General features: G+C 41.6%; 2 protein-coding genes across 2 annotated transcripts in view; one reads left to right on the top strand and one right to left on the bottom strand.

The window, feature by feature from the left end:
* vat1 (vesicle amine transport 1) overlaps window positions 1-15,730 on the bottom strand; it is a 54,629-nt gene extending 38,899 nt beyond the window's left edge. Inside the window, exons 1-2 of the mRNA XM_077495463.1 lie at window positions 15,081-15,730; window positions 1,863-2,070 (exon numbers count right to left, since the gene is read on the bottom strand). Coding sequence (XP_077351589.1) covers window positions 1,863-2,070; window positions 15,081-15,518 — 646 coding nt within the window. The 5' untranslated portion in view covers window positions 15,519-15,730. The remainder of the gene's footprint in view (window positions 1-1,862; window positions 2,071-15,080) is intronic.
* Window positions 15,731-20,245: 4,515 nt separating this feature from the next.
* On the top strand, window positions 20,246-70,639 carry rnd2 (Rho family GTPase 2). Its single transcript, XM_077495475.1, has 5 exons — window positions 20,246-20,649; window positions 23,828-23,915; window positions 56,087-56,196; window positions 62,314-62,448; window positions 70,270-70,639. Exons 1-5 carry the CDS (start codon window positions 20,548-20,550, stop codon window positions 70,537-70,539), a joined length of 705 nt encoding a protein of 234 aa, XP_077351601.1. The 5' UTR covers window positions 20,246-20,547; the 3' UTR covers window positions 70,540-70,639.
* Window positions 70,640-72,089: the final 1,450 nt, after the last annotated feature.

The raw sequence follows: 72,089 nt of genomic DNA, 5'->3' as shown, positions 1-72,089 counted from the left end.
ATCTGTTAATACTGTCAGTGTAACCTGAAGAGTAGGACAAGAGTAAAATGCTCTGAAAAAAATCGGCACTCGAGTCGTATCATCTCATCTGCCTCTAAATTGATTTGCAAGGAACCAAAAACAACCAATCAGCGGTGTCAATCATTTCTCGTGCATTCTCATAGCTGGCACACTTTTGTAGCCTTGCGCTGACGTTGGTCTTCAGCGCTTTGCTGAAACTATGGTGGAATATCCAACACTTAAAAAAAAAAAAAAAAAAAAAAAAAAGCCCATCCCTCGTTTGCCAACATCTGGGCGTAAGAATAGCAAACAAGCAGGGTGAAGCAACAATAAAGAAAGGATTGGACTGATCCCAAGACAAAGCAGCAGAGGATTTAGAAGTGATGCAGAATTAGCAACATTTCGGCTTGACAGGTACGTTTATCACCGCGTTTCAAAATTTTTTATTGACTCTACAAAAAAAAAAAAAACGCTAATATTTAGCATTATGGTAACAGTTATGAATAAGTATGCTACTAACGTAGCAGCTGCACTAACATTGGCCCTCTTTTACATTGGCAATGTTAGCTTAGTTTGCTCGTGTTTCTATTTTGTTAAAGCTAGATATGTATCCTTTATGACTATTTAACACGACTACACACTTTCATAACCACATGCCATAAGCCAGGAAACCAAGTAACGGTGTTTAATCAAAGCCTACTTGACTTTGGTCGTAGATTTGATGGTGGTGGGGCCGACGGGTTTGGTGGGGTTAGTGAACTGAGGCTACATTCAAATCTGAAATTTAGATTCCACTGTACATCACAGATGTACTGTTTGTAATAACAGCTGGCGGCTTGCCCTGAGTAACTGCCTCTAAACTATCCAGTCTCCCAGCCTCCCTGCATGAGAAAACCATATTTCCACGATTTCCCAGGGATGTGAGACATCGGCTGCAAGCAGACAGTTGGGATGCAGGCCTGTCGCTCATCTCCCAGGAAACAACGTTGCATTGGTTTCTACGCTGAACTGGATACACCTGGGCAAAAACGCAGCTCTGATTTCATTCCCGGCCTCACTTCTCATTCCATGTACACCCACGTGCTGTCCCTAAAGCCTCCGGATCCTGTTCCTATTCTGACTCCCTCAGCACAGCAAGAGGACGAAAATTCTACATACTGCTAACTAATGCATTTTCCTGCTACCCAGCTGCCTGAAGCAGCAGCAAAATTGGATGTTCTCAGCGGCCTTACTGCTTTACACCCCAAAACAGGTGTAAATACTTCCGCTAGCCCCCCAGTTTCCCCCCCTCCAATCCCAACCCCACCCCCCAACTTTAACTTCCATGAGGAGGATCCTAATGGAATGCATGGAATTTAGTGGATTAAAACAATTGTATCAAAAAGGTCATGGTGTGTAAATCCCACATCTTGACTCAGTGGAGACTCGGTTGAATTCACTATTTGATGACCCAATTAGTTTGCTGCTTAAACTGGCATCCAAAGAAATCAAAGCAGGAAGATGAAAACCGTAATACACCATCATTGACCCACCCACCCTCAAAATAAGATGGTAAGCAATGCAGTATTCTTGAAAAGTGGAGTGAAGTTCTTGGGGATGGTGAAGTATTAATGATTAAGTATTAATACGTCAATGCGATATTGTCACAGGACTGCTATCACATGCTGGCATGGCTCATAATTGTCAACCTATTTAGTTGCAGTTGGATTGCAAAACTTGATTGCGCAACAGTTCAGCTCGGAGCCTCAGGCTTTGCTGTTATGCACTTTTGAGGAAAAACATTAGTTTGAATTTTCTGATGGCTAACATTCACTAAATGATTACAAAATGTCCAAAAATAATTAGCATTGTAATGTTCCTACCTGCAGCCGAGTGGATGAGGACGCTCTGGTTTGGCCGCAGGTGGCCGAAGTCAAACAGCATCATGTAGGCAGTAATGTAGTTGACCGGTATGGCGGCAGCCTCCTCGAAGCTCATGCTGTCCGGCATGATGAAAGTGTGGTTGGCCGGCACCACCACGACCTCCTGCCACAAGCCGAAGCGACTTAAAACCATCACCCTGTCGCCCACCTAGGAAACAACAAGTATATGAATGAAAAGGTGACAGCACTGATTCCCAATTTAGAAAAAAACAAAAATCATAAAAATACATTAGCGTACAACATCATGAGAGGTCATCAGTACAACTTAGGTATCATTAAGATGTTAACGATACTGCTTATCAATTTGGTACTTTAATTGTATTCTAGAAAAAACTAAACAAAAAAACACAAAAATATTAGAATTAACACTTAAAAAAAAAGAATAAATAAGTGTATTTATGTTGACACTACAATGGAATAAATGTAAAATAAATAATTTCATTTTGAGAAAATGAAATGGTTTGAACAAATCACTATTATACGGTTCAATATTATCTAAACAATTATTTTGTGTTTAGTTTGATTAGTTATTTATTAACGCATTCATTGCCAGTCCAGCAAAAAATGCATCATTTGACGTCTTTTTCCGTCAATGGCAGTGAATGAGTTAAACATGGTAAAAATCAATGAAGCAATTATAAATTGTTGATATAATGTACAGTTACTTATTGAAAACTGCTAACAGTCACAAGGCAAATAGTGACCCCTGTGTGCCACTATAATAGATATGCCTCTCCACTGAGCAGCAGCTGATCCCAACTTGACATTCTGAACCACAAGAACAATCGGTTGTCAACTGACCACACTTAACAACCATTAATGTGATGTTTTCACATTTTTTTCATTAATAATTAACCATTAATTAATGTGATGTTTTCACAAATTGGACGTTGACACTAAGAAACAAGTGGATGAAACTATTTTTATTTCTGGAACTGAATTATTAGCTGCAAATTTGTGTCTTTGCGTAGATAGAAATGTTTAATCCACCTTTTTGTTTTTTTGTTTTTAATAAACAGCATTGAAAAATTATTTTTAGTATTTGCCGCGGGCCGGCAAAATATGTATGGCGGGCCGCAAATGACCCCCGGGCCGTAGTTTGGACACCCCTGCATTAGGGTAACGGTTGGATTGAGTGTAAATCGATTATCACCCCTAAAAGAGTAGAACTTGCTACGTTTGTGGCAACAAAGCTATCCCCACGTAAAATACGGCATCTTGCGCTGTGTGAATGCATGTTTTGTAAAACCACTTCTCTGAACCTTCAAAGCGGCTGACTTGGCAGCATAGCTCCCAAGTTGGTGACGGCGCAGCCTTGAAGCCCAAGGAGGTGTGGCTCAGGCGAAGCAGCACTTGTCATCGTTCATTACACCAGTACCAAACCTACACCTCAAATAACTTAATTAAAACAATATATTTAACTATATAGTGAATGTATATACAGATGGACATGTTTATATAACACTATGTATCATATCGTAGTATCGCACAGCAGTACACTGGCACAGGAAGGAGTCGCTGGTGCCTCGTGCATGACAGATGGCTCACCTCCAATTGTGAAAATGCATCTTACACGAACATATTGATAATGACTTTATTGCTAGTTAGAAACAAGAACAGAGAGATAGAAGCTGCAAAATAACGTTCATGTAGCCCAGGGGTCTGCAACCTGTGACTCTGGAGCCACATGTGGTACTTTAATCCCTCTCCTGCGGCTCCCTGTAAAGCTCTAAAAATAAATCTGTATTAGTGCTGTCAAACGATTAAAATTTTTAATCTGATTAATCACACTTTTTAATTTTGATCAATCACGATTAATCAGCTAAATTCCTTGTGTATTCGCGTAATATAAAATAAGTACAAAATACCGTAATATTTTGACATTAACGCATTTTATGATCTGAATGTCATTTGTAAACATTGATTTAATGCATGTACACAATTGCATGCATGCGTGTATTGCTCAAAACGCAACAGCATCATATCAATTGGGCGCAATTCAGCAATTATTAATTCATTAAAGGCACTTTTGTTTTATCTAAAGTCCCATCGGGGTGTTATTTAAAGCGTAATTTACCACCGAGCACACCAACTGGAGTCACCCGCTCATCTTGGACCAACAGGCGTAGGAAATGCCGTGCATTGACCTAATCACTGACCTGCGCAGCCTTCAATGTAACCATCCGCGGTTACGTTCAAGGTTTAAGTGTGCTCGAAAAAAATAGTGCGATTAATATGCGTTAATACGTGATTAATGCGACATTTTTCTGTGATTAATTAATCTATTAACGCTTGAACTTTGACAGCTTTAATATATATATATATATATATATATATATATATATATATATATATATATATATTAAAAATCTAGATTTTTTGTCCATATTTATTTTCTAGGTCAAATATTCTTTAAATTAATTGCTTTAGATTTTTTGAAAAATGAATAATTAAATATTCAAAACATGTCAGAGTCTAATTTTGATTGCTGACCCCTGATGTAGCCTAAATAAATCGAAAGTTTTCTTGAATAATTTCTCCAAGACCGTTGACAGAGCTTGTCGATAATCCAAGGGCGGTTTATAACTGGGGCTCGGTATCCATCCCTGTTCAACATACTTCCTTGGCACCAATTATTACAAGCCAGGACTTTGTCTTCCACAGAAAATCTACTTATCCAAGGCGCGATTATTGCTAAAAGTTTACCCAATTTGCAAATAGCGAACCGCAAATAGATTCACTTTGGATATACTTTGTGTGACATTTTTTGTTTGGTTATGTGCCATGAGATTTTCCTGATGTAAATATGTGTCTTGGCTCAATAAAGGTTGGGAGATAGTGGTCTATATGTTTGAGGTTTAACTAGGGCCACGTTTCATCCACTGTGCTTTCTGTTCCTATTTATTTTTGGCAGGAAGAGGGCTCAAATTCTTGCCTGGGTTCAGTTGCAATCAGCACTGTAGGCAGGACGCCTGCCAAGCGTTACTACCGCTGACATTGCAGCATGTTTTGACTATTAAGACCACCGTAAAAAGTACTTTATCGGCACGGCAACGCGTCAGTGTAGAGGTGACACATTCACTATTAAGTTAGAAACAGTGTCAGCCTTAAGATGGAAACAGAGCCATGGATCATAATACCTGAAAAATCAAAAATGGGTAAATGTGTTTGTTTTTAAAAGCGTTTTTGATGGGGTCTGGATCATGTCCCTGTGGGTGGTTTTTGGTCACCACAAGGACAGACATGCAAAAATGTAGCCCATCAGCTGCCTCGCCTTGAACACTTTGCTCTGCGCAAAGAATGAAAAACAGACAGCTTTTTGAAACTCTCAATTGTTGTCTTGCGTCAAAAGGAAGAAAACTATGGTGCAGCAAAGAAGCAAAATGAAGTCTTAACTCTTCCATAGATTGCTTCAATCATGTAGAGTGGTTTGCCATTTTGAGAATCAAATATTTACAACCCCACTTTACTGGATTTGTGGCATGGAGTGGAGCATGGAGCCTTAATGGTTGCGTTTCCTCACCAAAACCGAGGCTAGTGCTATCCCAACTCGCCTTGTTGCATAAACGAATGAAGCCTGCTCGGATGAGAGGGGAAGGATCTTCTAAGACAACTAGAACAGTCCACTTGTGATCGATTCAATGCCCTGAGTATGGGATGGATCTTTTCCACTCATCCAGTTTTGAACCTTTTTGACCCGGTCACCACCCTAATTGAAACTCAGACACAACAAAATGGTCCAACAAGTCCAAGTACTCAAATGTTGCCCATCTTGATGTTGGCGCCTGCTGGACAGTGCCCCAATCTGCATTCTCGTCATATCCCAAAGGTTTCACAACAAGCTCATCCAAGCATGACTTTAAAGACCATGCCACAGCCACTCTTGGGCTTTGAGCACGTCACACAACCATCCTCACCAGTTGATAGCTGACTGTGCTACCAGGTAGGCTAAACTGTAAAAGACAGCTGTGAACTTGAATGGGGTTTTGAGGCTCCACATCCAATATATCGTACTGTATCACATTCACTATTATTAGGCCATATAAATATAGTGTGACGATCAAGGAAGAAGTGGGCTGCCACAAAGAGAGGAAGTACCGTAGGCAAGAATATAGGAGAGAGTTTGCATATCAGAGGCTGCCTCTCGCATTAAATGACGACCCTGACCAACCCACTATGTCAGAGACTGCTTGCTTCACTATTTCATCCACACGTACATATAAAATTACATAATTAAGTATTGTTGTAAAACACAGTAGGGTATATGTATACTGTATGAACTGTATTTGTATGGCTTGGTGGAGGCGTGATGATCTTGCTATCTTAAAATCCGGTAACATATTTTTGTGCGTGAAATTTCATTGGCATTTGCATCTGCGATGTTATGATGGCGTGCACCAGTAAACCTGTATTTGCATTCATCATTGGGTATGTACCCTTTTATATTAGATTTGTGGAACTGGAGGGTATCTAAGGCTGAAGAAGTAAGATTGCATTAATTAATTTAATGTCTATAGGGGCGGCGTGGCTCAGTGGTATGGTGGTGTCGAAGTATCCTTGAGCAAGATACTGAACCCCCAATTGCTCCTGATGCTGCGTCATCAGTAGGTGAATGGGTAGTCAAAATGTAAAGCGCTTTGAGGGCCTTGTAAGGTGGAAAAGCGCTATAGAAATGAAGCGCCATTTTCCATATAGTGCAGAAGAGTGTACATTTTCTGTACACTTCCTCTTTGAGAGCTGCACACTGTCTTGTCATTGAGTTCTTATCAAAGCAGGATCCTCAAAGTGTCGGCACAACAAGCCTTTGCTGTAAACTTTCCCGCAGCGCCGCCACCGAGCAGCCCAATCAGGAAGGCCCGCTCGAGGGACACAGGAAACAGAGACAACTGCGGCCTTCTAGCCCTCTTCCTGTTTTCTTCCTCCTTTTATAAAAGCCTCTGCCTCCTCCTCTCTGCAGTCCTCACTTCTTCTCTTCCCTTCTTTCTCTTTCACTTCCCGACACCAGAATAACTTTAGAACATTTTCCTTCCCCCTTCTTGAGTACGTCCCTCCTCCTGTCTTTCGATTTCTTAATCCCTGACTGTCTGGTTCTAAAAGACTTGGTCCTCCTTGTCAAGCAGACAGGACAATGGGGCCCATCTTCTCCCCCTGGCTCCCCTCTGCTCGTCATCCGCCCTGCCAGATTTCTTCCCCATGGCTGAACATAAGACAAGCGCTCCCCTCCTGGGAACCAACCCGCTCCATTCGGCCCCCTCTAATGGTCCGGAGGGAGCCATGCGCCTTGCTGTCTATCGGCTCCAATTAGAGACAGCTCCCCTCTTTCTTACTTCTCTTCACAAATGACACTTTGCGTTTTTCATTCCTTTGTTAGTCATGCTGACTCCGGGGGGTGCTTGAACACATGCTGGTTCACTTGGTAGAACAATGCAGGGCAGGGGTAGTTGCGGTGGCGGTGCTGACGGCATTTACGGGAGAGCGACATGACTCAGGCAGCCATTTCAGCGCTTCTTCTTCTGTGCCCACGTACAGCACGTGAGGAGCACTCAAGGCCAAGTGAGACAACCTTGTGACACTTGCAAAACACACACATGCACATTTATACATACATGCATAAGCACATTTCTGTGCATCCAGCACAGTCACTGTCGGGGTCAACAAAGACGATTCCAGTTAGCCGCATATGCATTCACTGACTTAATCAAATGGTGATTCAATTTGAAGTGGTATGCAGGTCAGCGGCTTTGTAGGTTGACAGGCTCAGCAGAAAACCAAGGATTTTTGGCCAAGGCCACATGAAGTCTGGTTTGGTATGGAATTTTTTTTTTTTTTTTTTTTTTTTTTTGCACTTCTGTTGTCACATTTGTATCTTCTTTATGAAACCAACTTTCAATGTATACAGGACTGTCTCAGAAAATTATAATATTGTGATAAAGTCCTTTATTTTCCGTTATTCCATTTAAAAAACAAAAATGTCATACATTCTGGATTCATTACAAATCAACTGAAATATTGCAAACCTTTTATTATTTGAATATTGCTGATTATGGCTTACAGCTTAAACAAAACTCAAATATCCTTTCTCAAAATCTTAGAATATCATGAAAAAGTATACTAGTAGGCTATACAACTAATCATTTGAATCGTGTAATTAACTCAAAACACTTGCAAGTGTTTCCAAGTGAATCCAGAATGTATGACATTTTTGGTTTTGAAATGCATTACAGAAAATAAATGACTTTATCACAATATTCTAATTTTCTGAGACAGTCCTGTATGTCACATTAACATGGTCGCTATTGAGTAGCTCTAAGACATTGGTCCATCGATCGGTTAGCAAAGTATGGTCACTTTTGTGTGACAACAGAAGATTTTAATTTCACCAACCACATATCTACAGTCCAAAACATACAGTATAATCAGTCATCAGTGAGAATTGCAATTGGCAGGAGATGACGAGCTGCATAATGATTTAACAAATGAAAAATGTGTTTTAACTGTATGAAAGCAAATGAACCCTTGCTCCACCAGTTTCAAAGTTAGACGCCAATCTCTTTCCAGTGGGATGGCGTCTGCAGAAAAGGTTATCAATATAGCGTCGTCCATGTCTAAGACATTTGGGTCAGATTAGATATTATTTGAGCAACCACTCATTTAAACCAAAATGGCCGACTTCCTGTTTAATTACAAGTATGGGTCTTTGAGACTTTTTCATATTCAACCAATTTTGATTGATCAAACTGGTGTTGGGGCTGATTTTCTTTCAATAACTTTCCAGGGGGCATACTGAGATATTACATGCATTTTTCACCAGGGCCCATGTACTTGAAATGATTAGGGAGTTTTTATCATGTAATCCCCCCCCCCCCCCCCCCCCAAAAAAAAAACGGCAGTTCATTGGTTGGAAGACCTATAATAATGTCAATGACGGTGATGTTTTTCTTTGTGGTAGCCGAAGTGTTGCAGTCCTGTATCACTGGATGTAACAATAAGGGGCCACGCCCTGTTTGCATGCAGCAGCAACAGCTGCTACAAGGAACCCCTATGTGCTGCTCTTTTGCACTTGACTGAATTTGATTATGCAAATACATAACTGTCACAGTTATGTTCAGATTATGCAAAGGAAATATGACCAGGACAGTAAAGCTGAGCAGAGACATTGTAACTGACAAGGGGAGAAAGATGGAGAGGTCTTTATGCAAAAGAATGGAGATTTAGATAAAAGGGAGGGCTGGAGGAAATACCAGAATGACAATGCGAGCCAGGGGTAATTGAGAACATATGGGTCAGATCCGACCAATACTCGCAAAGGGCTTGGCGTATGGATGGGGAAAAAAAGGAGAATAAAAAGTGCTGATGCGCTGCGTCACAAGAGTTTCAATGTGATTTATGATTTCCCCCCTCCCCCCGCACCCTTCCTCCTATTTCCTTGCTTACTCACTGTCACACTATTCCAAAAAAAAAAAAAAAAGGCTCCCTCTTAGGTCATTCTAGATGACTCGCCTGCAATTTCTAATCGAAAGGACACTTTTTAGTGTTGCTGCAGTTAGTGAAATACAATACAAGAAGCCAAGAGAGAGTGCTGCATTCATCACCTTCTGTAAAGTAAAGAATAATTTTAATTCAACATATCCTCATACATAAGTGCGAGTGGTGCTTTGGGTCATTTTTGCATATGTCAAACGCTTTTTCTATGACTTTAGCAGGCAATCAGATCTGGGGCCAAACTGGACTCATACACATAACCTCAGCATGAGGCCACATGCCAGTCACTAATTATTAAGCCGCAATTCCATCGTTGAACGAGTCAATTCAGTTTGGTTTGGAAGAGTAAATCCCAAAGGGGGGAAGCAATATCGGCGTCATAGCGTGACAATGCAGTGAAGGCGCTTTGCATCGGGAAAACAGTCAAACGTCAAAAAGAGAAAATACATTCCACCGCCTGAAGTGAAAAATTGTCAATTGTGGTTTTTTTTTTCCATCCATTCATCCATTTTTTTGACCGCTTATTCCTCACAAGGATCGTGGGGGGTGCTGGAGCCTATCTCAGCTGGCTTTGGGCAGTAGGCAGGGGTACACCCTGGACTGGTTGCCAGCCAATCGCAGGGCACAGGTTTTTTTTTTTCTTTTCTTTTTTTCTTTTTGTTTTGTATTAGTTAGCAGGCCACTTTCTGGATCGGGGATGATGACCATACCACATTTGCTATTGGACAGTGAGACAGGATGGTTCCATCAAAAACCAAAAAAAGAAAATAAGCTCTTTTTGTCTTCCTGTAAAGCGCTTTGTGACAGCTCAGGCTGTTTGAAAGCGCTATATAAATAAATAAACTTGAGTTGAGTTGAGTCATTTGAAAAAAAAAAAAAAGTTAAAAAAAAAATTGTGGAGTGTTTTATTTGTTAGTTTATATGCCATTTCTTTATCACCAAGGATACCGCAAGATGACAGAAGCTTACCATTACTCATATAGGGCAGGGTGTTAACGGTTCTGTCGAACAAAATAATAATAATAATTTGTCCCTCTGTTTGTTCGGATGTTCCGATGTTTGGAAAAGGCGCACAAGACCCTATCATTGTGTTTTGAGGCGAGGAATTAAAAAAACAAACACTGTTTTTGTCCGTTTGCTTGTTAGCAAGCTACTTTCTGGTTCACAAAGAATTATGCACGTAATATGTCAGCTGCGACATTTTTTTAATTCAATCTTTTGTCCAGATTTTTACCTTATTTTATTGGGATGCAGTGTACATTTCACCTAGTCATAATGGTTTCCTGAAGTTGACTATTTTTTTAATCTTGTGAGCTAACTAACGAAATAACTTAGTGTAGGTACCTAGATTAGCATAACTAATAGCTACCTATCTTGACATTCACAACAATGCAGAACATCTCAGCATTTAGTGTTCTGTCTTCCGACATTTACTTTGAAGTTGGCCTGCATCGTGGCATGATGGCTACCTTGACTTCCTTTTTCAATGTTTCGGATTTCTTTATCGTAGTTTTTATTGACATTACCTAGTTGCGACCAACATCAACACTATCCCAAGCTCATAGTCACTCGCTAATTTAGGATGCTAAGAAACCGCCAGTTAATTACGCCAACATTGTATGGTACGGCACAGCAGAAATCTCTGAGGTTAGTGGCTCGTAGTGAAGCCTTGCACAGACTGAGCACCGAGTGAAGCAGGATTACTTCTGTCAATCCCGTTGAGTACACATGGTCCTTCTCCATCCGTGTATTTTTGTGAGGCTTCACATTATCAAGCATTCGCAAAAAGTGCTGAAGCACATGCCAAAAGGTGGGCACTTCCATCAATCATCAATTCCAGTCAATGACAATCCCCACCTCTGATGACCATTCAGGTCCAAAAAGTATACTGAAAGACAAACGAAGAAATGACCCATCAATACAACAAAACAAAGAGGTGCAACTATGTGGTGTGGTGCTGTACTACATACTTTTACAATACGTATACAATAATCATATTTAAATAAAACACCCAATTTGATGCTGTTTACAACGTGTGTGGCCTTAAAACAGCTTTTGCTTTCTGGCAAGCTTTCACAACAGCATTCTTTCAATTGCATCCTGCCTCAAAGGCCGGTTAGCTGTCAGAAAGCCTTTCTAACATGTGGTTAGAGTTGTGAAAGTTTCTATGGGGACCTAAAATCAAAGCCAGTGATCTCCACAAACCCAGAGAAGAAACAACAAAATACCAAAAGAGCTGAGCTACTCAGACCCAACCAAGCTCCTCTTGCCTTCAGGGGGTCACAGCAAGATTTGCTCCGCCAAAGTGCCAAAAGATCTCATAAATCTCCTTCCATTAGCTTGATTACCTCTTAATTCTATAAGGCGAGGGCGTAGGCGATGACAAGCCGTGTTGTTTGCGTGTTGACCTTTAAATCCAATCTACATGACTGACAATGTGGAAAGAACCTATTGGGTATTTCACACACTCAAAAGGTTGCCGGCCCGACCGCGGTGTCCGGCTGACCCGTCCCCAATTGTAATTCAATTAGTCGCCAGGGACGCCGACATACATCATGTAGGATTAACCCACCACGCCCATTTGGACTATTCGCTTAAAACATCAACGAGGGGATCAACGTAAATGTTAGCTGAGGTTAAAAAAAAAAAAAGACCCTGATGACAAAACGAGTGAGTCATAGGCGGCTTAATGGTAGCCCATTTACTTTGTGGTTTAATTGACTAAAACTGATGATGATGATGATGATGATGATGCCATTGAATGTATGACTTACCATGAGCTTCGTGTCCCCTTACACTATAACACCTGCTCCCATTGCAGATGTAGGCCGATGCCATCTTCCAAACATAAGTCAAACAAATGTATCTAAAATGTGCAACAGTGTTGTAATGAACGACACAGTAGCACATTGAAAAAAGGTATGTTAATGTCGGCGTACTGTTCGGGTTAAAGGCATGATGCTAATACATGTCTAAAATGTTTAATGCCAAAGTTTTAGTTCATAATAACATCAGTCTACAAGGTGGCTAACAAATGCTCTACAGCCTGCAGACGGCCCGTCCAGGGGTGTCAAATCCAGGTCCACAAAGTAAAATATCTGCCACAGTTTGGCTTTAGCCACACGTGCTTTGCCTTCTACTCAGAAGGCAGGTAAAAAAAAGCTACCTGGTGCTGGCACCTGTGGCTAAAGCATAAAGCTAAACAATGGCAGGATTTTTACACCTCTGCTAACATGTAGCTAAGTGGCTACAAGAGCTAACAAATGCTACATTTAAGTTCAAACTAATTGATACCATATGGCTAACACAAGGTAATATAGATTCAAACAAGGGTGATAGCCAAGGTAATGTAGTAATAGTTGGATTTAACAACAACCAAATAAATAAATACAGTAAATGGTTGAATCAGGACTTACACTTAAGCACAAATAATGCGAACAGAGGTTAATGTTAATGGCTAATACATGTGATATTTGTCTAGTCTAATAGGGTTTAAGAACAGTACAACTGACACTACACTTTTCTTGAAGCTTCTATTGGACTTATTTGATGGTGAGGGTACACAGTTTGCCTAATAACTTTTTGTTATTAAGACAAACTGAAAGGTTGTATACGTACCGAGGCTCAACGTAAGTGGTTCAAATTGCAATTTGAGAGGCAAAATTTGCATTTTTGTGCCTCATCAAAATTGTGCAATTGTGCAAAATTGTGAGAATCAACTTTCGAGACAACCGCCAAAATAAAGTACAAGAAGAAGAACCTCAGCGACGGTCCAAATGGGCTCACGTCACCTATTGCAGCTAGTCGGAGGTCAAGGTCAAGCTCTGTGCTACTTACTGCAGCAGCTAGCAATGAACTTAATCATAACCTGCGTGGCAGCAAATAAGCTACATTTCTGACAAGTAGCATTCTCATTAATGTAGCATCAAATATTTAGTGTCATGTTTTTTTTTTCCACATTTCAGATTTTTTAAATTACTTTCGTTTTTTACTTTTGAGGACTGCATATTAAATGTTATCATAATTTACATAACTGTGGCTCATATTTAAAAAATAATAATTCAGCTTTGCTTCAAGACAAGAGCATACAGCTGTGATACATGATGTGTATTTAAGAAATAAAGACAGTTAATTGTATTTTTATAAAAACACTAGTTGTTCATTAGTTTCATTGTCATATGATTGAATAAAACCCTTGCTTCAGGTCCCAGGGATTAACTGGCAAATAATAATAATTATAATAATAATAATAATAATAATAATACATCTCCACAAAATTAGAGAATTACTCCTCAAATTAAGTAATTAATTCGCAAAAATGCTCTGCAAAGAAAAAATATATATAATTCGAGCCTTGCACAGTAAAGCTATTATATCCAGTACAGTACAGTACAGTGTTTTATTAGCATGGTGCGGCCACATGGGTTAACCACGCCCCAGTTGTTCTTCATCAACCAGCTCTCAGCCTCTCAAAATAATTAGGCCAATGTTCGGTGATGGCTCAACACCACAAATGAGGCTTTTTTCACCATTCAAAGGCAGAAACAAGGCTTTTGCACAAACATGATGCACTGATGCAGGGATTGGCCAGGGGCCTGTCTGTCTAATGCCAACTTCTTTCTTCTAATATGTCTATAGTATCGTTGAAATGAACTTGTGTTTTGCCATTTTAGTTGACTAACAGCGTGTTAATGAATAAAGCAAGGGCAAGGTGGGGCTCTGTTTTGCTGCATCTTGCCAAGCTCAGTGCGCCACCGCTTCTGTTAACAAAAGGCGTCAATAACTATAGCTCCTCCACGGATGTCAAGGTAGACTAAATCACGGAACCTGGTCTCCAGCCTTTACAAAATAAAATGGCACTTTAAAATTTTTGAGCCCATTCGACGTCAGACGCCTACGAAATTGTCGTTTATATCGATCACATGTTGAAACATCTGAACGTACGCGTATCAACGCTATTTCTTTTTCACATTTGACCATAAATTCCTCGCTTGCCGCCCAATTAGCTTGAGGCGTAGACTATTTTGAAAGGAAAAAGATCTAACTTCCGGTTATATCTCGGAAACCCCATGTTAGCTTGACGTCTGTTCACGCCTTGGCACACCTCATCGTAACGCAACACAAAATAAAATACAGTGCAAACAATTCAAATTAGACTTCTAAAACAAAGATGCGTTAATTTACCCTTTGTATTCGCCGAACTAGAAAACTTTATTGCTTTTCTGCCGCATTCGCTCAAAGTTGCGCGAAGGCCAGTGACAGGAGGACAGTGTGCATGCGTGGGTGGGATGCGCGTTTTGCCCCGTGTGTTGTGGGTAAATTGGAGCATTAATTTCGGAAGGCATTCGAAGTCCATGCTAATTTATAGAACATACTCAAGAAAGCTTCCGTCTTTGCACCTGGTAGAACAACAAGTGTCCTCTCCCTGTGCACAATATTAAGACACCAAAATTGTATTTTGAGGACATAAATGTCCTTTAATTATGTTTCTTTTAAGTATTGTGATGACAAAGTTGCACGGAGTCTATATGCATTATTCACAAAAATCAGAATGTCTTATAGCGAGCAGCTGGACACGCCCATACAAGCACTGTCGAGCATACAGCATTTCTTGAACGATCAAGTGAAGTACTGTATTTGCAAAGGTGAAAAAAAGAAAGATGCGTTTGCGCTTACTTTTCTGTCCGTCACTTCCTCCCCGACAGCCTCCACCACCCCGGAGCACTCCATGCCCGGGCTCACCGGCGGGGACGGCAGCCGGTCGTAAAGCCCTTGGCGCGCCATCAGGTCAGCGAAGTTGAGCCCGCACGCCTTGACTCGCACCTGGACCTCGGCCGCCTTGAGGATCGGTTTGCCCTTCTTGACTTGCAGCTTGACTTTGTCGTAACCGCCGTAGCCGGTGAGCACCAGGGCGCGGTACGTGAACGCGTCTTCCTCGGGGACCTTCTCGGTGGTCGCCGCAGCCGGGGGAGCCGCGTCCGCTACAGCCGCCGACGCATCGGCAGCCCCGGCGGCCGCTGGCTCTGACTCGGTCTTGGGCTGCTCGGTGGGCTTGGAGTCCTGCTTCTGGTCCACGGCGTTCTGCTGCTGGACAGGTGCGTCTTCTCCAGACATGTTTGCAAAGGAGCTTTGGAAAGGTAAGACAGTGACTTTTTTTTTTTTTTTTTTTTTTTTTAAAGATGCGCGCAGACTTGGAGTGGTCTTGCAAAATGAAAAGGGGTTGCACGGAGTCTTTTCCTGCAGCAATCACTTTAACAAAATAAACGACAGTGTGCTGACCGGTGGAGAGGAGTGGTGACTGTCAACGCCGGGCTCAGGCAGTGAGAGTGAGTGGGACGAAATAGGGCAGACTGGAAAACACGGAGCGCTGATGAAACTCGCGGATTCCTGCGTGCGTGATTGGATGGATTTGGGTTTGCAATGGGTAGGGCTTGAACGTCAATCTGTAAACCATTGTAACAGACTCATGACTGGCAAAAAAAAAAATGCCAGTTAAGGACACATTCTGTTGAGATGTCTCATTTTTGCCTTAATGCTCAGATTAGATGGACAGTCCGTCTTGGCAACTCGGGAAGAACAACTTTCAATTATCATCCATGTTCAAGTCACAGATACCTAAAGACAAAAGAGCATTCACACCAATGGACAATTTATATTCGTCAATGAATCAAATATCATAACATAGCATTGAAATGTGGAAGAAAAGCCCATGAGCACAGGAAAAATAATTCTGACTTGACAGCAATTGCGGGGGTCTTCCGCTTCGGCTGGCGTGGCTAATTTAGAGTGCCTTGTTGTCATACTGCGACGATCTAGAGAGCTAGGCCTGCTTGTATTCCTGCCATTGGAGGCTCTAAACAAATATATTTTCGTTGTGGTGTGTCAAATTCAAAGACATTTATTTTCACTTTATTGGGACTTCAAAATAATACACACAAGAGTTTAAGACTACATGAGGTATCAACACCTAATAATCTATTAATTGTTAACAGGAGGGCAATTGTGGAACTCAAACAGAATGGTGTTGATAGAAACAGGCACAGAAGGAAATACACAAGTCCCCACACAATAATATATGGTACAATAGATTAGAGGGCTGCTTGCTCATTGTTGTAATTCCCCTTTACAGGCAGCATTATTGGGCAATGACAGATGGATGGGCTTTTCTTTCTGTGTATGTGAAACACTCTTAATTGGCTTGTGACAGACAGATGCAAAACATTTTGTAATGAAATCCACAAGTCCTGTTTTTTCTTTTCTTTCTTGGCGAGGCGGAGACACCTTGTGGCTGCAAAGTGCCACTCAGCACTTCTTGTTGAGGCCGCCGTCAGCAGAGTCCCAATCAATATCCTGCAAAGGCTGACCGGAGTAGGACTCATGATGATTGATTACGGTAGATTGATTGATGGTTGCTGTCAAGCACGTTACACTGCTCGTGTCTCCTCATTTAAAGAAAATATGACTCATTATGAGAGCATCATGGTGACAACAGTAAGGAACATTCCTGGAATCTTAGCAGAAATGATTAGAAGAGGAACATGCCATAGTTTCATTTAGTGAGTCGGAAAAAATCCAGAAAATATGCTCTTCAATGTCTCCAAAACAAGTCCGCAGCCAAAGAAAGACACAAGTACAAGTTTGAAACCCCAGACACCTGATTTCATCATGGTTAATGTTACTCTGTGGACATCAAATCTTGTTTTTCCAATGTTTACCTAAGTTTACTTTTGGTACTCCCGTTTCAAAGGGGCAGTCATTTTTCAAGTCAGTATAATAAAAATAATGGACATTAATTTCCCTCGCCCAGATGACGGTCACGGGAGGCCCCCCCCTCTAGAGCCAGGCTTCAACCCATGGATTGTCCATAATGAACAACATGTATGTGAGAAGATCCTTGACCGACTTGACAGATCCAAACGTGTTGTGAAGATCTGCTGGGAACATCTGGCAAAGTCCCCATTAAAAGGAGTTTAGGAGTTTCATCTTGCATATCTGGCAGAAGTTGATCATTGCTGAGACAACAATTTGGACATGGGAGGTGTTCAGTGAGGCTATGGAGAAGGACTAACAGGCACTTTGAGGAACTTCTGGTCAACCTTCTGGTGTCTAAGGGGGGAAGAAGGGAAGCAGTATACTATGAGCACTGTGTATAGTGGGGATTGGGTACTGCTGATATCGACCAGGAAAGTTGGGAGTCATTAGGGATAATACTTCAAAGACATCCTCAACTTCACCGAAACGCACTCCGATGATGAAGCAAAGTCTGGTGAGTCTGAGGTGGGGTTGCTCATCTCTGGAGTTGAGGTCACTAAGGTGCTTAAAATACTCCTTGGTGGCCAGGACCGCAAGGTGGATGAGATACGCCACAGTTCCTAAAGTCTATGGATGTTGTGGGGCTGTCCTGGTTGACACATATTTGCAACTTCACGTGGATATCGATACGTGTGGATTAGCAGACTAGAGTGGTGGTGGGTCCTGAGCCTAAGGTTTTTTGGGGGTGGTAATGAAGGATTTTTTCCCCTCGCCAATCTTGGAAAATAGTGAGAGTGCCGACAGTTGCACACATTCAACAGTTAGCCTACCTTCTGCTGCTGCAGCCCGTCTTTGTATTTTCTGGCAGTCTGCATGTTTTATGGTACCATGCTGCCTCTCACAGGCCAATCTTGGTACTACGACGCACAATAATAAAAGGGTAAATAGAGTGCACTTGTATTGATAATAATAACTTGGATATATATTTCCCTTGTCATGTGTTTGGTGTCTCACATTTTAAAACATTAGAAATTAAAAATTGTTATGTAGCCGTGTACAATGCTTAAGAACATTATCCCACACTGTAAAAAACAACTTGTAAGATTTACTTGAAAAAAGAATTGTCGCAAGTAAATTCTACTGCTCAATATCAAGTCTATCACACTCACCAGATTTAAGTAACATTTACATGCAACTAAAGATTACATGTCGAAAAATATTAAGTAACTCTTACTAAACGTAATTAGAACCTTTCTTACTGTAATAAATGTAGTAAGATTTAGTTATTGTAATTAGGTCATAGCCATTGCTTATAATACATCTTAAAAACACGAAATAATTACCAATATGAATCAAATAAGTAATTAACTTGTTCTTTTTTACTTTACTTAATTATACTGAACTCTTACATGTTAGTACTTGTTACTAAATGTATTGAAATAAGTATTAAACGCCTTAAGCCCACACTCACAATCACACCAAGGGGACAATTTAGTCACTTCAATTAATCTACCATGCATGTTTTCCGCAATGTGGGAAGAAACCGACGAAGGCACATGCAAACTCCACCCAGCGTGTGTCTCAACTTCCGGTCTTTGTATTAAGCGCAAGAAGCAAGATGGATCACACATCACAGTATTGTACACTATATCAAGCATTTGCCAAAAAATACCTTTGCCGATTGTGCAAACTAGTATCATTGTACAAAAAAACTCCATCACGTAAAAAAAATAGAATGAAGAAAGTTTACACATTTTTCCACGAGAAAGTCATCAAAAACGATATCGTCTGCAGAAATTTTTTATGAATAGTCACTGTAGTGGTGTGTGCTAACCCATAGATGGCAGTGTAGCTTTGCACACAAGAACATTGCAGTCATCAATATTCACCCACACATCCCTTATTGGGATGTAACAATATCCAAACATCGCGATACGATATCACGAAAGAACCTCACAATATGATAATTATCGGATATTGTGGGGAGGATGGAGATATTAAAAAAGGTCACGATATTGTAAAAAGAAAGCGCTCATAATAATAAAATAAGCACAATATTGTGCTTTTGTACACAATAGCAATGCAAATAAACAACATACAATCTCTAATAACACTTAATATTGTAATATAATAATAATAATAATAATATAATAATATTATAAATAATAATATAATATATGTTATGTGTCTGCATACCCCCCAGAAAGCAGGTAGTTACGCCCCTGCGGGTAACGGCAATAACCATACGCATGGCTGAAATGTACACGGACCATCAGTTCATTTCCTGCCAATCACATGAATATGACGTAGACTCTACGTCGTAGAGTATATAAGTACAGTATTGAGTTAGATTTATTTTATTTCCTTCGTTTCCCGATGGCACTGTCACTGGGGGAGGTTCCAAAGCACTTTTTGTGTAGCTGTCACTCATGATTCCACGCCCGATCAGTTGTTACCACGCTCCCTCGTAAAATTTGGATCAAAAGACTGAAAAAAAAAAAAAAAGCAGCCTGACGTCAGCGAGATCCTCTGTAAAAGTCTCTATTTTCAATTATGGCTGTGAGCTGTATTGTAGTAAAAATACAGTGTTAAAAGTAATAAAAGTTGAGTCAATCGACCAGATGCAGTTCCATTTTGGCCACAAGAGTGCACTGTGGCTCTGTAGAGAGTCAAAAAATTATGCCAATCGGTGCTGCACGTGGTCGCGCCAGTTTAATGAGCTGATTCATTCATTGTTCAAAACCAATCATTCCGTTCCTGACCTAACTCAAAGCACGACGAGCTATAAACACAAACCAATCACCCTAAACCACTCGCGTTTAATGTCCTGCTTTATATACATACGCCGCGTTTAATGTGTCTCCATTACTTGCAAGTATTCAACAGACATAAGAAAGGGGGATTACAACGTTTTTTGTTTTTCTCAAAAAAGAGCCATGCTGGCTCGGCTACAAAGAACATTTGAGTACATGGAACAACGTCAACATTCTTGTTAAATAAATATATATATATTTTTTAATAAACAATAATTTAACCTTTGAATGGAAGGTCAATTAACCTGTGAACCCCGTACTCCGCGTGCACTCGTGGGCGTGGCCTGTCACCTCAAGTCTTGTCAATAATCGCGCACGCGCGACACACCGTGCTTGCGCGTTTGTACCCTCCCTGCCTGCTTTGCCTGCCTGGTGGCTCGTCAGTCCGGTCACCGGGCACTTCTTGCGGCACTCAGTCAGTCAGTCAGTCAGTCAGTCGCACCAGAGGAGCAGCACGCCCGCTAAGGCTGTGCTGGAGCTACTGGAGCTCCGTGAAAGCAGTCTTCGCTGTTTGTTTGTTTGTTTGTTTGTTTAGTGTTTACGGATGTTGGCGACCACCGACCGCACCTCTGACCGGCATGGAGAGTCAGGGCAGCCGCTGTAAGATTGTGGTGGTGGGCGACGCGCAGTGTGGCAAGACAGCGCTGCTGCACGTTTTCGCTAAAGACTGCTACCCGGAGGTGAGGACAAAGGCAGCGTTCCATTTAGCCTTTTTATCAATGAATGACGACGCCTTATCGGGACCCGCCGGAACGCGGAACTTAATAGTAAAGTAACGCTGTTTTTAAATCTGACGTTCTTCAAATGTTTTGGGTTCAAGGGGCCCTATTGTAGATATGTTTGCAAAACTTAAAAGATAAATGATTTATTTATTTTATTGTTTTGTGGGATTATCCGACTAATTTTATTTAGATAATATAATTTTCCTGCAATGTGTATATGAATCTGTAAAACCGATGTGAATGCAACAATTACCGGCCAATATCTTAATACTAAAAGTAAGTTGGGTTTTCTTATTTTGGTCATGACCTTTTTTGTTAAATCCAAGTTTCAAACTTTTCAAACTTTCCTCATCATGAATCATATTTTCCAAAGGTTGGCATCTTTGGAAAGCTAAACAAAGAAACTGAAAAAAACTTAGATTAGATTTAGGATTTGTATTTTTCAACTGAAAACCAGAGAGCAATCATACTACAGTATGTCAAAACATGGAACTGACATCTTCAGAAAACATGATGTGAATGAAATTTGATTTCGGACACATAATGGAAAGACGCTTTTGCCATTAAAATGTTATTTTCCTTAGAAACAATTATTACCTTTTGAATAATAACAACTACCAACAATTCAAATATTCATATCAGTAAAGTTAATTGATTTTCAAAATGAAATTTAGTGGTTTGTTAATTCAGTTATTGATCATATTATATGAAAGTGACCCATATAATTTGGATTTGAAAGAATATCTTACAAACCTTTGATTTTTTTTTTTTACATTTCATTATTATTATTATTATTATTATTATTATTATTATTGTTGCTGTTGTTGTTGTTGTTGTTGTTTAACTGTGTTTGTCTCACATTTGTAACTTAACACGTGTAGCAGATTTCAAAATTGGGGCTAACCTAGAAATTGATTTCTCCATCATCATCTATATTGTAACCTTGCCAGCAAGCTGAATTTTTCACTGTATTTGCTAGACAAGAATCCATCTTGTACTGCTCCCACTGATCCATTCGCAACCGACCTTTTTAGGTCGGGACAATCAGGCGTTGTTTAAGGTGAGACTGTGACGGTGCTGTGACGAAACCAGGATGCGCTGATGGCGGGAGAAATAAACAAACCTAACATAGAAGAATGGATGCTGCCAATTAATTCTGTTCTCGCCGAATTAATCACCGTTTCCTTGTTAAATGTCGACACTGAGAGGCCCTTCCTGCGTTTTTATCTGGTTAAGATCTCTGATATGAGACCGAAGATGAGATTTTCATCCGTTTCTGTGATTGGTCAAAACAAACATGCACAATATGCCGTGTCGTCCAATCAGCTCGAAGTATGTCCCACCTTACCGGAGCAAATCACCATGGAGCAATGTGAAGAACTCCTTTGAGTGAATCACAATTATCAATCTGACTATTGCCAGATTCTCAGTATTGTGTATGGTTAGGAAAATAACTCGAACACAGGGAAACACTGAATGAACACTAACCCTTTTTCACCCCCTAATGTAGCTCAACTCAACTCTCCCTAAATATTCATCAACTTTTTTTTTATTTTTTTTATCTCAATACAACTTAACCAAATTCAGTTGAATTAAATGCAATATGTGCACTGCTTTTACAAACAACACAGCGAGAGGAGCTAATTTACAAATGCATAATCACTGTTGCCAACTTAACGTTTCTGACTGAACGAGTAATATTTTTTCAATCAAATGTAGTCATTTATCCACGTTGGGAATGTTTGACCTTTAAGGTATATGTGTCCAAGCTGAACAGAGGTCACCTTGCCTCACCTGTACAACTCTACATGAGTAAAAAGCATGACAAACCTACAAATGCTGCAGGCATACTGGGATGTCAGATTTTTGTGAGGTCATATCATATCAGAGCTTTTTTTTTTTTTTTTTTTTTTTTGATTGGCCCAGGGCTAAAGCTGTGCGGCCTGGCAACTTTTGATATTTTGACATTGAGCTGAAAGAGCGTCAGTGGTTAATTGCTCAGAAGTTCTCCCGTGGTGCCTCTGTCATGGCCAAGGACCAGCTCATCATTTAGGGAGATCTCACAAACAACATCATCAACGTCTTACACCGTAGTGCACCGGAAAGACCTGAAGCAACAACTGAAGAAGAAACAGCTTTCGACCCCCCCCTTTTTTTTTTTTTTTTTAAACTTTAATGTACCGAAGAAGAAACAGATCATGGAGCAACTGTTGCACACGCCCATTTCCTGGTTGCGAGGCAGAGGTGGCGTGCTCCAGCCATCGCCAAAGTCATAAAAACACAGTATATACATTTGCAACAACACTGAACTATATTTACAATTTAATATGTACTAGTGGATGAATTTTTAATGACTGTAGTTCAAAAAACTAAAATTAATGGCAACTTTGTATTCATATACTTGTAATTTCTAATTTCTAGTCTCTGATGCAGCCCATAATGGTATCGGTCACCGTCAAGAGTACCGATACCTTAACCCCTCGGGCCAAATGTTATCTTATTTTAAAAGGTATTGGCACCGCATTGGTAGTCACCCATCATAGACCCGGTGATACCACCTCTGCCTCAGTTTGAAACCATGCATATTTTCCCCGGCATAAAATAAAGTGGTGTTGTCTGCAAACAAACAAAATACATTTTCACAATTTTTGAAATGGTTGTAATATCACTTTAAATCTGCTCTCATTGGACACATGATTACTGTAGGTATTTGTAATTTGTAATTGACGTGTGTGTGTGTTTTTTAAAGGTTCAAATTGTACATTAAATATGTGAAGTGCATGTACATCCTTTTATTTTAATAATTCAAAAAATAGATTGTAGTTATTTTGTGTGTGTAGATGGTAGATAAATTATTATTGTGACAAAAATACATCGCTGGCTCTAAGTTTGACCAGTTGTGATTTATTTTTTATTTTTTTAAGTGATGAAACTGTAATTTACAAAGTTCTTGACGAGTGTTAATAGTGCTTCCATTCAACATGAATGTGCATGCATAAGAACGTGATCGATACCCACAAAGCCACATGGTCAAGTCTCATTTCTGATCCAGCTTTTTGTTTGACTTGGCAGGTGTACCTAATGAAGTGGCTGCTTTAGTCCCTGAAACAAATGTGATTTTCCGTTCTGTGCTTAGACGTACGTGCCCACCGTGTTCGAGAACTACACGGCCAGCTTCGAAATCGACAAGCACCGCATTGAGCTGAACATGTGGGACACGTCAGGTAAGTTTTGCTTGCATCCTTCCCCCTTACAATATAAGCTGACCCCTGTTTGATGTATGGTTTTGAGACAGACAGATGTTTTGATGATTATGGTCTTTTCTGGAGTGCCAGCCTGCTTTTTCTCTGTTTTCCTCTCCTGTGAAGACCACTTTCACGTCTTCTCATGCTCTGGCTGCAGGGTCGTGCGACTGTCTGGGGCTGGAATAGTTGCGGGTTGATGTAGGGGTGTAACTCATGCTTATGTCAGTATGTTTGCTGTCCTGTGTTTCTTGGCCATCTGTCCACTGAAATGGACTTTTGGAGAAACTCAAGAACTATGTCTCCTCTCTCTGTATGTTCACCACGGACCGGCGGTTGGGGAGCCCTGGTCTAAGATACCGGCTTCCGGTTGGGCTCATTTAGTTTCATTCTTTTGTTGCTTAGGCCAAAGTACAAGTCCTGGAATTTAGCCCAAAAATGGATGATTCAAACCGAAGTGTCTGACTTCCTGTTCAATTTCAGTTGTGGATCCTTGAGACTTCTCCATGTGTCCTGCTATGATCGACATTTCCACCCAATTTGGTGTCAATGGTGTCGGATATTCCAGGGGGCACTTTTGAGTGTTTTTTTTTTTTTTTTTTTCTTTGATGGCAAAAGGCCAAAATGGACATGTCTATCAGAACTGGACACAGGAAAATTTCTCAATGGGCCATGCTCTGGAGTTAAACAGGAAGTTGACCATTTTTGATTTTAAAGCAGCCATTTGAGCTCTTACTCAAGAATTTGCTCAAATGAAACACCATCGGATGAAATGAATGGATAAAGTTAAATTTCCAAGGGTTTATGCTAGTGATGCACGATATGAAAAATTTCAACCGATATCGATAATTTCCTGCTTTGTATGGTCGATACCGATAACCGATTAAATTAATCTTTTTATATTTAATTTTGTCTTCATATAATCTGCAATTGGGGAAATTCAGGAATGGAAAAACATATGTTTTAGTAGCAAAGAAATGTATCTCTTTCAAATGTGTATTATTTTCTATATGAAATGGTTAAGAGATAATTAACCAAAAAAAAGTTAATTTTAAAATTAATACGGAACTACAACTGGTTTATCTGGGGGAAAAAACCCATTCATGTACGTATGCATTATGCAATAGGAATGCATTTATTCAATCCTAAGTGCAATACTGCATGATGATGAGGTAGGTGAACACTACAGTAGGTAAAATTATATGCATTGACATTTGTCAATTATTAAATTAATAATACTAATACTGATTAAAAAAAAAAATGAAATCAAGTAAATAGACAAAAGTGCATACAGGGTTACAGAATAACTGGTATTCCAGCAACCCTTGTGGGTGCGTGGCTGGTTATGTAGTTTCCCGTGTAATGTAAAATAACTTATGATACGCATCCTCGAAAACCCCAAACCCCCAATTGCAGTGAAACTTGCGCGTAGTCCGTTCTAGTCAATCAAGCTATGGCCACTTGGGAGGATGCAACGCGGCTCCAAATGTGCTATTAAAAAAAAAAACGGGTCAGCTACAAAAAACGGCTGCTTGTCTAGCGCTATGAATGCCATAACTTTGGCGTTAATGGCTTTAGCCTTGTTGTTGCTGCCTTGCCTGCCTTGCTGCTTGTTAGCTTAGCGCCGTTAGCTTAGCACCATTAGCTGCTGCAGCTGCCTCATTCACGTTTCGTTCAAAATGGCTTTGCCACATGATGACGGATTTTCAGGTGAGCAAAAGCCTTCTTTCCCCCTCTTAGAATCCTTGCTGAAAATATTTTGATCTTCTGCCATGGAGAAACACCACCACACTGGTGAGGAGGACGTGTTGATTGCTACGTGCTAGTCTACGACAGTAGTGTGGGCCAACCTTCGGGGTTATGCCAAGCGAGGCCGGCCGGTCTTTTTTGGAGACTGGCCGGTCTACGAGAGCAACGTAGTAGAGCTGACGTACTCAGCTCGACGTGGTCTATAATGACGTAAGCAGCACAACTTGGTCTAATGTAGGCTGCTTGCGTTGCAAACAGTGTACAGACGTTAATAAATCTATCGGACCTTTTTAGCGTCTAAAATGTACCTATCGTCTCGATAGAAAAAAAAAATGACGTAATATTTTCCCAAATCGGTCGATATTTTATCGGTTCGATAAATATCGTGCATCCCTAGTTTTTGCCGATGCCATCTAATGTTGGTAGAAAATGGACTCAAAGTTTAATCAATATTTAAAGGGTTTCTTATTGGCTAAATTACTTTGGACATCTTTCTGGGGTCTTTTTTGACACTGGACTGACACAGTGCAAGTCCGCAACTGCCCCGAGTGTTTTGTTCGTGCGTTCTTGACCTTCCGATCAGAAGTTCTCCGGCACCTTATGACAGCTCCGAGACAATCCGAGACCCCCGCGAGGGGGAACAACAACCGTAAACATTCCCATCCCAAAGCTATCTTTAGATCTTTCGACGCTGCCTCATGGTCGGCCAGGGAAAGAATGTTGTTGTTTTTGCATTGGCCCCTGTGAGTAAATCTCTTTGAGCCCACCACTCAGCGGCAGTCCCGCCTGCATCCCTCAGGGGCCGGCCCGTAACTTAACTTAGGGGCGGCTCCTTATCGTCACTAATGACGCTGTGGGAATGTTGTGCTTCTGTGTCCTTAAAACCCTGAACCACCTTTACCGTCGTTGGTCTTTCATCTTCATTGCCACCCCAAACATGTCGCTTGTCCATCCGTGTGAGTGTGTGGGGGTGTGCATGTGCGTGTGTGCGTCTGCCATTATTCACGCAGATGTTCATGTGTTTTCTCAACAAGAAAAATAATTGGCTCACAGATGGAAAACAGCTTTCATCAGAGAATCCTGGCAACTAAAGTTATCCCCACTTTTGTTTTATGCCACTTTGGATTTCAGGGAATCTATAGTTTTGGGCCTTTTTTTTTTAATGTATTTTTCAAAATCAATAGGGTTCTTCCCTCAGAATGACTGAATGTTTAACATTATTTATCTGTTGTTTGTGTTTCCCCATATTATTATGACATATGTGTAACTTATCTGTCCTATTGGGTTATATAACTGACTTAGTAGCACCTGTGCCTTTCTGATGATTGCTCTTTAAAGCATCATGCTTGAGCAAACTGAAGTGATTTGATGTTTCTAGGGTGTCTCATCCTCGTCATGATAGTAAGGCACAGTGACAAGAATGTACAACTGTAATCTTTTTATCGGCTTAGAAATAGTTATGTGTTATATTAGTCGTTACTGAAAAAAGTGGTCATATTAGAATAGATTAGAAATCAGGGTGGCATAAATGAAGGGGACATGGTGTATTCAGAGACCGTGTTCTACTTATGTACTGTAGTGTTCTTCCTCTGATGTTGAACAATAACGCCCCACCTCCAAATTTGTAGATTAAACTATTCTGAGAAAAAGAGCTAATAAGGAGAGTGCTGCAACCTGACTTGTAGGATCTTTGCAATTGTTTTATTAGCCATTAAAAAAAAAAAAAAGTCAGTACAGTTCTTGCATTGGCATAGGTTGTTTGAAATGCAATAATCCTAAAATATTCATGGGGTATAAAGAACCTACCGTGAGTAATTGACGCCTTCCCATTTTTTTTTTTTCCGATTAGAATTGCCTCTCAATAGTTTTGACCGTAAATATATCATAAAATGTGATGCCAAAATTGATTAATATTGTGTGAAACCTTATCATGTAACTTTAGCCTTTGCGTGTGTACATGCATCTTAATTTCCACCAGCAACCCTTAATCCTCCTATACATACGAAGCATCATTGAACTATATGATTTTTGTAAACTTGTGCATCAATTATCTTTAAAGAAAAAATAGTGTTCTTCTTGTAATGGAGCTATTTTACCCCTGATAGATTTGTCAGATGTCAAAAAGTGACTTGACAGGGAGAGTGTTTTTTCAGGAACCTTTTGGATTTGCACCCACATATTGTACATTCGCTCTTTTCAAAAATCAATAGGCTACTTGCTTTGAAATAGATCCACAAAAGTTTGAAGAAGATTGGATCCTTAATAGCAGGTTCGCTTCTCCCCCCGGTTGGGCTTTGGTTGTGATCACAAAGCGTTACCGATCGTCTGGCCTTCCTCCCTTTTGTAATTCCGTCATCGGCCATCGATTAGCTGCATCTCGTTAATTCCTCGTCTCGGATGAGAGCAAACCATTCGGAGGTGTTTATGGAATTGATTTGTGAGCTTTATTGTGGCGTCTTGGCACTTTTGTGCGAACTTTCTGTTTAAAATTTGGGATTGATTGAAAGCCGAGTGGTTTTTCTTTCTGGGGATATACCTGTTAAAATATTGCCAAAGCGTCCTAAAAAAAAACAAATCTCACTCACTCACTCACTCACTCACTCACTGCATCCCACCAACATGTAAATAGCTTGCAGATTTTCTACTCAATTTCGATTTACATCAAGTCAGGCCAAGTTAACACATTGGGATGCCCTCAGTACATGACAGAATGGAGGTTTTGCTGAGTGTTTTGATCGTTTTTCTACTGCTCCCTCAGGATCAAAAATAATTGTGTACATTTGCGCTGCTGTCCTTCAGGTTATTTTGAGATATATTGAACGGAAACAGAAGGCTGTTATCGCTTCCGGAAAAAGCCAGACAGCAACTTTGTCTCTCTTCTGTATGTTGAGACCATCTGGACAATGAAGTCAATTCGAGAAAAGTGACTGGAGAGAATTCAAATGTTTGTCTGTGCGCCGCACGTCTCTGCTGCCATTTACTCTGACAAGCTGACAAGCTCTTCCAGCGTGTATCCGCTTCTTAATTGATTTTTCAAGTAACCCTAGCGGTCAAGTGGACCAAATGTCAATGTGTCTTGGCAAGAACTTCCCTGAGGGTCATTACAGCTTCTTACTCTCGATGCTCGGGAGGGAGGAGGAGGGGGTCCATTGCTAGTCAGCCAGTCTGAGGGGTTGTAAGGAGCCCGAGGCATGATTGCACTCTGTCTCTCTTCTCAATATAGTAGCACTGCCTGGGAAAGCGTCCGGCTTATCGCTCATGCTCGCTGCATCTTTAAACGGCCATGTCAGAACTTTCGTTATCATCAAGCGATTGTCATGTCTGTTATTTCCTTTTGGCATGATAAAACGATACAACAAAAATGTGTGTTTATTGTTTGTTACCGTCACCATTTGGGAGTTAGCATGACTACAAATATTCTTTACTGTTTTGTCAAAGGCTGATGGGCAAGAAGGAGCTTAAGCATCTTTGTTGTTTAAGATATATGTAGGTATCCGTATGTCTCTTCTGTGTCTGAATGGTTGCTTTTTTTCTCGGACACGGTGGCTTCTCAATTTAGCGGCATGAGATGTCACCAGAGATTTTGTAATACTGTCATGATGTCATAATGACTGTTAATAAATATCACAAAGAGATTTTTGCAAAAATCACTTATAAATTCCCCAAGGCCTAAGGAAACTTTTTGGAAACAATTTTGGCCATTTACATTTTGTTTTTTGCCATTTTTTCCCATATTTGTGTATATTTGTAATTGTATACGTAACAAAGTTTTGCATTTTAATTTCAGTGTATTTTTCAATATTTTATTTTTACTTCAGCATCGTAAAAGATATTTTAATATTTGTTTTATTTTTGTAATAATTTCTTTTATTGTGTGAAGGCTAAGCCTTCACATATAATTGTGATGTAATATCTATATTTTCATTTAAATTTATTTTATTTTCAAAAGATTTGTTATTCATATTTTACTTTATTTTTCAAGTATATGATTACTGTTTATCTTATTTGCCAAACATTTCATGTGAGTGCCTCGCTGTGGCGACCCCAGATGGAATAAGCCAGAAGTTAGAAAAGAATTTTAGTATTTAAAGATGTAATTTAATTGCTTATTTTCCTAGCAACTAGGGGGAAAATGCAGCACTGAGCTTCGCAATAACTTTTGCCTGTTACAGTTTGCTTGCATTGAGGCCAAGTCGGGCCCTAGATCCAGCATGTAAAAAAGAAAAAAAAAAAAAAACTTATTCCATCTACATGTGGCAGTTGCACTTGCACCCATTTTAGAACACACATTAATACCACCTACAGGACAGGAGTGGATTAGTATCTATAAACTGCTCTCATATTGACTCTCTTTAGCCTATCCCGTCCGTGGTGTGTTTGTTTTCACTGCCACCGGTAGTGCATCAGTAGCTCTCTGTGACATTCCTGCTGCCTTCATACTGGCATTCCCAACGCTTTCGAGCGTTTCAAGCAATCGGAAGCCTGTGCAAACATCGAGAAGAGCGGACGTTCAAACAAGCTTCATCACAGCGGCGCACCCCAGGGTGCTACCACGTGGCTTGACGCGATGTGAGCAGACACGCATAAACTGTCACTGTGACCTCGTCGTGTACTTTTTCTTTTTACTTTTTGGGAGGAGCAGATGATGATGTTTGGGTTCAGGTTGAGGATAAAAATCCACATTTTTCAAACGGGACTTTCGGAAGCGTCTGAGCCGGGAGGCCGCCTGAGGCAATGAGCGCCTAATGACACGCGTTTTGACGACAAGGGGCGGGAGCGTTCACCAATAAAAGGTGTGTGACGATGTTTTGAGCTTTTGCTCGTTAAAGTTACAAAATAATTCCACGTTTGGCATGCTTTACTGGGGTTCATGTTTTGGAACTTAAAGATGGTGTTATGGTTGGGCATGAATGAGCAACTTAATGTGGAAGCAGAAGCAAGAGTGCTAAAAATAATTTATTTTCAAAAGAACAAAAAGACAGAAAACCACGAATGTGGAAAATTCAAAAATACTCTGTTCACAAAGTTGAAAATCCAATGTGGGATTCAAAGAAATGCATGACAACTAACGATAACCGGAGCATCAAACAATGAATGGATAAAGAAAGCAGGGAACTAAATACAAGCCAACTGACGACACAGCAAGAAATACCTGGACAAAACACAAGTGGCTGAGGGAGCTGATTGGCAGACAGAATTGACCAGGTTGACGAGAACAGGTAGAAAGAAAAGAAACGAGCAAGACAGGACACAAACCATTAGTAAACAAGGCATAACATGGAAAAACAAAACAAAACACTAAACAATCGATACATATTAATAAAATACATATTAAGATTCATGACGATTCAAGATGAGATTTTTTTTAATTACTGCATTTTAAATAAATGTCATATTAGTTTATATTTATTTTTTTAGATGAAATGGCAAATGACGAAAATCCGCATATAATAGATGCCCAAGGTGTTGTGTGTGTGTGTGTTTTTCATTTATTTCAATTGAATGAGTATCTTGATTTGCAAGCCTGGTCACGGAACTAATAAAACTCATATCTCAAGGCATCACTGTATTTACAGTTTGAATTAAAAATTTTCTGACCCGTTTTTGTTGTCATCACAGGGATGTTGGCGCTTTTTGCTCACCAATAGAAGGTTATTTCAAGCTGAACTTGTTAACCAGGCACTAAAATAATTCAACATTTAATTCCCCAATCGACACGCTTGGCTGGAATTTTATGTTATTCAACTAAACAAACCAATTGAAGCTGTTGTACCATTCGGCCCCGAACAGAAATGAGAGACTAAGACAATAGTAAAGCTTGGAATTAAAACCTCCACAGTGGCCCTTAATGCATCGTTAGCTTTGTTATTGTTGTTTTATTGAAAAACAAAAACAAATAAAGCTATGCAAGGTGCATTTGCCGGTAATTAATTTTTAACTATGGAAGTTTGGTTGTTGCGAGCGAGGGTGTTTTGAAGCAGCATGCTAACCTTGAAGAGATTGACATGCAGTATACCTGTCGTGCTCACTACAAGATGAAACCAAAAATATTTTGGGGGAGTTTAACCCCGGGTTTACACCAGTTGCGTGTGCGGTGCGGCTGCGGTGCGGCTGCGGTGCAGTGCGTCTTGACCCCGGGTTTTCACCGGTTGCGGTTGCGGTGCGGTTGCGGTGCGGTGCGGCGCCGCAAGCAATTAGATTCCATTCATTCGAATGGTGCAGTCTACACCGCTTGCGGGTGCGTTGCGTGTTGACTGCGGAAGGCCTGCGGCGTGCCGCAAGCCTTCCGCAAGGATAGCCTATTTTCTATTTTTGCCGGACGCCGCATGCGGTAGGCCTCCGGCAAATGGCAAGCTAGCACAAAACACATCGAGCGGGACAGGAAGACCGACGCAGTTTCAAAATAAATTTCCGGTTACCTTTCAGAATAAAACACTCGCCAGCTCGTATTTCGCAAGCTTATCAGCAGAACGTGACGTGGGCGTCGCCGGGCCATGTGCTCATTCACGGTTTAGACACTAGCGAACATGGACGCGGAGAGGTTTAATAAATTGGAGGTGGAAAACCACAAAATAATATATGACACGGCACATCCTTTTTATAAGGACTGTAATGTATTGTGAGTTTGATGTTCGCGATTGCTTGTTGTGCCCGTCTCGCTTGCCGTACTGAGCGGCAGCCGGACGCGGAAGACAGAAATAAAGAGTGGCGCTCGCCTTGAGCACGCACTGACCCGACTCTCGTTATTAATATACTTTACAAGGACAACCAAAAAAAAGATGCTGCATGGAATCTCATAGCAGAAGAAGCACAGACTTTCTGTATGTTTGTCGTTGTGAAATGCCACATGATCGCGCGCGCACGGTCCCGCGAGACACGTTGGGAAGTGGGCGGCGACGGAGCTGCCGGACCGCAGCCGTGCGGAGCCGGTGTGGATTGACAAAAAAATTGACCCGTCCGGAGCACGCAGTCAAGACGCACCGCACCGCAACCGCACCGCAACCGCAGTCAGTGAAAACCCGGGGTGACTGCGTGCTCCGGTCGCGTCAATTTTTTGGCCAATCCACACCGGCTCCGCACAGCTGCGGTCCGGCAGCTCCGTCGCCGACCACTTCCCGCCGTGTCTCGCGTGATCGCGCGCGATCATGTGGCATTAAAAACAACGACAAACACACAGAAAGTCTGTGCTCAACAGAGAAGCAGAAAGAGAGGTGGACTTTTTTTATTTTGTGGCTTTCCACCTCCAATAAAAACCTCTCCTCGTCCATGTTCGCTGGTGTCCAAACCGTGAATGAGCACCTCGCACGTTAACTCCAGGCCCGGCTATGCCCACATCACGTTTTGCTAGCATGCTTGCGAAATAGGAGCTGGCGAGTGTTTTATCTTGAAAGATAACCGGAAATTTATTTTGAAACTGCGTCGGTCTTCCTGTCCCGCTCGATGTGTTTTGTGCTAGCTTGCCATTTGCCTGAGGCCGACCGATGCGGCATCCGGCAAAAATAGAAAATAGGTCTATCCTTGCGGAAGGCCTGCGGCCCGCCGCAGCTGAGTCGCAGTCGACACGCAACGCACACGCAAGCGGTGTAAACTGCACCATTCGAATTAATGGAATCTAATTGCTTGCGTCGCCGGAACGCACCGCAACCGCACCGCAACCGCAACCGGTGTAAACCCGGGGTTATACAGTGGATCCAATTCAACACTGCAGAATTTTTAGTATTTAATAATAATAATAAAATAATAATAATAATAATAATAATAATAATAATAATAATAATAAATAAAGTTTTAATTTTATGATTGTATTTGTCAAGGATACATTAATTTTTAATGTTTTATATTAATGTTGATAATTTGTTTATATTTAATCAATTTGCTAACTTTAATTTTGGATTTAATGTATCACTTTTATTTTCGTTTTTTATTTGAAAGGTTTATATTTTTCTCTTTAATTGTATTTTACTATATTTATATTTTTATTGCAATTCTACATTTGAATAGATTGTAATACTTTTTCTACATTGATTGTATTTTCTTAATTTTTAGTTGTACCTCAATTAAAGTTAATAATGATTGTTTCAATGTAGTAGTTTGTGTTTTGCTATATTTTCCTTTTGCTTTAAAAACATTTCTATTGAGTTGTGGGTTACATACTTTTGAAGTTGCTATCATGTTTGGAGTGATGCACTCAATATGAAATATTAAAATCAACAAATTACTAAAACATATCCGGATGTCTCTGAAATCTCATCTGATTTGCAAAATTTATGGAGGCTGAATAACTCATCTCAAAGCATGTTTAATCCGGATTGGAAAATTCCATTAGCAAGTCTAGACTCTTATGTCAGATCAGGATCTTATTACATTTTGCTCCCTGGTTATGCTTTTCAAATCTTATCTTGTTTCACACATTTTCATCATGGTCTTGAAAATAGCTCCGTGAAGAAAAACACTGTAGAATTATCTTTGGGGTCATTTGGGGGCAGAGGATGAATGTAAAGCCCCCCGACACCTGCTAAGCCGCGAGTTTACAGTGAGGCTGGTTTGAGCTCTCGGCTAAGTCCCAGACAAACAAAAGGGCGAGGTGGATGTGAAGGCTCTGTCGGCGTAATTAAACGCATCGTTGGGCAGCAGCAGCCGCGCTAAAATGAGCGAGAATGTGGGTGTTTAACATCATTTCTTCAAAGAATTTGCTGTTTGGATGTTTAACATCTCCAAAGCTCTTCAAATAAACTGACTAGTAATAGTGGCAACTCATTTGGAAATTCATCTGCTGTGGTTGGAGATGACTGGGCTATTAGAGGTGCATCAACAAATTAATCAATCAATCAACAACTAGTCAATTTTTTTATGATCATTTAGAGACCTTGGAGATTCAGTAAATATTGATTTTGGTTTAATTTTGGATACCTACGAGCTGATTATCTTTATGAATGAAAGTAAAAACATTTGCAAACATCTGCGTTTACGTTGAAAAACAATGAATGAACAAGTTGTGCACGTCACTGAATCACCCCGCCAGTCACTCAATCATCATTTTTGTTTTGCAATTTCTGCACCATCAGTTGGAAATGATGCCCTGCTTTTTTTTTTTTTATTGGACAAAAATAATCAACAGCTTAATCCGTTAATAAAATCATCATTAGTTGCAACTCTACGTTCCAGACAGACTAGTGCTGAAAAATAAATCAAACATAAATGGACATTTCTATGTTGTAAATTGCAACTTTCAAATCGTAAAGACTTCAGTTTATCGTTCCATCCATCTATCAATATTGTGGACCACTTATCCTCAAGAGTGTCGCAGGCATGCTTAAGCCTCTCCCAGCTGTCTTCAGGCTCCAGGCGAGGTACGCGTTGAACGTCGCCAGCCAATTACAGGGCACACGTAGACAAACAACCATTCACACTCACTAACCTTTCAACCTTTCATGCATGTTTTTGGAAAGCAGCCCAGATTTGAACCCACAACCTTGGCATTGTGCGGCAGATGTGCTAACCAGTGGGACTGTGCCACGTAGTTATATAGTTATAACTTCATTAATATGCACACACCCACACACATTGGAGCATATTAGAAATGTTTCATAAGAATCACGTCATTAAAATCTGTATTTGGAAATTGGTGCGCAAAGCACACAAAAAATATGGCATATTTGCATTCATTTGACTTTTGGAAATCATTCACAATATGGGGGGGGAATCTTGGTTATACTGGCTATTAACTCAACCACAAAAATGGGTCAACACGCCTTTGTAGTAGGGATGTAACGATATCCAAACATCACGATACGATATTAGCACGATATGAAGTTCAAGATACGATAATTATCACAATATTGTGGGGAGGTTGGCGATATAAAAAAAAAAGTCACACTATTGTTAAGAAAGAAAGAAAAAAAGAAAGCTCATACTTAAAAAAATACATAAAAACAGTATTGTGCTTTTGTATATAAGAGCAATACATATAAAGAGCCTACAATCTCTAATAACACTTAATATTGAGGCCCTTACTTGCTAATGCAAGAACTTAATGAGTTCCTCTACATATTGACTCGCTTCACAATCATATTATATTCCCCTTTATCTGATGGTTTGCATGGATTTGAAACACAGACGAAAACATGCCTTGTGAAAATTAAACTGCACTAAAAAACTACCCACCAGAGGGTGCTAGAACTGCACACATGGAAATCAATCTGACTGTTTTTAACACGTGCTGCTTTTAGTATCGTGACATGACGACGACGATATCATGGCAGTTGTAATATCGCGATATCACGATATTGCCGTTATTGTTCCATCCCTATTTTGTAGCAGACAGTTAATGAAGACTGTTCCAATGAAAAAGAAAAACAATTCCCAAAGTTTGGGTTCACTTTAAACAAATTAGAGTGAAATAATGTCATATCAGTCAGACCGTCATAATTTTTGCACTTGAATTTGAGTCCTTGGTGGAAGTGTGCTGCTTGATTTTTTTATTATTATTATTTTTTTCCTTCCATATTTTTCTCTTCTGTATTGGATCCCATTAGATTGGACAAGCGTACCTCATGATAGGTGCAGTGTGCGGCAGCGGCCAAAGATATGCACAAGCTGTAATTAGAGCACACATAACATTGGTATACTATAAATATACCAACTTCATAGGCAAACCAGCTGTTGCCATGGATACGCCGACATATCGATCCCATGATCTCAGCATGAATGTAATTGCAAGATAATAACAATGTGGTGGATTTGATGTGTTTGAATAGAAGAGCATCATGGCTGTTCATGATGGGGCCAAACATGTGACAGCTTTATTGCATTTGAATGCGTAGCCCGAATTAAGCAGTGCAGTGGTCAGTCAGCCACTTGACTCCCATCACGTCTGAGTGCGCTGACAGGAGATGCTCGGGTCGCTGTGGTAACCACAAACCACCATTTGTTGGAAACGTACTTCTGAATAAACATGTATGCTTCGTCTCTCTTTGTACTTCTCAACCTAATTCTATCTGGTCAAAAACCATTCTTCACTGTAGTGATGTTATTAGTCAGGCGATGCACGATATGTGGTTCCTTCCAAACTTGACACCTGCTATTCATGCCAGAGTTCTATCTTTGTCTCATCACAGCGGAGATTTTTCTTTCTCATGGTCTGAAACTTCTTCATGAACTTCCAGGTGGGCTGCCATGTGACTTTCTCTCAGGAGTACCTTTGGTTTTTTTGTTTTGTTTTTTGTTTAATTTTTTTTTATTTATGGTTCCTTTGTTAGATTTTTGGAACAACAGAAAGGAAATGATGCTTTTTTGGCATTCTCTTGTGGTCACCCTCAGGCCATGACCCTCTCTTGTCGCGTAGGAAATAAGACACATTCTACAGCGTCCAGCAACGCTCTCTTCACACACACAAACAAACTGACTGTTGCCGCCTCGGGGACGGCCAACACTGCCGCTTAAGCGCCGTCTTCAATGACCTGGAATAACGCCGCCCCATAGCGCCGTGCGAAGGAATCCATCAGTGATCCTAAACGGAGTCGCCTCCCGGCCGCACTAGAGGGGAGTAATGGTCGTACGCATGCACAGCATCCATTTTCAAACTTCCCCTCGCCTCTGGCCTTTTCTTATCAGACTTTTCTCGCTGCTGTAACGAGAATTTCGAGCTATCTGCTCCCGCCGTCACTCAGGTTTACTGCCCACTCGCTCCTGTTTCCGCCTGTTCAAGTGCTTTTGAAGCGTCTCATTGAAGGTAAAACTTTTGCATTTAATCCGCTCTAACGCATCAAAGCAGCCGTCAGTCAGTGCAGGCATCCTGACTGCGTCATTTCACTTGAAGATGTTCAAATGGAACCCAATTTGAATGCCAACCTTTTAGCTCCTGTGTGTCATGCTTTCAAGTGTTTTAAATGCATGTAATAACGCAACCTACAAGACTGTCTGGAGGCTTTTAAAAGGATTCTGATTAGAGAAACACTGAGTTAACAGATAATGAAATTATTGGGTTGGTAAGGCAGAAAATATTTCGTTATGGTCTTTTCATTTCCTGTTAACATGAAGCCTCGGAATTGACTGTAATCCATAAAATCAACTAGCAAAAGTGTCTTAACTATTTTAATTATTACGTCAACTGATTAAATATGGCACGAGTGACCTGACTTCCGAGTTTTTCAAAATGCAAGCTGTTATTCAGCCAATTTATTTTTTGGGCCCGACTTGCAAGCGCAAATTTAAGATGAAGAAGTTGCACGATATCGTAGCAGTGAACTCAATTCAACTTACTTAAAAATAGTCCTGAGTCCTGATCGGGAGACAACGTCCGATTCCGATGGAGTCAGCAACCACATGATCGGGCCCGATTTCCAATCACGTAATCGGATCGGGACAAGAATAAGTACGCACGAAAAATAAACTTAGGTGTACTTAATAAGTATACTCTATATTATGTTCTTAAAGTATACTACTTTTTGTTAAGGGATAGCTTTGTCTGCATAGCATAATGCAAACAAATAATACAAAACACCATTTATATGCTGATAGCATCAATATTTGTGGTTTTAGAAGCAACATATATTTGAACACAAACAGTAGAGCAACCCATGAAGGCACCACTCTAACTTTTTTTGAGGGGTGTGACCCCTGTCCGGATGTCAAAGGGGGGTGCTTGGTTTAAAAGGTTTCAAGAAGGCTGTCAGAGATGAAGACGATTTGACTCCCAAATGCTCTTGAGTCTGGTATCTGGTATGTAACATAATTATTTTTGTGCTAACTTAAAATTTATGGCTGAAAGCTTTTTTTTTTTTTTTAAATCGAATTGTAATTTTGCCCCCCGTCAATATTGCAAATTTAATGTGTTTTTTTTAAGGTTCTCTTCCCATGTATTTTTAATAAACAAACATAAGCCATAAATCAATCAGTATAACAATAATCAAATGCCTATCTACAGATTAACATCCACTACTATAATATCGTAAGCAATGAAGCAGAAGTAGCGAACACTTCAGCCCTGCAGACAGGAAGAAATCTCCACCTGTGGCCTCAGTGTAGGCATCACACCATCCAAGACCACCTTTCACCGTTCATCCTCCACCTTTCATCCTTCAGCCTGCCTGACCTCGCTCACACGTGCGCGCCACAGCTCCCATTATTTATGGATGACGTTGTATAAACAAGATCTAGTAGATGCTCTCCCCCCACTCGCCTGCCGCTCGCTGCTTTTGTGGAAGCGAAATTGCACTGGGAAAGTAGCTTCACGTCCCCCTGGGGGAAGTTCACAGCGCACGAGGGTATAGACAGATTGATAGCGCTGGGATGGGAATGCGTTTAGGCCAGCCTTTCCCAGACGTTTTAAGCGTTGGCGCACTCCATCTTCCCTGTACACACCTATTATAAAGTCATTTTAAGGGCAGCATGTTCATCCTGCCAACAGAATCAAGACATGTCACTAAAAAAACAAACAAAAAAACATCAACTAGAAAGCTTGGTTTATAGCCAGTCAAGGCATTGTGTTTAGTGCTACAAATGGGTAGGCGATCCTGTAATTTTTATTAGTAAGTTAGCCTTTTTTTCCATTGTTTTCATTTATTCTAATTTGGCAATTTAAAAAAAAGAGTAAATAAAATCTGCATTTGCCTAGCTCATTCACTGCCTTTGACAAGTATACTTGTCAATTGTATTTTTTAGAGCGGTGCTAAATGGGGGCGAATCTGAGCATGCTCCACAGTAAATATCAAACTTGGAAACAACTTTACTGATGCCCAACCACCGGTAGATGACATCATTGCCCCATTTTATAGGAAATAAACACAGTTTCAGAGTCCATGGGAGAAATGGCTGTATTTTTGGCAAGCCTACATTTTCTGCTGTCAATTATAAAAGAACGGGACGGGACAAAATGTAGGGAGTCTATTCTGTTATTTGGTAGATTCGGTTTATATATAATTATTGAACGTAATATCACGTGAGTATTGGAAATGTAAAAATTTTCTATAATGACTGGCAGTGAATGAGCTAGGGCTGGGATATTTGATTTCAATTCAAAATTTTTATTTCAGTCTTTAAAAAAAATTTAAATGAAAGGGGACAGAAAGAAGTAAAACTTATATCTGCCCCTAACTAATTTGATTGATAATTATTATTATTATATATATTTTTTTTAGGCAATATCACTTTCTTTTTCTTTCTTTCTTTCTTTCTTTCTTTCTTTCTTTCTTTCTTTCTTTCTTTCTTTCTTTCTTTCTTTCTTTCTTTCTTTCTTATTCCCATAGCAGTATCTGCAGCCTGCTGATTCACACGCAGACGTTTTGTCATTTGTGGAAGTCGTTTTTCTGTTTCTAGTGCTTCCTAAAGTAAGGCCTGCAAATGCGTGGTTGGTTGAGTGCAGTGTGGAAGAACTGCATGAGAAATAGAACTTGAATGATTTCCCACCTGTGGGCACACCCTAAAATGAATTTTGTCTTCCTGCTTGTGAAATCATATCCCAGTAGGCTTCTTTGCCAGCCATTTTAGAAAATTTCAAAATTTTCAATACCCATGTGATATTACGTTCAATAATTATATAAACCGAATCTACCAAATGACAGAATTGACTCCCTACTTTTTGCCTCGTCCCGTTCTTTTATAATTGACAGTAGAAAAATGTAGGTTTGCCAAAATACAGCCATTTCTCCCATGGACTCTGAAACTGTGTTTATTTCCTATAAAATGGGGCAATGATGTCATCTACCGGTGGTTGGGCATCAGTAAAGTTGTTTCCAAGTTTTACATTTACAGTGGAGCATAATCAGATTCGCCCCCATCTATCCCCGCTCTAAAAAATATAATTGACAAGTATACTTGTCAAAGGCAGTGAATGAGTTAATTGAAATGCACTGTGGTGCTATTGATTGAAACATCTTCAAGTTGGAGATTTATCATATCGAATCATGATTTCAGCGGTAGGTAGCCGAATATAAATGAAATAGAGGTACAAAAAAACTTAATAGTTTGCAAAAACAAAACAAACAAAATTTATTTATTTTTTTTCTGCCTGCTGTCTCTGAGCTTTGATTTCAAGAGAGTCGGCTGTTATTCGGAGCTCAAGGAAACGCACAAGTGGATGAAAACATGCTCCCTGCACGCCTCAATAAGCACAAATAAGTGCAGTGGATGCGTTTCCCCCCCCCTTTTTTTTCCCCTGAAGTCCTGGAGCGTCTCCAAGGGGTTCTCATATGTGGCAGCCTCTGAATAGAAAAGATTGAAGCAAAAAGCCGTCATTTTGATTGAAGAATGTAATTGCTGCAATTATGCCAAATGTTTGAAGAACAGTAAAGTTTTAAATCTTTTTATAGTTTTATATTTTCTGGAGAGATTGTGTGTTCAGGCTGAACGCTGAATAAAAAACATTGACGCATGTGGAATGATTTGGAATGATACTGAATGACATTGCATGAGCGGAATATGTTGAAGTTGAAATGGTTTTAATCGGTTAATGTACGTGGAAACTGGAGGTGAATATGTAAATATTTGGAATTTGGGGCTTTAGAAAATGTTGTGAATTTTGTGTGTGGGTGTAATAGATGAGATGGCCAGAATGATCCGAACATGATGGAATTGGAATAGCCATATTCATTTATCTCAGGTTTTTTTTTTAACTAAACTTCCATGATCCTGCACCAGAACCTGGCCACTGGAAAAACCAGGATGTTGTTTTCTCTTTGGTCGCAATTTGAATGCATCCCTAAGTGTTCTACTCACCTGCAGTCTCATCCTAGCTAGCACTAAGCTAGTTTGTCTCTCAGGCCCGACCAGAATCCACATTTGCAAACTCCCTATCGTCCATGATGTTATCTGGCCAGTATTCTCAAACATACAAAACTATTTCTGGGCATCAGCTCAATTGTCGCACGTATGTAGCTTCCGCGCATTTGCAATCCTCACATAAAAGGAAATCCAAACTTTCTTTTATGAGTCATAAAAAGGATGGACTGGCCATCTGGCGTACAGGGCAGATGCCCGGTGGGTCGGTGTGGTGCTATTCAGTTGTTATTTTCTTCCATTTTACCCCGAGAGATCGGCCCGCAACTTAGAAGGAGCAGCTCATTAATCTATTAACAATATAGAGAGCATACAGAGCCAATAAACGTGAGTGGTAGCCACGGGTGGTCAGGAATCGGCCTGGGCCAGATGGGCCTAAATCAAAATGCCAGGGCCAGTCCAATCCTGTCTATGACAATATGCTATGACGCATTCTGACTCCAATGGGGAATATTCTGATCAACGGTCAATTCGCTACTCCGTTTGAGTTGGCACCGATTGGTGCTCAGCCCTAATCGTAAGCCTTGCTGAAGCCAACCTGTTTTGAATAGATGGTTCCCTCAACACTCTCCCTACTGTTTCCAATTGTACTGCACCCTTTGATCTGTATGGGCACGCGTCCAGGAGACAGACGGATTGAAGGCAGAGCACGGCCAGAAGGCCGAGGATGAGATTGCGCGGCTTGCGTACGATCGCCAGCGGGGCTCAGTGGGCTTGAGAGGCTGCAGGCAGGCAGACTAACCTCCATCTCCATCTCGCTGCGTGCCGGCGGGAGGTTGACAGTCATGCTTCGCTGTGATCCCTCCCCCCACTTCTCCCTCCATCATCATCCCCCCGGCTGGCTAATGTCACCGATTGGATTACACGTGGCGGTGGCAAGTCCTCTCCACGGCTGCTCTGCGAATCGAGATCCGGGATGTTTTTTTTTGTTTTTTTTTTCAGAGGCAGTGCTTCATCCTGAGGTGACGCCATCAGTGGCGACTTTGATGGGTAGCTTGTAGACACGGCAGGTTAATGGCAACTTAACCCGACGTCGCTAACAATGTGCCAACACCTGGAAAACATGATAGCCACCTCAACTGTATGTGGATATCCACTTTAAGAAGACTTTTGAAACAAACACTCTCTGTTTCAACCTTAAAATTTCACTTTTGGTTTCTATCACAGAACATTTAGGCAGAAAACTCGTTTGAACAAAAGTAATTAGGAAGAATCGCACTTTTACACTAGTCTGTATTGTAGCTATAGATGCTGTTCAATCAAAATTGTTGATTGGCAAGTTTGGAAAGCGCCTCAATCTTTCAATCATTTTGTTCTACTACACCCACTTGAGGCAATTGAGCCAAAATTGAAGTGATTACACGTGGCTATCTTTTCAGACTCCTGTGGAATTCTGAATTACCTGCAGCTGAGAGCTGCTTTGACACGTAAGAGTGCACTTGTTGCAGAAACAATGATTGGATTGCAGCGAGTGTGTGTGTGTGATGCTCCGTAATCATTTACCGCCATGCTAAGTTTTTTTGCCAGAGATTGCAACAACAATAACAAAAAACAAAAAACAAACAAAAAAACATGTTAACAGGTCCAACAAAAATGCTCTTGGTTGTTGGTGGCTGTGTTCTCTGGGATAATCACTTCTTTCATGTTTGCATTTGCACTGAAAATGATGGGGAAGACAAAATAAAGGACAACAAGCTTTTACAAGTCCCCTGAGGGCAAATTACATATTCAGATACTCTCAAATGAAATGGTTCACTGGTCAAACAATAATTAATTTCAGCAAAAATTCACACCTTGCTATGGCAACACGTTTACGTTAATTTGTCCAAAGTTTTTATCCACAGCAGGACTTGCACCATCCAGCTGTGGGTAACGTAAACCAATACTTGTCACTTATTGGTAGTCAAATGTAACATTTGAGGGTACACGGCAAGAAATAAAACCACACAATGATAGCTGTGGCTAAAGTTTTTTTCCACTTTCTTGTCTTGGACAAAATTTTAGCAAGCACATTAGTATTTTTTTTATTGATAGAGTATTGTGACAGTCTTTTAAAAATGACTTTTTCTAATAAGCTACTGAAATACAGAAAACATCTATTGTTGATGTTAGTCTTGTCGTTCCAAATACCATCTTTGGTACACCTCTGATAATGCCTCCAAAGGCGGAATATTAATGAGTCAACTAACAACATAAAAGCTTTTATTTCCCATTGCAGAGATTTCAGAATCCCTCCAAAGTTGTTTTTAAATAATTCCAACAGTCATACTGGGATGTTTTGAATATATTCTGATTTGTGTGTGTGACTGTATGAATATCAGTATTGGGCAATGAATGGAGTACGGTCGTACTCAAAAAATTAAAATGCATAAAATGTATATGTATGTATTCTAATTTTCTGAGTATGACTGAAAATTGTAGGGCTGTAACGGTTACTCGAATAATATGATTGCAGAAAAAAGTTGAAGCAAAATGTCTGCCTCGACGATTTTCATGGAAAAGTTTCCCACATGGACGGTTGTTACTGCAATCGCAAGTCCCACTTCACATAGAAATAATTTGAGCTAGGAGGAAAGAGTCTGTCAAAGACAGAGACGCTCCTGTTTCAGATCATTTCAAACTTAAAAATGAAGGTAAAGTGTAGTGTTCACCACAACTATCACTACTACGATTGCCAAAAGAAGTTCATGTTAGCTAATGTAATAGAACGGATGTGCTGAGCACAAATTCAGTCGATTTATTGAACAGATGGTAAGAAAACTAGCTCATAAAAAAATTCTTAGATGAGTTGCTGATGGCCATAACTAACCATAAGCGGACTGGCTCACAGATTAGCCAGTTGATTGCCAGTCAACTCAACACTCATTTGTTGACACCCACGTCACTCACTAGGTCATGCTTATTAATGTTACGTGCTGAGGTTGGATCCCAAAGTGCAGACACAAATAAGATGTTAACTAATTATTCACATCGAGAGGCGCGAAACAACGAGAGCTGCACACAGGAACAGAGGTAATAATCCGACAAAGACACACACTTCCCAGAAGGCTACCACAGACAGTGAATCGATCTGATTGGTTGTGACTAAGTAAAGGATTAAAGATGGACATCACATAGCTTCTGACATCATAGTTGAAACTAGATGCTGTTACATCAATTCAAAACAGACACTTGATCTCACGGTCATGAAGCCAAACTTAAAGGTGGATTCAATGATGGTCTCGAAAAGTGGAAGCCAAAACATCTGTTTGTGACGTTTACAAAACTGCACATGCGGAAGACCATCCTACCAGCTCTCCTGCTCGTCTGGGGGAAACGCCTCTCAAATGTCGCTAACGTCCGAGCTCATCATCTTCATCATCATCTTCATCAGTCTCTGCAGCTCCTCGCTTCATACGGATGTCCTCTTGCGGCTCTCAGCTATTTTCAAAGTACGCGGTCAGCTCGGTGGCGCTACAACGATGAATGGCCGAATCCGAAGCTCACTACACGAAGCTAGCTACATGCTACAAACACTCAAAGTGCGCATGTGCAGCTAGGAACGAACACGCACAACATCGTTACGCATGTTGATTAACAGGATCGAGAAACAATCGTTAAGATGATCCACCCGGTAGACGCAGCGACAAAAAAATAAATAAATACTTGAATCCACCTTTAACCCTGGCGTGACCCAGACATGACAATTAAAGCCATATACGCTCAAAGTCAAAGTGAACACAATTGATAGACACTTCACATGCATGTTATTGTGTTAATGCAAAATCAGTTATTAATCAATTCATCTGCAAGATGATAGAGTACACAATTCTAAATATGTTGGATAGCTGCAGTCCCACTAGAGTCATCTTAGGACTGCTTCACATTGTTTATTTCTATTTTGGTGTACCTCCAGCAATAAAAGGTCTCCTTGCCAATCCCCTTCTTCTTTTCTTTTATTTAATGTCCGCTAATCATTCATGCGCCAGAGTTATTGGCCTCCAACATCTTTGCTTCCCCCTCAAAAAAGACGTTCCCCCATCACTAGCCAACCCCCCTCCCCTCTGGGGTTGCTACGATACTCGGCCGCCCCGGCACCAAAGGTGGAACCTCAGGGAGGAGAAACAGCTGCAGGAGAGGAAGCGGCTGTGTTTTCTCGGGTTACGCTTTAACTGGCTCACGCTGGCGGTTTTGCATTTATTTGCCGACATTTGAGAGCGTATTAAAACCGCTTTTGTTTGTGTGTGCACCCGGCGTCTGGGCAGCCTAATGAGGCTGTTTGCTTGCCGTTGATTCTCTGCCATATGCGCGCCGACACATCAGAGAACCTTCAGGCGAAAGCCTTCTCTTTTTTTTTCCCCCCCCTTTGACTTTTTAGCAATGAGCAAACGGCAAGAAGGTGAATATTCCGCGGATGACGAACACATTGAAAGCCTAAAAGCATCTAAAAGTTGTTCAGCCTCAGCCAAAGAGGCTTTATTGTTTTGAAGTCAAGATGTTTTCAACACAGGTCAGAGTTTTATTGGATCGCTTTAAAATTGAGTTGAACAGTTTGGTTCAGTTCAACAGTTTAATTGGAGCTGTTATTGGAACTGGGTTGTTTTGCTGAAAAGCTTTGATCTGGGACTTTTATTCAGAAATTAATTTAACTTTGAAAGGTGTACAGCAGTGTAGTGTCCAAGGTCCCCCACACACGAATGCGACAATCTCGAGGAAAACAGCAACTCGCACACTAGGCAATTGGCCTTTGCCCAAAGCCCACCTTGCTGAAAAACTGTCTATTGGCAGACACTGTTTTAAGATGCCACAAATATTTTATTTTATTTTTTAAATCGCAAACAACATAATCAGTGTTCCCTCTAAGCTGCGTGCATGCGCAATTGCGCAGTGCTCTCACCGTCTCAGCGCACATAAACGTCTGCAACGCATTAAAAAAAAGATCCTAACCTGCAGCTGTATTTACTAATATGTATAAATGTATTCATTTCATACCAATGAAATGTGCATGTAGCGCTTCTTGTAGACTTATTGGTAAAACTATACGCCACGGCAGCATTTCACAGTGGAGACAGTAAATTACATGAAAACGCTGCGGGAAAATCAATATTTTCAAGTTTGGTAGGCTTAGCAGGTGGCAACGTAAAATGGCTGCCGGTGGTTTCACTTCTCACTATGGTGAATAAGTGGCATTGTGAGTCCATATAGCCTATAAGTCCGTGGATGTTGCTCACCGTAATGGAATGCTCAAGAAGTTTGTGTGAATGCACAGTCACACGGCAAATTAGAGGCAACATTGAACATAGTGTGGGCGGCACGGTGGCCGAGTGGTTAGCACGTCCGCCTCCCAGTTCTGAGGACTCCGGTTCGAGTCCAGGCTCCGGCCTTCCTGGGTGGAGTTTGCATGTTTTCCCCGTGCCTGTGTGGGTCTTCTCCGGGTACTCCGGTCTCCTCCCACATTCCAAAGACATGCATGGCAGGTTGATTGGGTGCTCCGAATTGTCCCGAGGTGTGCGTGTGAGTGTGGATGGTTGTTCGTCTCTGTGTGCCCTGCGATTGGCTGGCAACCAGTTCAGGGTGTCCCCCGCCTACTGCCCAGAGGCAGCTGAGATAGGCGCCAGCACCCCCCCCCCCCCCGACCCTTGTGAGGAATAAGCGGTCAAGAAAATGGATGGATGGATGGATGGATGGATGAACATAGTGTGTTTGTCAATTTTAGTGATACAAACAGAAGAAAAATGGCAAGAAATAGGAGAGATTTTTGACCATTTAATTGACTGTGCTTGTGTATTTCTATGACAGAGACTCTCCATGCTTTGCTTTTTCAGTCCAGGGTACATGTGATTTAGAAATATGTTTATTAGGGGTGTGAATTGCCTAGTACCTGACGATTCGATCCGTATCACGATTCATAGGTCACGATTCGATTCGATGCCGATTAATCCCGATATGAATTTACAAGTCGATTGTTGCGATTTTTTTTTACTCAAATTTAGAAAATACCATTCAGTAAACTTGTACATGTACACTGTAAGATTTGTATGAAAATGTATTATTTATTGATCTGAAACTTCAGTCTCATAACTGTAAGTTACTGTATTTAACAAACAGCTTGTAACATGTTTCATGTTTGAACAGCGTTAACATTCTTCCATGCTTAAGGTGTGAAATTTAGACGTTTTGTTGAATATTTTTCCATCAAAAATGGATGTTAAAAAATCGATTCGGCTGCCTATTGAATCGATTCGAGAATTGCGTGCTGTAGTATCGCGATATATTGCCGAATCGATTTTTTTTAACACCCCTAATGTTTATAGACAGTGATGCGAGCCGTCATTCTGTTGTTTTTTTTTTTTTTTTTTTGTTTGTTTTGGCTTTGACTTGCAAGCACAAACATGTCAAACAATCACTTTATGGCGACAGTAAACTATATTCAACTCACTTCACAGATAGAAGCAAACGCTGAACAATTCATAAAAAAAGGGGCTTTCAAACTGTTTTGCACCATTCCCAGTCGAAAAACAAAGACAGTTACATGTGTATTTAAATCAACATATTATGAAAAAGTCATCTTAGCTTAATGCTACCAAACAATGGAAAGTGGCATTGGCATGCTAACAGTTAGCTTGAGCAAGTAATTTTAAAACCCTTTTACTGGATACTAGTTGAACATAAACAGTGGAGCAACACATTTAGTGGACATCCGCATATTCACCTTCGGAAGGTTATCCTCGATCTGTGGGTTGGGGCTGACAAATGCAGCACTGTACTGTCTGTTCAGGGAAAAAAAAAAAAAAAAAAAAAGTGACTCTCTGTGTGTCCCTGGTACCAAATTGGGCCACGAACCAGTGGTTGGGGACCCTTACTTTGAATGGATGGACGGTTTGACTAACTATGACTATCATAGTTAGCCAAACCGTCCACTGTGACAGCGTGTGGCAAGACAAATGGTTGTCCCAAGGTGAGAACCAACACCGACTTAGGCCACTACCAACCCCTCATTGTGCTTTATGTCTGTCCTTGTCTTGTTCCCATATGACCTGATTTTTTTTTTTTTTTTTTTTTAAATCCTGGTTCCTCCAGATTCCCTTTTGTCCGTCAACAAGGTCAGAGCTGGTGGTGCTTTATTTGATCTGCCCGGCCGAAACCGGTCATCTCAGCTCGACCCCGACAACCGTCTTTTTTTCCTTTTATCTTCTGTCAACGGGCTGCTGTGAGGTGATAAGATGATTCCTCACATGCACACGCACACACATTTTTTTTAAACACGCTTGTCTCGTATTTTCAATGCTTCTTCCCACTTTCCAAACCACTTCATTGATGGATTGAAGACACACAAGATGACACATTCACACATTTTGTGGAAAATGTCGACAGAGTTGGTGAGATTATGCCTCAGCTTGTACTGACTGATCAGGTAAAAAAAAAAACACTTTTATTTATTTTTTTAAACACAAAACCAATTGTGTTATTTGGACAGGATAAAATATCATCCCATGGGAATAGTCGGAATATTAATAAATAAATAAATAAATAAATAAATATTTAATAAATAAATTGTATTTTTAAATCTTCTTTTTTTTCTTTTTTTTTTCTTTCAATATAAGAATTCTTTCTTCCTGGAGGCGGGGCTCATTGGTGAGCACCTGGTGGCCGGACCTGCGCCCATGGAGCCCGGAGAGGCAACGTGGGTCCCCCTTCCCACGGGCTCACCACTGGTGGGAGGGGCCAAAGGGGTCGGGTGCAGAGTAGGCTGGGTGGCAGCCAAAAGCGGAGACCTTGGCGGGCCGATCCCGGGCTACAGAAGCTGGCTCTTGGGACATGGAATGTCACCTCTCTGGCAGGGAAGGAGCCCGAGCTGGTGTGTGAGGCCGAGAAGTTCCGACTAGACATAGTCGGACCCGCCTCCACACACAGCTTGGGCTCTGGTACCAGTCCTCTCGAGAGGGGTTGGACTCTCTTCCACTCTGGAGTTGCCCATGGTGAGAGGCGCAGAGCAGGTGTGGACATACTTATTGCCCCCCGGTAGCCTCCCTCCGCCTTGGGGTGGGGGGACGGGTCCTGACTGTTGTTGCATATGCACCAAACAGTAATTCAGAGTACCCACCCTTTTTGGAGTCCTTGGAGGGTGTTCTGGAGAGCGCTCCCCCTGGGGACTCCCTCGTCCTGCTGGGGGACTTCAACGCTCACGTGGGCAATGACAGTGAGACCTGGAGGGGCGTGATTTGGAGGAATGGTCCCCACGATCGGAACCCGAGCGGTGTTCTGTTATTGGACTTCTGTGCTCATCACGGATTGTCCATAACGAACACCATGTTCAAACATAAGGGTGTCAATATGTGCACTTGGCACCAGGACACCCTAGGCCGCAGTTCGATGATCGACTTTGTAGTCGTGTCATCGGATTTGCGGCCGCATGTTTTGGAGAGTCTGGGGACTCTGAGGTGGGCTCTCCCATCTCTGGGGTCTAAGTCACTGAGGTGGTTGGAAAGCTCCTCGGTGGCAGGGCCCCGGGGGTGGATGAGATCCGCCCGGAGTTCCTAAAGACTCTGGATGTTGTGGGCCTGTCTTGGTTGACACGCCTCTACAACATCGCGTGGACATCGGGGACAGTGCCTCTGGATTGGCAGACCAGGGTGGTGGTCCCCCTTTTTAAGAAGGGGGACCGGAAGGTGTGTTCCAACTACAGAGGGATCACACTCCTCAGCCTCCCTGGTAAGGTCTATTCAGGGGTTCTGGAGAGGAGGGTCCGTTGGGAAGTCGAATCTCGGATTCAGGAGGAGCAGTGTGGTTTTCGTCCTGGCCGTGGAACAGTGGACCAGCTCTACACCCTCAGCAGGGTCCTCGAGGGTGCGTGGGAGTTCGCTCAACCTGTCCACATGTTTTGTAGATTTGGAGAAGGCGTTCGACCGTGTCCCTCGAGGAGTCCTGTGGGGGGTGCTTCGGGAGTACGGGGTACTGGGCCCACTGATACGCGGGCTGTTCGGTCGCTGTACGACCGTTGCCAGAGTCTGGTCCGCATTGCCGGCAGTAAGTTGGATTCGTTTCCAGTGAGGGTTGGACTCCGCCAAGGTTGCCCTTTGTCACCGATTCTGTTCATAACTTTTATGGACAGAATTTCTAGGCGCAGCCGAGGCGTTGAGGGGTTCCAGTTTGGTGGCCTCAGCATTGCATCTCTGCTTTTTGCAGATGATGTGGTGCTGTTGGCTTCATCAAGCCGGGATCTCCAACTCTCACTGGAGCGGTTCGCAGCCGAGTGTGAAGCGGTTGGGATGAAGATCAGCACCTCCAAATCCGAGACCATGGTCCTCAGTCGGAAAAGGGTGGCATGTCCTCTTTTCTTTTCGGGGATGAGATCCTGCCCCAAGTGGAGGAGTTCAAGTATCTTGGGGTCTTGTTCACGAGTGAGGGCAGCGTAGAGCGAGAGATCGACAGGCGGATCGGTGCAGCGTCTGCAGTGATGCGGACTCTGTATCGGTCCGTCGTGGTAAAGAAAGAGCTGAGCCAAAAGGCAAAGCTCTCGATTTACCAGTCGATCTACGTTCCAACCCTCACCTATGGTCACGAGCTGTGGGTCGTGACCGAAAGAACGAGATCCCGGATACAAGCGACCGAAATGAGTTTCCTCCGCAGGGTGTCCGGGCTCTCCCTTAGAGATAGGGTGAGAAGCTCGGTCATCCGGGAGGGACTCAGAGTCGAGCTGCTGCTCTTCCGCGAGGAGCCAGCTGAGGTGGCTCGGGCATCTGGTTTGGATGCCTCCTGGACGCCTCCCTGGAGAGGTGTTCCGGGCATGTCCCACCGGCGGGAGGCCACGGGGACGACCCAGGACACGCTGGAGAGACTATGTCTCTCGGCTGGCCTGGGAACACCTTGGGATCCTGCCGGAGGAGCTGGTTGAAGTGGCTGGGGAGAGGGAAGTCTGGGTTTCCCTCCTAAAGCTGCTGCCGCCGCGACCCGACTCGGATAAGCGGTAGAAGATGGATGGAATTCTTTTTTTTTTTTTTAATTGCCCATGCTTCTGATGATTGGCTTCTATTTGAGGACTCCGAGGACTTTCTGTCTGACTTTGCCAAAAGTGCTGAGGCGGCTCCCCGGTCACCCGTAGGGGAAATAGCGTGAGTGGTTTTCTTGCTGAGACGAAGGCCCGTCGTGACCGTGACCTGCCAATCATTTTGATGTCGGGGGCTGATGCATCCGTCCCGACGGCCTCGTTAACAGCCTCTAAATTTAAACATATAAACAGCTTTTAAAAGTGCCGCCCGCTCCATTTGCATGATTTTGCCTAATTCCCTGCTAGCTTCTGTCATCGCTTGCTGCCTGGCTTGCTTCGCATGCAGACCGATGTCCACGGTGTCCTTGACTGGTCCTACTGAATGGCAACAAACACCGCAATCAAGCTGTCTTAAACACAATTACTTCATTCAAAGCAAATCTATGCAATGCTTTCTGGGTACGACAAACTATATTGTGTCATATACTACTTTTATCACTTACGGGTGACATCCAAACACCAAATATTGATATTGTTATATATACACCCTAAAATTCAGTGTATAACACGTATCCACGAATAATACGAACCCTTTCGCGCAAAAGATAGATTTATGCTTCTGATGCAGACTCTCCCATTTATGTTGTTTTCAACAAAATATTGAGTTGAGTTTTTAATTGCTGCTGAAAAGCAACATTTTCCTGTGTTACTTTGCACTACAAACTCACCATCTCCCCTCGCCCTGAGGCTGAAAGGCATCCATGTTTAACGTGCAGCCTGTGAGCGCGTTCCAGGCTGTTTGCTGCATTGTTCTCAGCGGGGAGCAATAGCAGGTCACCCTTGGGGGGCATTCGGCGCTCTGAGTGACGTTGCCGCATGCTCGCCATTGTTGTCGTCTTATTCTGTCACTCACAAAAGAGAACGCAGGGATGCTCCAGACAGGCTGCGCTTGCCTTTGTGCGCCTCCGACTGAAAAATATGCTTTAACGAGTTGACTAGTGAGCAGCAGGTTGACGCATGCGGCGTACGCTCACAATATTGATGCTGTTGCTGTCCAAAAAGGAGTCTGATTGGCCACTCCGAGAATGGAGAGGAGGAGAGTAGAGGTGGTGGAAGTAAACTGTACTTAAGTACTGATATTAGCAGTACTAAAAGATTCTTGGGTAAAAGTAGAAGTACCGATTGAAATCCTGGATGTAAAATAGGAGGGCTGTGTATCAATTATAATTCCCTCAATCGATTCAATTTTGATGCGCAAGAGTTCAGTTCGATTCAATTTAGATTTTTTTTTTATTCGATTCTTTTTACTTCAATCCAATATTGATTAATTATGGAGCAGCAGTTCTTCTCAAATATCAAGAACATGCTAAACTCCACAAACATTAAATTCCAAATAAAATTTTGCAGCGGCAGTAACTGGTTAAATTATTTATTTTATTCATGAAACTAACACCGTAACATGTAATAATCCCGTAAGTGTTACAAAAATATTGGTATCAGCAAGGATGAGATGACAATATACACATAATTCTAATTTAATAATTGTAAATATGAATTAAAGTTTATGAATTGTCTTGATGTACAGTAAGTCAGATATTTCATAAATGTAAGGAAATACTTTATAAATACTTTAAATTCATGTGAACAGTAAATTCCAAGAAAACTAAGATACAACAAAAAAAATCAGCCATTAAAATTCAATTTTCTTATGAATTTATGGGAAAAGATAATAAAATCAATACATGGTTTTATGAATCGATCAGGCTCGAAAAGAAAAATCGATTCGATATCGATTATTTGATTCTTTTTTTTTTCTTTTTTCTTTTTTTTTAATTAACCCAGCCCTATAAAACAGTACGAAATCTGGACTTAATTTATTCACAACTGTGAACGTTTACAGTATATTCATCAACAAGAATCCAACTGAATTGAATTTAATGAAAAAAAAAAAAATGTTGAAAAGCAAAGTTTAAAAAAATTACTTGTGTCGGACAAGAGCATGAAAATTGGATATGTGAGTATTAGTATATGATTTATAAAAGTATTATGGTATATGTCTAGGAATTTCATGTACATATGTTGCTGGCAAATGTACGCATGTCTAAGTGCATTTGTATACCTGACCAGGTTTATACATTTTTTTTTTTTTTATTTTTTTTTTTTAATAACCTAGTATTGTATCAATAATGAAATAAGTCTAAATATACAATGTATAAGGGGTAGGACTAGATAAGTTTTTAACTTCTTCCTACTCCCTTTTGAACATGTAAACTATGATTAATTGATGATTGTATAAGGTTCTCCTTTTCTTTTTAAATATTTTTTCTGCTACTTGTTTATATGTTCAATAAAAAAAATCAATCAATTAGTCAAATCAATCCACTGCTCACTGCCATCAACAAATATGTGCGTCAAGTACGTTTTTTTTAGTATATTATTTACACTACCTGCTTTGATAACATGAAATAAAAAGAAGTTTCTCTGTAAACATAATAGTTTCCTTGCATAGTGCTCATACTAGGGCTGCACGATATTGGAAAAACATGCGATATGCGATATACTTGCTGAACATAGCGATATCGATATTATTGCGATATTTAACATGTACCTAAAGAAATGTCATTTTTATTACCTAATGAAAGAAAAACATTTTTCATGTGGCAAAATAAGCAACCTTAATGTAATCTTAGTTAATTAATTGTAATTATGTCTTGATCATTTTCAACTATTGAATGGCGATGCACATTTTAGTTAGCATCTGAGTGGTCAAATTCATATAAAAAGCATAAAATTCCATATAAAACTTATTGCATGCCTTTGCGATATGCATATTGCAAGGGCCAATATCGCGATATCGATAATTTTTCGATATATTGTGCAGCCCTAGCTCATACTAACAAAAAGAATCACTTTACATGTGTTTTTGAAACCAAGCTTCCCATTGCCTTGCAAATGTTGTGAAATGATTAGCAAATGAACTCGGGGGGGGGGGGGGGGGGGGGGAACGCACTTCACTGGGCCAGGTTGTGTGTTCTAGGTTGGCACAAGACAAAACTCATTCATCGCAACACATTCTTGTAGCTGTCAACATAAAAATATCTGAAATAAGGTCATAAATGGAGAATATCTTCCTTCTCTGCTCTGTTTGTGTCTAATTCGAGAAAATCCAACGCTTCCGATTTGAGCAAATTGCCAGAATGAGTGCAAATGTGAGGCAATTGTCAGTATTTCTGAGAACCAGGCAAGATTTGTTTGAGCAATGCCTCTCAGGGCTTCAACCTTTTCAGTTTAGCCTTTGTGCTGCTCTCTCCAGATGATGAGGAACAAAAGCTGGGCGGCATTCGCACCGCTACGGCCTCACTTTGTGAAACCACTCCACATTCTTACTTTGATAATAGGAGACCACCCTTGTGCCTGTCCAAACCATGAGAACGAGTTGCAGTGCTACAATTAGGACTTGAAGAAAAATGTTCTGTAGAAATATGCTTCAAATTTCATCCCTGTGGCATGTAGTTGGTAACTCTGAGACTGAGACAGTAAATGGTACGTTTGAAGATAATTGCTGTAAAGGTGCAAAGACTAAAAAATTTGTAGTACTCAATTATGGCGATATAGACTTAAACTGTTATTCAGCACTTCACTTGGCTAAAACGGTAGGCTACCTAGTGACACACTTTGGTTCAGGCAGGAGTCTATGGAGTTAGAATCATGCCAAAACCACGTAAACACATAAAACATGATCTACGTACACAAAGAAGCTTTTATTCAATTACAAAAAAAAAATAAACAATCTTTTAAGTGCAAAAAAATGTTTTGCGCACATAAAAAGCAATTCTACATTATTTGGGGGAGGGGAAAGTGTGAGGTAGAGGAAGTGTGCGAACTGTCGGACCATTGATAATGTGGCTTTTAAAGCTTCATCTGAAGGATTAATACGCAAAGGCATTTAGATTTTTCTTTGGCTTTTTATTTAAGTGGAACATGGAAATGGCATAGAAGCAAAGTGTCAAGATCAGCAATTAATGCCAACAATATCTACAGTTGCTACAGATATGTTTTGACAGCCAAAGTTGGCTGTAACAAGTTTTCCTCTGACCAACTAGTCAGAGGATGGAAAAATGCTGATGATTTTGAAATCTGACTGCTTAAAGTAACAGTCCCATTGCTAATATTGTTGAAGCTGCTCTGGGCAGATTAATTTGACATGGCAACACAATGAGGCTGAAATCTGATTGGACCAAAAGAAAAATGTACATAACAATTTTATGGAACAAATGTTGGATTGTAAATGCAGGTCATCCATCACATCTTATTCTTGTTCCCTCTGTGGTGTGTCTGTGGTATGAATAGTTTTACTCTGTTTTATTTCAGGGGTTCACTTTTCCCGTAAGAAATTTGGGAAAATCTGATGTAAAAATGGCCTGATTTTTTATTTTTTTTTAATGATAAGCTTTGTATGGATTCATCTAGTTCTAGATTGACAAATGAAAACAACTTGGAAAGGGTCTGTTGACTTTCACATAACCTCCTAATGGACATAATTCTCCATATGGCCAGAGGATGAACACTCCGCTGGGGCTTCTGAACGAGCTTGCGTGTTTATTTCTTGCTGCTGGTCCTGACCTTTTTCTCAACATATGTGTGTATGTGTGTGTATCCGCAGGATCGTCCTATTACGACAATGTGAGGCCGCTGGCGTACCCCGACTCCGACGCCGTCCTCATCTGCTTCGACATCAGCCGCCCCGAGACTCTGGACAGCGTCATTAAAAAGGTCAGCGGTTTGTTCCCCGCACATGTGGCTCGGTAGTGTAGTAACGAATGGCAGCCTTACTGCTCCTTTTTATCTCAACCAAATATCCACTTGACCTTCAATGCTCTGCAGAATGGAAGGTCGGGGGGGTATAACAATACACAAATCAGCCTTGAGAATGCGTATCAAAGCGAGGCTGCACACAAGCGTCACACTTAATAAGCTTGAAAAAAAAAAAAAGGGCAAAATTCCTACTGAAGAGCAGAGATGGTGGCGGCGGCCCGGAAGGTAGGATTGGTCACGGTCACACATCGTAAATCATCTTGCTTTTGGAGAAACTTGTCCCAGGCTAAGGTTGTGCTATTCATTCAAAATCGAACGCATGCCTCAAAAGTCAAACACAAAGCAGTGATTACAAATCAATTGACTCTATGCACATATTGCCGTGCCATTTTTTATGAGTGTGGTTGTGTGCATTTGTCAAGGCATCGAAGAAGAGGAGAGACGACAGTACATCGAGCAATCACTGCTGTGTGCGCAGATAGATACGTTTAACTCGGCCTTGTTTTTTCTCTTATGCTAACCAGCGGACAAGAGTGTGTTAACATTCGCAGGGATAATTGTCGTTCGAGATACCACACTAAAGTGTGTTCTCGGCATTTTCTTCCGACTGATGTTATCATTAGTGTTGTTCCGATACCGTTTTTTGGCCCTCGATACCGATACCCAGCTTTGCAGTAATCAGCCGATACCGATACCCAAGTTTTTTTGTTTTTTCTCAACATGAAAAAACTGTCCTGCCAGTGGTTCACAGCATTCAAGGGCCAATAGGATATCTTAGATTGGCATGCAGTGATCATGTCACATATCAGTGAATGTCGTGCACGACCAAGACAAGATGCTGCATCCAAAATCCTATATTAGCTTTGGAATTAATGGTATCGGCATGTTACTTGTGAGTAGTCACCGATACCGATACCACTGTTTTAATGCAGTATCGGCAGCTCTGCCGATACCAGTATCGGTATCGGAACAACACTAGTTCATCCATTCATCCGTTGACCACACAAGGGCCCCGTTTAACAGTTGAAGCAGAGCTGTACTGAGAGTTGTGGTTGGTTGGTTGGTCATTGAACATATACTGTAAACACATAACAAAATATATGTTGACGTTAAAATGAAATTGAAAAAAAAAATTGAAGAAAGAAAAATAATTCGCTAATAATGTTATCATTTACATGTTCAAAACGAGTACGAAGAAGCACAATAACTTATCTAGTCTACTCCCTATTAATTACATCACGTTAATGTACTAATAAATTATTATCCAATAAAGTATCATTTAAAAAAAAAAACAAATGGAAAATTACAACATTATAACATATAACATTATGAACAGTTATCTGGCAGTTCCATCTGAAAGATGCAACACCTCGGCCTTACCGTCTGACTGTTAGTAGGGAGGTGGGGCCCCTGTTCTTTTTGAGCGGGTTAAGGATTTAGGCTTCAAGTTTTACATCACATCAACAGTGCGCTCCGCTGAAGTCTCCTCGCACCGGGAGGTTAAGTGCGTTAAGACATCGAATGTGTTAGTGCTTTGTGCATATAGTCCATAATGTCCCTTGAGTTACAGGAAATTAACACAGTTGTACAGTGTACTGGTACATGAGCGTCTATTTGTGTCTAAGGGCTCACTGTTGTTTAGTGGGCTTCACATTGTCTGCAGTCTTTGTAGATTGAACCCAGGACACCCTCAAATATCTGGACAAGCCTCAGTGGAGCCTGTCACCAAGGCCAAACAGATCCAAGGTCAAGCTTTTGGTTTTTCCATGAATTTCCTTCACACAGGGGAGGTGCAGGTAACGGGGTTGCCGTGACCCCTGACCCCTAGCTGTCGCCCTGTTAATCTCATTTCAGGGTCGCCTTCAAAACCTGTTGCGACGACGGCCGTCCCAAATTAGACTTTTGACTTGTGTTGACAAGCAAGGCCGCCGCTGAGGAACAAGAGTTAAACAATCAAAGAATTTGATTGGTGCTTGTTTTCAGGGCAGGGGCGGGGCTCCAGAAGTCAGTGTTTTTGTTTGGGTTTTTTTAGTCCAAAGGTTTGTCTGACGATGGTCACGTCATGCAAAACATCGCATGCTATTCTGTGTTCTTATGCATTCGTGTGACACACTCAGCAAACTGTTGTTTCAGCTGAGCGTCACTAGCATCATTTGACATACATACACATGCATGGGCACACACACGCACACACAATTTCCAATCAACAATTTTTTTTGTTTTGTTTTATGGAGGGAAGGCTGGAATAGATTATTGGCATTGCCATTCATTTCAGTGTAAAAATATGATTTGAGATATGAATGTGGTGAATGTATCTCACCACTGTATTCAAAGAACCAAACACGTTTGGAATCTGGGAGGAAACCCAAGTCAGACCTGCAAGCCGGACATGCCACTCGTCTCAATGAATTTGTTTATTGAGGAAAATATTGATCGATTACTGCACTTGTGATAGAACTGGCAATTAATTATCTGACATATGGCATTTCCGTTCAAGCTAATTTGATTTTGCAGTGCACTTGGATGACACACAGACCTCTGCCAAGGACAAATGCAGGGCCGGCCCTACATGATTTGGTACCCTAGGCGAAAATGTACATGGTAGCCCGCCCCAATCCCATAAAAAAATAAATAAAAAAAAAAAAAATTAGAGATATATTATATTTAATAGCACACCACGCAATAAATACCAAATTCCACAAACAAATAAAAATAAGAAAAATAACAGAAGTACAATGCAATGCAACTTTTTATTGCAATTTTTGAAAAATTACAGTATTTAAAACCTCAAAATATTTTCACTATGTACATTAATAATTGTGTAAGATACAAAAAATATTAAATGTATCAATATACAAACGTCGATATATCGTAAAACTTTGGCAATAAGGTGATTCACAGATAATGTGAATAGTGTGCAAAAAAACTTCACTAGATAACTTAGGAACATAACGGCAAATACTTAAAATAGTGCACGCCGGGACCTCCTTGCAGCAAAGGCATCAATTGGTGCGTCAAAGGATAGCTGCCTGGATACTTCTTGATTGATGCTGATAAGTGCCACTCTAGTTAGCCGTTCTTGTGACATGGTAGACCTTAAATAGTTTTTATTAGTTTAAGCTTGGAAAAGCATCTCTCAGCTGATGCTACAGTCACTGATATGGTAGCGGCCACTCTGAGTGCTACCCACATGTTGGGATAGATTTCTCGAAGTTTTTTTCTCCTCTAGAAAAACTATAAAAGTTCCATGCTTGACATATTGGATTTTGGCCAGGTAAGAAATGACTGCATCTCTGCTAAGAGTTTTTTTTTGTTTTGTTTTTAATTTATTAGAGTACATATTGCACAAATAAGTAGACCCCGAGAAAAAGGCTTGTTAATTCCAGGCCTAGCAGACATGTTGCTCCCCATAACAGTCATGGAGCTCATAGAAAATACTAGATGTAGTCATTTTTGTTGTGGGTTGCTTTTTTTTTTTTTGCATTAGTTAATTTGATTAAATTGAAGATTTTGTAATCTATGCATCCTATTACAACCTTACTTTCATGTTGTGAGTCAAGTGCATATTCTACAGAAAACATTTTGTCAATATTTTGGAAATTGTTCTTATGTTTATTGAGATATTGAACATCCATCCATCCATTTTCTTGACCGCTTATTCCTCACAAGGGTCGTGGGGAGATATTGAACAAAATCTTTAAATTTTTCAAAGGTGGTATACTCATATATGCTGAGCACTGTACATGATGCAGCAATAGCTGATATAACTGAAATAGTCACCTGGATCTAGAAGATCGAGCTTTGTGTCAATCAAAGTACTTCTGAATGGTGCTCGACTGGCCGTTGCTTCAGCTGTACATTAAACAAAATACATCACTTCAAATTATTTTGGTGTTAAAGCAGGGAAAGCAAATCCATTTGCATTATGATAGAATACAGTGTAAGAAATTATGGCTGTTTGTATTAAATGCACCATCCATGCACTTACATTCAGTAGCCTTTGGTGAAGATGACACTGAAGGATTGTTTACCACAGCTTCTGCAGGTGCTTGTTGTGGCTGCAAATATTTTCTCAGCGCATCTAGTTAAAAAAAAAAAATGCATTTACTATATCGATGTTTACATTAAACCAGCACATAATTCTTATTTTCAATAAATTAATAAATTAATGTGGTTATGTGAAACAATGACTTGTGCAAATCCATTTGCAGGTATCTGGACTTACTGGCTGTTTTAGTTTAAACTCAGCAAGCGTTGCCCCATTCTTGTGTGCAAAGTAGCTACTAGCATGGATGTAATGGTGCAATGGTGATGTAATGGTAAACAAGTTACAAGCAAGCTAAGAAGCTAACGCTATTTTCGTGTTTATTTTATAAACAATGATGATTGACCGACATACATACCTCTACCCTGGGCCCGTTTTTCCTCCTCCTCATTTCGCCGCTTTCTTAATGCAGCACCTGAAGGCTTGGACCTTTTCATTGTTGTCGATGTCAATGTATAAACAACACAAGTGTGCCAACCATCTATCTATCTTTCTAAAGTGCTGCCACTACACTCTGAGATGATATACGACCCCTCCCCCTACCTTTCATTCATTGTAATCGGCAGCAGTGGGTCAGGTTCACCCCCGGGTTTTCACCGGATGCGGTTGCGGTGCGGTTGCGGTGCGGTCCGGCGACGCAAGCAATTAGATTCCATTCATTCGAATGGTGCAGTTTACACCGCTTGCGGGTGCGTTGCGTGTCGACTGCGTCTCAGCTGCGGCGTGCCGCAGGCCTTCGGCAAGGATAGACCTATTTTCTATTTTTGCCGGACGCCGCAGCGGTAGGCCTCCGGCAAATGGCAAGCTAGCACAAAACACATAGAGCGGGACAGGAAGACCGACGCAGTTTCAAAATAAATTTCCGGTTACCTTTCAGAATAAAACACTCGCCAGCTCCTATTTCGCAAGCTTATCAGCAAAACGTGATGTGGGCGTCGCCGGGCCATGTGCTCATTCACGGTTTAGACACCAGCGAACATGGACGAGGAGAGGTTTATATTGGAGGTGGAAAACCACAAAATAATATATGACACGGCACATCCTTTTTATAAGGACAACCAAAAAAAGGATGCTGCATGGAATCTCATAGCAGAAGAAGAAGAAAAGGTTCAATCAAAAGAAGTCCACCTCTCTTTCTGCTTCTCTTTTGAGCACAGACTTTCTGTATGTTTGTCGTTGTGAAATGCGACATGATCGCGCGCGCGCGGTCCCGCGAGACACGTTGGGAAGTGGGCGGCGACGGAGCTGCCGGACCGCAGCTGTGCGGAGCCGGTGTGGATTGACCAAAAAATTGACGCGACCGGAGCACGCAGTCAAGACGCACCGCACCGCAACCGCACCGCAACCGCACCGCAACCGCATCCGGTGAAAACCCGGGGGGTTCAGGGCGCCAGGACAGCAGGTCCTCACAGTCAAACTCACAGTCATTTATTTGAAAAAGAAGTAATAAAAAAAAGGAACTTAATAAAATATATTTGCTATATAACACATTTTATGTTTGAAAACGCGAGAGGGGGGGAGGGCTTTTTGTGTTAGTTTTTTATTTTATTTTTATTTTTTTTTCCTTTCTGCAATTTGGCGCCCCCTCCACAAGATGGCGCCCTAGGCGACCGCCGAGCTCGCCTGGAGCCTAGGCCGGCCCTGGACAAATGTGCTACCAAATGGAATAGGCGCCACTTTTTGGCCCTCTTTAATGCAATATATTTAATACCTACTCGCTTTGACCAATAGAGAGAGTATGAGATGCAGTCATACCCGGCATATTGGTTGTCCGCTATTTATTAAATCACAATTTAGTGAATAGCAGTTCTTTTTTTCATATTTAAATGACAGTCACAATTTTGAGGGACCAAAAAAAATAAAATCACAAGTATATTTTTCAAAATTGTTCAGCCCTACTTTTGGTACCCTTCCATTCCAAGTGTAATCCTTTGATTGTTTGACAGAATCAAGGACTGTCCGAATGGGGAAAAACAACCAAAAGACCAAAATTAAACGGTGTGTGTTGTTGTTGTTGTTTGTGTGCACAGTGGCAGGGGGAGACACAAGAGTTTTGTCCCAACGCCAAAGTGGTCCTGGTGGGCTGCAAGCTGGACATGAGGACGGACGTCAACACGCTGAGGGAACTCTCCAAGCTGCGCCTCATCCCCGTCACCCACGAGCAGGTAACAAGGCCGCGTGACCTCTCAGGCAGACCTCAATTGAAAAAATTGAAAGTGGCCACACTGATTAACTTGAATCTGACAAAAGGAGTAAAACATATCATTATATGAACATTAACCAATCAAAATTAGGTATTTCTTTTGAAATTGTGAATGATAATACACAAACCTCGTGAAACAGGCCTGGACAAAAAGGATTGTACCTCTAGAAAAGAAAATACTGTTCAACCAAGTTGTGTCATCCAATTAGCATCACAGGTGTCGATATACAGACCAGAGAAAGTGAATTTTGACAGGTGAGTTATGACTCATGATTGGAAAGACAATTATAGACAAGCGTGTTCCAGGTAAAGGCTGTAAGCCAATTTCCAAGCATTTTGATGTTCCTGTGACAACAGTGGCACATGTAAAATCCAATGAACCCATCCTCACTGGGCATGGCCGCAGGAGGAAAACAGATGAAAAATTGAACAGATTGATTACACAAAATCACAAATGTTAACAAAAGAGTCCAACACATCAACTGTATGTTCGCAGATGCAAAAACGAAGCATACCAAGAAAAGAACACTGTCCCTACTGTGACAAATGGAGGTGGTTCTGTTATGTTCTGGGTCTGCTTTACTAAATGTGGCACAGTACGTCTTGGATTTCTGCAGAGTACAATCAAATCTCAAGATTATCGACCCGCTATTCTAGAGAGAAATGTGCTTCCCAGTGTCAAACCGTTTCAGCGGCAGGTCAGAAGTCTTGCAAAAGAATGATGAGCCAAAAACACAACTAAAAGCCAAGAATACGAAAATAAAATCAAGTGTTCTTTGTTTTCAGCAGAATGTGAGAATGTTGACAGATCGCTGGACTCGGTACATTTGAGTTGGAGTTTTCGCTGACCTCAGGACTGTGGACACGCACGCGTATTTGCATGTTTCAACACTAGAAAATAGACGTTGACAAATGAGCGAATACGGCCTCTTCGACCTCCGCGCCGGGCCGAGGGAGGCCTGATAAACCGCTCGGCGAGTCTGTGAATTTTAATCAGCTTGTTCCGTTTGTTGCGCGCCGCACAAAAGCTGTCACACAACAAAAAGCCGTCTGCTGCGTTGTCCAAGTTGATGCAGCCTTCAACAAAAAAAACAAAACATCAGCAGCTGGGAAACAGAGCGCTCTCGTAAATAAGACATGTAAACAAAAGATGGTGTTACATGCTCGGGTGTGTCTAACAGGAAGGAGGAGAACAACATTACAAGAGCCGGATCAAAACTTCCACCTTTACAAGTCACAAATTTCTTCTTGGAAAAATTCTTCGCTTCTTTTTCTTAACTGTGACTTTTTCATACAAAGTTATGACAGTTCTCTTAACTTTTTTGTTACTGTTTAATAACTAGTGTATAATATTGGAGCTTTTCTTGAAATTAAACCTTTTTTTCTTGAAACCTAAAATCATCACGTACAATGTATTATTTTCTCACGAATATTACGACTTTTTTCGTAATATGACTTTTTTTGTCGTAATACTGTGACTATACTGAATGAGTTCCCTTTTTTATCGTATTAGAACTTTTTTGTCACAATATTCCAACTTTGTTCTCAAAATTATAATTTTTGATATTATAATGTTTATTCTTAAAAAAATACAAAAAATACATTGTCATTTCATTTTTACCTTGTTTAAAAAAAATATGGAAAAAAAATCGCCCTCTCCCAAGCCACTTCAACCAGCTCCTCTGGCGAGATCCCAAGGAGTTCCACTTTTCCACCGGACCAGTTCCACACTGAAGCGGCATTTTTTTTGTCCCCGGATGTTCACGTCTCCGTGGGACTTTTTCAGCGTCGAGCGGTTACAACGGAACCGTTTTTTCGAACCATCTCGGAGGTGGTTCTGCAGCACCGGTCTTCTGGGGCCAAGTGGGGCCGTGTCGACACTGTCATCTAATTGGCCGACAGCAAAGCAGCAAGCAATGCCAAGGAGCATGCCCATTTCCTTATTTTATGCAAGTGAGGCAAGAAGCGCCCGCCGGTCTTCGCCAAAGTCATAAAAATACAGTGTATACAATAAATATAATAATGTTTTACAACAACCTGGAACTATATTTACAATTTGAAAGGTACTTGTGGATGGATTTGTAATGATTGTGGTTTAAAAAAATCGATGCACATCTCTCGCCTGGTCGTGTGTTCCCATTCACTTGAATGAGAGCTCCAGCGGCAGTTGAATGAATGAGGCTGAGCTCTCCATTCAGAAATAGCTTCATGAGCTGGTCATTAAATCAAGATCGCAATATTTCATCCATAGACGTGAAATTGTAAAATGGTTCAATGTTGACGCGACTTGCCACTCGTGAAATGTTATGGCAGATCCGCACGGACTGCGGGAGTGCAAGCTTGGCTTGGACAGTTCAAATGATCCCGCCCCCTTCCCGCCGCCTGTCTGAAGTAATGGAAATGCAATGGAGGCCGTGTAGTATTGTTTTTGTGCAGTGTGGTGTGGTAGCGTGCTGTGTGGAGCTAATGGAAAAGCGGCAAAAGTCTCTCCAGCGTGTCCATAGGTGAGGGTAGGAACATACCGCAATTATTCACCGTAACGGACCGATACAGATTCCGCATCACTGCAGCCACTGCACCGATCCATCCGCCTGTCGAGCTCCCGCTCCATCCTGCCCTCACTCTTGAACAAGACCCAAAGATACTTAAACTCCTCCACTTGGGGCAGCATCTCATCCCCAACTCGGAGATGGCACGCCACCCTTTTCCGACTGAGGACCATGGTCTCAGATTTGCAGGTGCTGATCTTCATTCCAACTGCTTCACACCGCTGTGAACCGCTCCAGTGACAGAGTTGGAGGTCACGGCTTGATGAAGCCAACAGCACCACATCATCTGCAAAGAGCAGAGATGCAATGCTGAGGCCACCAAAACGGACCCCCTCAATGCCTTAACTGGACCTAGGAATTCTGTCAATAAAAGGTATGAACAGAATTGGTGACAAAAGGTAGGTTGGACTTGGTTGCCACCTTGGCGGAGTCCAACCCTCACTAGAAACAAATCCGACTTACTGCTGGCAATGCGGACCAAACTCTGACACCGGTCGTACAGGGACTGAACAACCCGTATCAGGGGGCTCGGTACCCCATACTCCTGAAGCACCCCCCACAAGACCCCCTGGGATCCACAAAGCACATGTGGTTGGGCGAACTCCCCTGCACCCTCAAAGACCCTGCCGAGGGTGTAGAGCTGGTCCACTGTTCCGCGTCCAAACACGACAGCCCATTAACATCCAGAGCCTTTTGGAACTCCGGGAGGACCTCATCCACCCCCAGGGCCCTGCCACCAAGGAGCTTTCCAACAACCTCAGTGACTTCGACCCCAGAGATAGGAGAGGCCACCTCAGAGTTCCCAGACTCTCCTTCCACAAAGGAAGGCGTGTTGGTAGAATTGAAGAAGTCTTCAAACTATTACCCCCACCGACTCGTGACGTCCCAAGTCGAGGTCAGCAGCACCACATCTCCACTATACACAGTGTTAATGGTGCACTGCTTTCCTCACCTGAGGTGCTGTATGGTGGACCAGAATTTCCTCGAAACTTTCTGGAAGTTATTTTCTATGACTACGCCAAACTCCTCCCATGCCCAAGTTTTTTTTTTTTTTTTTTTTTTTTTTTTTTTTTTTTTTAAGAGCTCAGAATTGTTCATTCGGTAGTCTTACCGATTCAACGTCTTATCATCATTGCTCTTTTTTTTGTGTGTGTGTGTGTGTATGTGTGCGTGCGTTTGCGTGCGTTTGCGTGCGTGCGTGTGCGTGTGCGTGCAAATACGTATAAATTTATACTCATTAATTCACCTAAAACCTTATAAATATCCCATTACCCTTCGCCTTAACCAGGTACTTCAGAATCTTGCCAGAGTCGTGAGGTTCAAATGGTCAGGAGACCAGAGAAAAGGTCAGAAAAAATAAAGAGAAAAGAAAGATAAATCAAAGTGAAATCCAGCACCGACCAAACACTTCCTGCCTTCCCCATGGTTACAAAATCAAAGTCTTACGCCAACCCCGGAAGCCTCTAAATTCCAGCAAATTAGCGAGATCTCAAGAGACCAGAGGAAAAAATAAAGAGAGGAAGGAGGGAAGGATCGATGAGGTAGCGTGAGATCCATAGAAGCCAGTACATCCAATCCATCAAAGTGAAATCCCGCACCAACCAAACCCCTCCTGCGTGGTTACAAAACCAGAGTCTTATGCCAACCCCAGAAACCTCAAACTTCCAATAAATTGAGATCTCAAGTGTCCAGAGGAAAAACTAAAGAGAGGAAGGAGGGAAGGATAGATAAAGCAAAGTGAGATCCACAGACACCAGCACCCACTGATTCAAGGGGCTGTGGGAGGGAGAGGCAACTTCTGTTTGAGTTTCAGTAGATGCTGGCGCGATGGATCTGGCATGCATAAGGACCACCACCAAAGAAAGAAGCCGTTAACCGCGGTCCAGCAAAGCGAGCACCGCACCCCTCCGGAATCCCCAGGCCGCGGCAGCACCAAGGCCACCCCCAAGCCACCCGAGCGGACACCGGTCGGCGAGCCGACCCAGACGCCGGGAACACCCTCGCCCCAGCCCCGGCCCACACCCCCGAGCCCAAGGCCGCAGAACGAGGCCCGGCGGGCCCCCACAGCGCCCCACCGGTCCCCAGCCCCCATACCCCCACGACCCCCCCGCACCCCACCCAAACCCGCCACCCACCACGACCCAGGCCCCGCCACCCCCGGCCCCCAAACCCCCGAACACACCCCGACCCCCAACACCCAACCCCCCACCCACCCATACCTCAGCCGATATTGTCAATTGCCTCCGGAGTCCCACGGGCCAAAAAGGCCCGACAGGACTCCTTCTTCAGCTTGACGGCATCCTTTACCGCTGGTGTCCACCAGCAGGTTTGGAGATTGCCGCCACAAAACTCTGACGGGGGATTCTGCTAGTCGTTCTCAGCAAACCCTCACAATACGTGGGGGTCTGCCAGGTTTTGATTGGAGGGGGGCGTTCCTCCCAATCACACCCCTCCAGGACTCACTGTCATTGCCCACATGGGCGTTTAAGTCCCCCAGCAGAACGAGGGAGTCACCCGGGGCAGCGCTCTCCAGCACACACCTTCTAATGACTCCAAAAAAGGGTGGCTATGCCGAGCTGCTGTTTGGTGCACAGGCCCATACAACAGTCAGGACCCGGTGGTGGAGGGAGGCTACTCTCTCGTCTACCGGGGTGAACCCCAACGTACAGGCGCCAAACTGGGGCGCAATAAGTATGTCCACACCTGCTCTGCGCCTCTCACCATGGGCAACTCCAGAGTGGGAAAACAGTCCAACCGCTCTCAAGATTGATTGATTGGTACCAGAGTCCAAGCTGTGTGTGTAGTGTTGTTCCGATACCGTTTTTGGCCCCCGATACCGATACCCATTAGTTCAGCGCATTCAAGGGCCAATAGGATATCTTAGATCGGCATGCAGTGAACATGTCACATATCATTGAATGTCCAAAATCCTATATTAGCGTGGGGATTAATGGTATCGGCATGTGACTTGTGAGTAGTCACCGATACCGATACCACTGTTTTAATGCAGTATCGGCGCCTCTGCCGATACCAGTATCGGTATCGGAACAACACTAGCGTGAAGGCGAGCCCAACTGAGTTGAATTGGAACTTCTTGGGCTCACAGACCAGCGCAGGCTCCTTCCCTGCTCGAGAGGTAACATTCCATGTCCCAAGAGCTCGCTTCTGTAACCGGGGATCGTTCCGCCAAGGTCGCTGCCCTTGGCCGCCGCCTGACACGCCCTAGCAATCTCATGTGCTTGTTAAATACGCAACATGTAATTCTTTGTTTACTTTGTCTGTTGAAGCCTTTTTTTTTTTTTTTAAGAATTGCTCACTATCTGCCAAACTGTTGCTTGTCAACGTTCCAAATGGTGCTTGTGTTTCAAATCTTTGCTCTCAAGTTAAAGCAACAAATCGTCTGCTCAACGGCTCATATCAGGATATTCATATCTGAAGGCACAGAAGATCTAAAAGTGGACTTCCCGCCACTGTTGTCCAGGTGTACCTAATAAAGTGTCCCCCCGTGACTGTCACATTGCAGAAGCCGTGTAGCGTAATCCAATCGTTCTCACCCTTTGTTGATCTCAAATTGAGTTCTGAGCACAGCGTAGGAGTCGCCAGTAGGGCTGGCCGCTGCTTGAACCCGACACGTTTCTTCCGTAATCTGCCTCTGATCGCGCAGTTTCCACACCATCTTTCTTCGAGGACACGGATGCATCTCACGTGCGGATCGTTGCGTGCCGCCGGAATGGGAAAAAAATCAAAGTGTGCAGATAAAAAGCTTGAGCGCGTGATGAGAGGAATCATGGGAAACACTGTTGATGGTCACAGAAAGCGGCACTAAAGAAGAGGAGGAGGAGGTCACTCTGTACAGCAGCTTTCAATTGAATTCCAACAAATGAGCAAGGTAACCTTGGTGGAGTCTATAAATGGCTTCAACACAGTGACTTGTTTGCACTTTGTTGTCAACATGTGGTCGTCTTGGAGAACATTGCGTCCTCCGGTCTTCACGCGCCGATCATTAATGACAACTACTAAAAGCTTGTTTCAGGGTTATGCTCTCTTAACATTCGGCACAGGAACAAAAACAGGACATTAAGAAATCAAACATGCCACTGGAAACTGTCACTCGGGTGACTGCTTACTTGGACTTTCCACTTATGTCAAAGTTTAACTTCAAAATACAGCTCTGGTTCTACTGTTAACAAATGGTGCAATCAAGTTATCCTTGTGAATGTGAATAAGTTCCAACAAACTGTCTCTGGTGGTCAGCATATGAGGGAAAAAAACAAGGAAGGAGTTAAACCTGTCTATCTGCGCACACAGCAGTGATTGCTCGATGTGCTGTCGTCTCTCCTCTTCTTCGATGCTTTGACAAATGCACACAACCACACTCATAAGAAAAAATTACGAAAATATACTCCAAAATGCTGACAACTGGTGAGGTTCTCTGAAGGAAAACAAATGACAATCGCCACTACCGGAAAGGGCGGTGTGCTCATAAATTTTCACATAAACACGTCACGGCTATTTGTGCATACAATCCATTCGGACTTCGCTCTCAAAAATTACATATATTATTAAAATGAATCAACTCTTTTTTTTCTTTTTTCTTTTTTTTTTAAATATTATGGCTTTTTCCGTTTACCAATTCCAAATTTGGTCTATAGACTTTTTTTTTTTTTGTAAAAATATTACCATTTTTCCTTATAACATTGTGGCTTTTGCACAAAAAATACAAGCATATATATTATTATATATCTCAATCAAAACATTGACTTTTTTTCTCAAAATATCAGAACTTTTCTCGCAAAATTGGGACTTTTTCCTAAAAAAATATTTTTCTTGAAAAATGTGAACTTTTTCCTAAAATATTAATTTTTCCTCCAAAATGCGCCTTCTCACCTTCTTTCTTTTTACATTTCTCCAAAACATTTTGACTTTTGTCAAAATAAAATACCTTTTTCCTCATAACATTGATTTTTATTTCCAAAATGTAATTCTTATTATTAAATTGTGACTTCTCAATAAATATAACTTTTTTTTCTCTTAATACTAGAACAGCTACTTCTTTTGTCTTGTAATAGGATGTGTAATTTCACTTGTTGAATATGTACATACTTGTTTTCAACCAAGATTTTTATCTGTATAGCCCTTAATTAAACTCCTTTTTTACGCTCTAGTGGTTTGGTCATGCGTCGAATATCTGACGTGAAAATCAAACTGTCTTTTGTGTTTTGACGTGTTTGCAGGGCAGCACCATCGCCCGGCAGATGGGCGCCGTGGCCTACGCCGAGTGCACGTCCAAGGTGTCGGAGAACAGCGTGCGGGACGTTTTTCACGTCACCACGTTGGCGTCGGTGCGCCGGCCGCACAAGCCGGCGCTCAAACGCAGCGCCTCCCGCCGGGGGCTGAAGCGCACGTCGCAGCTGGCCCTCCCGCCGCTGCCGGGTCGGATTGAGCCCGCGGACCAAGCGCCCGTCCTGAGGAAGGACCGGGCCAAGAGCTGCGTGCTCATGTAGAAACCAGAACGTGTATAGAAATATAATACCAGAGGACGCCTATTTATTGTTTTTGTTGCACTGCAGGAGATGAAAAACAAAGTTGCTCTGTGGAAATGTGCTTATTTTTGGTGTCATTTTGTGTTGAGATTCGGGCCTTATAAGGAACACACCACACACAAGGACGCTGGTCTAGTGGAAGTGTGGCGAGAGACGGGGATGAGCCTGTTCATTCAGGATGATGATTGTAAAAAAAAAAAACCTTAAAGGATTGGAGCCATGAGGCGAGTGGGTGGTTTGTTTCTGAGCCGTGCACACGCGTCGCTACCACAAGTGCTTTCTATTGAGAACATCAACACATTTGCTTATGTTTGCAACACTAACGTTGTGTTTCATGTTATTTTGTGCTACTCTTCTTCGCTCACGTTGCAAAATAAAACGCCAGCTTGACTGCAGATGGCGAATTTAGTTGCTGGCTGCTGTTTCTTTATTAGCATGCTACACGTGCATGATGTCATTAACACTAATGCTTAAAAGGCACACACTAATTTTGGAAATGAAATGTGCATTCCTATACTGCTGTCCTAACGACAAATGGAATGTACATGATCCTAGTGAGTGGTGGTCGTCCAGCTTTTTATACCAAGCGTTACTAGCAGAAGTAGTTTTTATTAAAAAAAAACAAAAAAAAAACTTTTTATTCCTGGAAAGTATATTTAATATTGTAACCCACAGTGACATTTATTCAAAAGTATTAGGGGTGTGCCAAAAAATCGATTCATAAAAGAATTGAGATTCTAATTTATTAATCGAATTGAATCGACATTAATATCCAAAAATCAATTTTATTTAAATTAGAAATGAAGAAGGGGGGAAAAGCAGTTGTAGCCCACATGCTGTTTTTGTGGAAAAAGGCACTTACAATACAAAATTAATAAATGTTTAAACAAAAACAAAAAAAAAGACACTAATGTCTCTATTCGTCATTTTGTCTTGCAAAGCAGACTGGAGTAGATCATGACAATGTTGTGCATATGTGTAAATTGAAGCAGAAATCATTTGTCAATCAAATCATTTTGAATCAAAAATCGTTTGAATCGAGAATCGAAAATCGATAATAAATCGAATCGTAGACCCAAAAATCGTAATTGAATCGAATCGTGAGACAGTCAAAGATTCCCAGCCCTAAAAAGTATGGTAATTAGTGATTTGATTCAAAATAAATAAAAGCTTAAAGTGACATTGCAGAGTTCCATCCATCCATTTTCTTGACCGCTTATTCCTCATATGAGTCGCAGGGGGTGCTTGAGCCTATCTCAGATGGCTTTGGGCAGTAAGTGGGGTACACCCTGAACTGGTTGCCACATTGCAGAGTTTAAAATGTTAAATATTTTTCTACATCATGCATGCCCCACCAGATGAGTAGAAAGAGCACAGACTTTTAACTGTGACTGCGTTATCTTTGCTTCAGTGTTCGGTGCGAACACCCAACAGTTTCTTGGAGGAGGGGTGGAATGGTGACATCATGCTCATCCTCGCGGACAACTAATGCCATGTTAGCTAATGTACAA

This window comes from Festucalex cinctus, chromosome 1, assembly GCF_051991245.1.
Source record: "Festucalex cinctus isolate MCC-2025b chromosome 1, RoL_Fcin_1.0, whole genome shotgun sequence".
Taxonomy (NCBI): domain Eukaryota; kingdom Metazoa; phylum Chordata; class Actinopteri; order Syngnathiformes; family Syngnathidae; genus Festucalex; species Festucalex cinctus.
The sequence above is the reverse complement of the archived record's forward strand: the minus strand, read 5'-3'. Positions and strand labels throughout refer to the sequence as shown.

Coding starts and splice junctions, on each gene's coding strand:
- rnd2 (XM_077495475.1), top strand. CDS start 20,548: ATGGAGAGTCAGGGCAGCCGCTGTAAGATTGTGGTGGTGGGCGACGCG. Junction 20,650..23,827: donor CTAAAGACTGCTACCCGGAG/GTGAGGACAAAG, acceptor TTCTGTGCTTAG/ACGTACGTGCCCACCGTGTT. Junction 56,197..62,313: donor TGGACAGCGTCATTAAAAAG/GTCAGCGGTTTG, acceptor TTGTGTGCACAG/TGGCAGGGGGAGACACAAGA.